This window comes from Musa acuminata, chromosome BXJ1-11, assembly GCF_036884655.1.
Source record: "Musa acuminata AAA Group cultivar baxijiao chromosome BXJ1-11, Cavendish_Baxijiao_AAA, whole genome shotgun sequence".
Lineage (NCBI taxonomy): Eukaryota > Viridiplantae > Streptophyta > Magnoliopsida > Zingiberales > Musaceae > Musa > Musa acuminata.
The window spans coordinates 24,406,363-24,478,451 of record NC_088337.1 but is presented as its reverse complement, the minus strand read 5'-3'; the positions used below and the strand labels follow the sequence as shown (position 1 = coordinate 24,478,451).

General features: G+C 38.8%; 4 protein-coding genes, 1 non-coding gene and 1 pseudogene across 14 annotated transcripts; 3 read left to right on the top strand and 3 right to left on the bottom strand.

Moving 5' to 3' along the window:
* Positions 1 to 28,606: 28,606 nt before the first annotated feature.
* Positions 28,607 to 33,646, top strand: LOC103973758 (probable magnesium transporter NIPA3). 8 transcript variants are annotated; one of them, XR_010481221.1, is made up of 5 exons: positions 28,607 to 29,089; positions 29,181 to 29,237; positions 29,315 to 29,483; positions 30,144 to 32,082; positions 32,730 to 33,207. XR_010481221.1 is itself a non-coding variant. In XM_065090130.1 (3 exons), exons 1-3 carry the CDS (start codon positions 28,924 to 28,926, stop codon positions 29,566 to 29,568), a joined length of 477 nt encoding a protein of 158 aa, XP_064946202.1. In that variant the 5' UTR covers positions 28,610 to 28,923; the 3' UTR covers positions 29,569 to 32,330. The 8 variants fall into 8 exon arrangements, 2 of the variants coding, with proteins under 2 accessions (XP_064946202.1, XP_018677110.2); XR_010481218.1 differs by adding an exon at positions 33,477 to 33,646 and having other exon boundaries at positions 28,610 to 29,089; positions 29,315 to 32,082; positions 32,730 to 33,058; XR_010481219.1 differs by having other exon boundaries at positions 28,610 to 29,089; positions 29,315 to 30,281; positions 31,943 to 32,082.
* A 1,889-nt stretch (positions 33,647 to 35,535) lies between these two features.
* On the top strand, positions 35,536 to 36,081 carry LOC135596457 (uncharacterized). The gene has a single exon (XM_065088502.1). It carries the CDS (start codon positions 35,536 to 35,538, stop codon positions 36,079 to 36,081), a length of 546 nt encoding a protein of 181 aa, XP_064944574.1.
* A 2,073-nt stretch (positions 36,082 to 38,154) lies between these two features.
* On the bottom strand, positions 38,155 to 56,432 carry LOC135597330 (increased DNA methylation 1-like). 3 transcript variants are annotated; one of them, XM_065090127.1, is made up of 9 exons: positions 55,772 to 56,432; positions 51,882 to 55,699; positions 48,883 to 49,003; positions 48,619 to 48,704; positions 47,021 to 47,262; positions 45,886 to 45,972; positions 40,597 to 40,696; positions 39,909 to 40,104; positions 38,155 to 39,769 (listed from the first exon to the last, which is right to left on the bottom strand). In XM_065090127.1, the coding sequence occupies exons 2-9, from the start codon at positions 55,407 to 55,409 to the stop codon at positions 39,162 to 39,164; spliced, it is 4,968 nt and encodes a 1,655-aa protein (XP_064946199.1). In that variant the 5' UTR covers positions 55,410 to 55,699; positions 55,772 to 56,432; the 3' UTR covers positions 38,155 to 39,161. The 3 variants fall into 3 exon arrangements, with proteins under 3 accessions (XP_064946199.1, XP_064946200.1, XP_064946198.1); XM_065090128.1 differs by having other exon boundaries at positions 55,783 to 56,432; XM_065090126.1 differs by having other exon boundaries at positions 51,882 to 56,432.
* A 1,943-nt stretch (positions 56,433 to 58,375) lies between these two features.
* Positions 58,376 to 67,086, bottom strand: LOC103973751 (UDP-galactose transporter 1-like; annotated as a pseudogene).
* Positions 64,063 to 64,136, top strand: TRNAN-GUU (transfer RNA asparagine (anticodon GUU)). Its single transcript has one exon. It is a non-coding gene; the product is annotated as a tRNA-Asn (tRNA).
* Positions 67,087 to 67,828: 742 nt separating the features above from the next.
* Positions 67,829 to 71,559, bottom strand: LOC135596619 (metal transporter Nramp5-like). The gene is made up of 13 exons (XM_065088684.1): positions 71,355 to 71,559; positions 71,177 to 71,255; positions 71,043 to 71,083; positions 70,687 to 70,765; positions 70,506 to 70,610; positions 70,301 to 70,410; positions 69,915 to 70,096; positions 69,746 to 69,815; positions 68,847 to 69,020; positions 68,683 to 68,787; positions 68,479 to 68,610; positions 68,297 to 68,392; positions 67,829 to 68,221 (listed from the first exon to the last, which is right to left on the bottom strand). The coding sequence occupies exons 1-13, from the start codon at positions 71,514 to 71,516 to the stop codon at positions 67,892 to 67,894; spliced, it is 1,665 nt and encodes a 554-aa protein (XP_064944756.1). The 5' UTR covers positions 71,517 to 71,559; the 3' UTR covers positions 67,829 to 67,891.
* Positions 71,560 to 72,089: the final 530 nt, after the last annotated feature.

Here is a 72,089-nt window from a genome sequence, read left to right as displayed (position 1 = left end):
CTAAGAATGTGTTCTTTCTCAAGGAATACCGCTCTCTTGGCTACAAAGACTTTGTGGTCCTCGGGATGAAAAAAATAATACCCACAAGTTTCCTTGCGTTATCCTACTAACTTGCACCGCTCCATCCTGGATTCCAACTTATCAGGGTTGTTGTTGAATCTCAGATTTTGATGATGAAACCAATCAATATGTGTTTATGTTTTAATCTGCGTTTTGAGTGATGCAAGATGCTTCAATCAGGATGAGACAATTAAAACAGGAAAAATCATGTTGGGCCGGAGGAACGGTCGATTTATCGACAAAAGGCTTCGGGCCATGGATTCGGACATCGGGCCAAGAAGAGCGGATATTGCGCCAAGGATATCGGAGTTGCGGAGTCAACTAGCCAATTGGGCAATAGGCCGCAAGAGAGGACGATGCGTCAAAGAATCAGACAAAGCATCGAGGGACCAATGACATGTCGGATAACTTGATTAATGCTTAGTATTAATTATCTATATTGAAGTGTGTTTTACATGTGCAGGATTAACTACGATAGCAAGGCATGAAGCAAAATAAAGTCCCGGAGTCAAGGATGTGATTACGTTGGGAGTTCGAGAGTTCGTCGGAAGTCCGGACATTCGTCGAAAGTTCTGAAGGAACCAACCGAGAAGTCTCGGAGCTTGCCAGAGAAGCTCATCGGAACTCACCAAGAAGATCATCGTGAAGTCCAAGAGCTTGCCGGGAGTCCACCGGAACATTACCGAGAGATCATCGGAAGTTCGTCGGAAGATCGCCAGAAGCTCGTCGGAAGAATAGACATAGGGACTTGTTTAGCTTAGCAAATGCTTTCGTTGCATTTCGTAGTTAGCACGTAATTGGGCTTGGATTTGGTCCAACCCAATTAGGGGCCAGCTAGGCCCATGTAAGAACTGTGTTGGGTCCAATAAGAGGCCCAAACAATGCCCCAAGAAGTCTCACTATTGTGGTATAATCTTCGAGACTATGTCAGGCGGTGGTACTGCCAGTCTGGGCGATTGTACCACCCCTGGCAGGGTGCCAAGTGGTGGTACCGCTAGTCTAGGCGATGGTACCACTTAGCACTGCCCACTAGGCGGTGGCACCGCCAGACCTGGGCGGTTGTACCGCCCAACACTGCCCCCTAAGCGGTGGTACCGCTAGACTTGGGCGGTGGTACTGCCCAACGCAAGCGGTAGTACCGCCCGTGCCCAGGGAACCCGGGATGGAAAAGTTTTAGGCTCCAAGTTTGAATCAACTTGAAGCCTATAAATACCCCTCTCATCCTGGTTAAAACACACAAGCACAAAGAGATTAAAAAGAAAGAAACGCTGTTAAAATCTTGTGTGATCTCCTCTCCCTCTTCTAAGTGTTAGACTAGTTTGAGAGAGGAGTAAGTGAGTGCTTGTAAGGGTTATCTCCTAAACCTGGTAAAAGGAGAAGAGAGGTGTATAAGGTGATTGGCCTTCGCCTATTGAAGGAAGGCCTCTAGTAGATGTCGGGGATCTCGTCGGAGGAGTTCGTCGAAAGTGGATGTAGGTCATGTTGACCGAACCACTCTAAAAATGCTATGTTCTCTGGTTTGCATTTTATTCTTACCATTTACATACTGCAAACTACTTTACTTAGTCACTATGCTTTCATACACTTCCAAGTTATTAAGCTTTCGAAATCGGTTTACATCGAAATCAGTTTTTATCGTACGAAAGTTTTTAAATTGACGATATTTTACCGCTACATTAATTTACCCCCCCTCTTAGTGCCGACCCCGATCCTAACAATTAATATCAGAGCCTCATGATTTCTCAGTTGGTTTAACACCCAAGAGAAATGGCTCTTTACGACTTTCAAGAGGGTCACTCTCTCATTCGTCCTCCATTTTTCAATGGGACGGACTACACTTATTGGAAAACTCGAATGAGAATTTTCATGCTTTCATTGAATCTCTATTTATAGCACATAGTCAAATTTGGTTTTCAAAGGTCTTCTCTTCCAATGAACCATTGAAATGATTTGGAGAAGAAGACTTTTTCTCTAAATGCAAAGGCTATGAATGCCTTATTTTGCGCCTTAGACAAAAACAAGTTTAATCGGGTTTCTAATTACGAAATGGCTTTCGAGATTTGGCACACATTAGAAGTCATACATAAAGGGACTAGCATAGTTAAAGATTCAAAAATTAATTTTTTAATGCATGATTTCGAGCTTTTTCAAATGAAACCGAGCAAAACCATTGCTGACATATACACCCGTTTTACGGATGTCATCAATGGTTTAAAAGCTCTTGGCAAATATTTTTTGAATTTTGAACTTGTTAGTAAAGTTTTACGCTCACTTTCTAAAACTTGGGATTCAAAAGTAACGGTTTTACAAGAATCAAAAGATTTGAACCATTTCCCTTTCGAAGAACTTATTGGGTCATTAATGACCTATGAAATGATATGCAATGCACGTGAAGAACTTGAGAATTACCTTCCAAAGAATAGGAAGGATTTGGGACATAGAACACTGTTGAATCTCGGATTTTGATGATGAAGTCAATTGTCATTTGTTGTCTAATCTATGTGTTGAGATAAGTGTGCAGGATTAACTACGATGAAAGATAGACAAGCAGCAGGAGTTGCGCCAGAGTCAAGTTCATGATCACGTTGGGAGTTCGAGAGTTCGACGGAAGTTCGGACGGTCGTCGGAGGTTCTGCGAGAACAGATCCGAGAAGTCCAGAAGCTTGCCAAGCGAAGCTCGTCGGAACTCGCCAAGTGGATCGTCGCAAAGTCCAGGAGTTTGCCAGAAGTCCGCAGGAGCATCACCGAGGGTTCATCGGATGATCGACGGAAGTTCGCCGGAAACTCGCCGGAAGAAGCGATTGACGCACCGAAGCAAAGCTGCAGAAATTGTCTTAGATCTAATCGTAGTTAGCACATTGATTAAGTTGGAAAATGGGAGGTGATCCCATTAGCTTAATCTTGGGGCAATTGGGCCCCTGAAAGACTGAAATTGGGCCGAATGGAGCTAACCATTCGGACCCTGATTGCACTAGGAGGTGCAACCGCCTAGGCCAGGAGGTGGCACCGCCTGGGCTAAGCCTCCCAGCGAGACTGGACGGTGCAACCGCCCTAGCCAGGAGGTGGCACCGCCTGAGCTCAGTCTTCGAGCTAGACTGGGCAGTGCAACCTCCCTGATAGAGAGGTGGCACCGCCTGAGCTCAGTCTTTGAGCTAGACTGGGCGGTGCAACCTCCTTGACAGAGAGGTGGCACCGCCTGAGCTCAGTCTTCGAGCTAGACTGGGCGGTGCAACCTCCCTAACAGAGAGGTTGTTGGGAAATCATGGGGGCGACATCATATGCGCAGCGGAAGAACAAGAAAAACAAAATCCCCGATTCCCAAAAAGATGTTCGTCGTCGTGCGAAGATTGGTGCGCAAAAATCCGCAAAACATAAAACTGCGTATAGAGATTGTGTTACCTAGGGAGATCGTATATCCTTGTTTCCTTGCAGATCCTTAGGAGAGGGTGAAGGAGGTCAAGCGTCCTCCTCTCTAGCAGTGATCCACACAGCAGGGTTGCGACGACGCTCCTCAAAACTCCAAGCCTACTCTAAGGTGGAGAGGGAGAGGAGAATAGGAAAGGCAAGCAAAGACTCTAGCCTATGAGGCTGTGAATCCCTCCTATTTATAGAGATCCCGTGTCAAACCCTAATGGGTCCTTCCCTAGTGGGTATTGGATCTGCATCCAATAAGACAAGGGCTCCGTCGGATATCTCATATCCGAACCTCTACTCATCGCAATGCCTACCATATGTGTGTGACCCTCTAGGCCCAATATCGAGCTGGCCGTGAGTCATACATGTCAGAACTCCTTCTAACTCAGTGAATTATTATCTCTGTAATAATTCACTCGACTCATCGACTACGAACGTACTAGGCCACTACGTCGTAGTCCCCAGACGATACAGGGGAATCTAATCCATTGGACCTGTCTGTCCTCAGTTACCATGTATCTATAGTCCCTCATCCATCTAATATCCCAGAGATCGTATATCGAGCATGGTGTTGTCAGACCCATACGGTTTCTACTCGAGTCTCGCTCTAATCGGATTCTCCCGGAGAACTCTTTCTCTCTCAACCCGAATGACCCTGGCCAGGGATTTGTCTGAGCAAGAACACATAGGATATTCCTCTCATGACGCCGAGAGTGGATGATCCTCTATTGACACTCAATAGCCCTCGTAAGGTCGACTACCACTCCCAATGACCAGCTGTACTAGATCTGGGGACAGCCAAACCTATAAGTCTGGTATCAAAGAGTGGAGCACTCATACAGGACATCCTTGGTGTCTCAAGTCTAAGGACCAGATACACCACTAGGACTACGGAATCGCTATCTGACAATAAGGCATCATCAACCATCCAGCATTCCGTAAGCGGATCAATCAGTGAACTCATTCTCCAATGAGCACCTGTACTGTATCCCTAGTGTCCCTACATGAGCAGCTATGAAACCAGCTGCATCCATCATATGGACGGGTATACAGCACACCAGTCTATCCGGTTATCACGATGTCCTTCTCGAGTAACCTATGACCGGGATTATTTAGGATATGTGTTCAAAAGTGAATCGATCTCATTATCGTGATCTCATCACGATCCGATTCCCATTGCACAAATCCAAGGACATCACAAAATATATATGCACGTATGCAATTGTTATAAAGTGATATATGCCAAAATATAATAAGCAAAAAGATTATGTATCAAGTCACACGTGCCATCACTCACATGATTGGCTTGTTGGGCACCTATGACTAGCAGAGGTGGCACCGCCTGAGCTCGGTCTTCGAGCTCTGGCAGAGAGGTGGAACCGCCTCAGTCAAGAGGTGGCACCGCCTGGGCTCAGTCTTCGAGCTCTGCAAGGCGGTGCAACCTCTCCAGTCAGGAGGTGCAACCGCCTGATCCCGGAATTCCGGGATTTGATCGTTTTGAGCTCCAAATTTGAATTGGGTTGGGGCCTATAAATACCCCACCCATTCAACACTGAAAAGATATAGACCTACACTGAATTCTTGATCTTTTCTGTGATTCTAAGAGCTCAAATTTGTGAAAAATCCTAAAGTTCTCCTCTTTCTGTTCTTCAAGTCTTGAGTTGTAAAGAGAGGAGAGAAAGGTCCTGTAAGGGTTGTCTCCTGAGCCCATCAAAAGGAGTGAATCTGTAAAAGGGCAGTTGGCCTTCGCCTATTGAAGGAAGGCCTCTAGTTGACGTCGGTGACCTCGTCGGTGGAGGAAGCCAAAAGTGGAGTAGGTCAAGACTGACCGAACCACTCTAAATCTCTGGTTTGCGTTTATTTTGAGCACTTTATCATTACTGCAAACCTCCTACATAGCTACTGCTCTCTGCGCCTTTACGAACAAGTTTCTAAGTGCTGATCTTTCCGAATCTGCATTCAGACATAAATCGATGTTTTCATACATTACAGTTTACGTTTACGTTTTGATTCTGCAAAACTGTCTTCTGCGCTTTTACGAACGAAGTTTCTAAGTTCAGATCCCTTTAAAACTGTGTTTTAGATGTAAACTACTTTTAAACGTAAAACTACGTTTAGACGTAAAACTGCGTTTAGACGCAAACTGCGTTTAGACATAAAATTACGTTTAGACGTAAAGCTACGTTTAGACGTAAAACTGTGTTTAGACGTAAAACTGCGTTTAGACGCAAACTGCACTGCGCTTAGACACAATCTGATCTTAGACGCAAACTGCGCTTAGACGCAAACTGCGCTTAGACACAATCTGCATTTAGACGCAAACTGCATTTAGACGCAAACTGCGTAAACTGCGCTTAGACGCAAATTGTGTTTAGACATAAACTGCACTTAATCATAAGTATTCTTAGAATCGGCTTTTGCATCAAAATAATTTTTATCAAACGAACGCAGCTTTCGTTTTTAATCGCTGAAATTTATCCGCTGCACTAATTCACCCCCCCCCCCCCCCTCTTAGTGCTCTCGATCCTAACAATTGGTATCAGAGCCCGGTTAACTCTCAAACGGATTAAAATCCAAGAGAGATGGCTTACGCCGGAAACCAAGAGGGCCATTCCATTACACGTCCACCCATGTTTAATGGGACGGACTACACCTATTGGAAGACCCGAATGAGGATCTTCCTTATTTCTATGGACGTAGAACTCTGGAATCTTGTTGAGAATGGTTTTTCAAAGTCTTCTCTTCCAATGATCGATTGGAACGATTCGGAAAAGAAGGCTTTCACTCTTAATGCAAAGGCTATGAATGCCTTATTTTGCGCACTTGACAAAAACGAATTTAATCGTGTTTCGATTTGTGAAACTGCATTTGATATTTGGCACACACTCGAAGTGACTCATGAAGGCACAAGTAGAGTGAAAGAGTCAAAAATCAATCTTTTGTTACACTCTTTTGAACTTTTTCGGATGAAACCGAGTGAGACTATTGGCGACATGTTTACCCGCTTCACGGATGTTGTCAACGGTCTAAAAGGACTCGGAAAAAGTTTTTCGAATTTTGAGCTCGTAAATAAGATACTAAGATCCCTTCCTAAGAGTTGGGATCCTAAAGTCACTGCTATTCAAGAGGCAAAAGATTTAAACAACTTCCCTCTTGAAGAACTAATTGGGTCATTAATGACCTACGAGATGACTTGCAAAGCTCATGAAGAGCAAGAAGACATCCTTCCAAAGAACATGAAGGATATGGCACTTAGAACTTTGGAAGATCACTTGAGAGAAAACTCAAGTGATGAGGACTGTGACGATGACTTGGCACTTCTAACAAGAAAATTTAAAAAATTCATTAAAAGAAACAAGTTTAAGAATGATACTAAAAATAAACTTGAACCCAAGAAGGATCAAGTTATTTGCTATGAGTGCAAAAAGTCGGGACACTACAAAGAGTGATTGTCCCCAAGCCAAAAAGAGAACAATAAAGAAGAAGGCGCTCAAAGCAACATGGGATGATTCGAGCGCATCTGAGGAAGAGGAGTCCAACACCGAGCAAGTTGCTCATTACGCCTTAATGGCCATCGGAGAGGAGGTAACGAATTCATTAAATGCTGATTTATCTTTCGATGAATTATTAAATACTTTCAATGACTTATTTGATGAATGCAAGAGTATCAGTAGAAAATACAAATTGTTGAAAAAGGTGCATGATAGTCTTACTTGTGATTTTGACAAGTTAAAAGTTGAACATCATGATAGTTTAAATTCATGTATCAAATGTCATGATTTAGAAACTTTCCAAAAAGAAAACCTGCTACTCAAGGACACCTTGAAGAAATTCGAGGTTGGTAGCAAGTCATTGAACATGATCCTTGCAAACAAGGGTCACGTTCCAAAAAGAAGTGGAATTGGATTTGTGAGAAGTCCTCACCTAAATCCAACCACTTTTATAAAAGGCTCCATCTTACATGTTCAACACCAAGCAAAATGCAACTTTTGTTGCAAAATTGGACACAAGACACATTATTGTCCATTCAAGAAAATTAGTCCAAACAAATTGATTTGGGTTCCTAAAGGAACCATGATAAACTCTATGCAACATGATAAACAATGTAGATCTATCTTTGAGGCACTCAAAAGCAAATGGGTACCTAAAAATTATCCTTTCTTGTAGAAACCCACACCATCCCAAGCTAGGAGCAAGAGATGGTACCTTGATAGTGGATGCTCAAGGCATATGACCGGAGATCCATCTCAATTCTCTAAGCTCACTAGCATAGATGAAGGCTATGTTACCTTCGGAGACAACAACAAGGGTAAAATCATTGGCAAAGGAACCATAGGTAACAAATCCAACTTCTTTATTGAAGATGTTTTGTTAGTTGATGGTTTAAAACATAATCTCTTGAGCATTAGTCAATTATGTGATAAAGGATACATTGTCAAATTCGAATCTAATGCTTGTATCATTGAAAAACCCCATAAAAATATGTCTATGATTGCATTAAAACAAAATAACGTATACACTATTGACATCAATGATTTGTGTAATGAAATGTGTTTTTCGGTTTTAAATGAGGATGCTTGGCTATGGCATAGAAGATTAGGTCATGCTAGCATGAAACTAATCACTCAAATATCATCTAAAGAACTTGTAAGAGGAATTCCTCATATCAAGTTCATCAAAGATAATGTATGTGATACTTGCCAATTAGGTAAACAGATTAAGGGTAGTTTCAAGACTAAAAATCAAATAAGCACCTCTAGGCCCTTATAATTGATCCATATGGACTTGTTCGGACCAATCTCTTCATCAAGTCTAGGAGGTAGCAAATACGCCTTTGTCATTGTTGATGACTATAGCAGATATACATGGACCTACTTCTTAAAACAAAAAAATGAATGCTTTAGATATTTTACCAAGTTTTGTAAACTTGTTCAAAATGAGAAGGGTTCTATGATTTCGTCAATAAGAAGTGATCATGGTGGAGAATTTCAAAACCACGATTTCCAAGAATTCTGTGAACTCAATGGATACAACCATAATTTCTCTACTCCAAGAAATCCTCAACAAAATGGGGTAGTAGAAAGAAAAAATCGAAATCTACAAGAAATGGCAAGAACCATGTTGAATGAACACAGCCTACCCAAATACTTTTGGGCCGAAGCCGTAAACACTGCATGCTATATTTTGAATAGAGTACTAGTAAGACCCTTACTCACCAAAACTCCTTATGAGTTATGGAATAACAAAAAACCCAATGTTTCATATTTTAAAGTCTTTGGGTGTAATTGTTTTATCTTAAATGAAAAGGATAACTTAGGAAAATTTGATGCTAAATCCGATGAAGGAATCTTTCTTGGTTATTCTTCGGTTTCTAAAGCTTTTCGTATCTTCAATAAAAGAACTTTAATTATTGAAGAATCCATTCATGTTGTTTTCAATGAGATTTCCAAAATTAAGAAAAATGATCTTGATGATGATGTTAATTTTGATTCCTTAAATTTAAATGAAACCCCTTCTCCAACTAGCAACTTGGATGCATCCACTTCCGAAACATCCTTACCCAAGGATTGGAAGTATATAGATGCTCATCCTAAGGAGCTAATATTAGGAGACACATCAAAGGGGGTGCAAACACGATCTTCTTTTAAAAATTTTTGTGCCAACGCCGCCTTTCTCTCCCAAATTGAACCCAAATGTGTTGATGAAGCCATGAAAGATGATTCATGGATTATCGCAATGCAAGATGAATTGAATCAATTTGAGAGAAATGAGGTGTGGACGCTTGTTCCTAGGCCAAATGACCATTTAGTAATTGGTACTAAATGGGTTTTCAGAAACAAGCAAGATGAAAATGGTATCGTGGTTAGAAACAAGGCTAGATTAGTGGCCAAAGGTTTCAACCAAGAAGAAGGTATCGATTACGAAGAAACCTTCGCACTTGTGGCTCGATTGGAAGCCATAAGGATGCTCCTTGCCTACGCTAGTAGTAATAATTTTAAGTTATTTCAAATGGATGTTAAAAGCGCTTTTTTAAATGGCTTTATTTCCGAAGAAGTTTATGTTGAACAACCTCCTGGATTTGAAAATAATAGCCTCCCTAATCATGTGTTTAGATTAACTAAAGCTCTCTATGGTTTAAAACAAGCCCCAAGGGCTTAGTATGAGAGACTTAGTTCTTTTCTTATCAAAAATAACTTTACAAAAGGCAAGGTTGATACTACATTGTTTATCAAGAATTTTGAAAATAATTTTCTCATTGTTCAGATTTATGTTGATGATATCATCTTTGGCTCTACAAATGAATCTCTTTGTGAATCTTTTGCTAAAACTATGAGTCTTGAATTCGAAATGAGCTTAATGGGAGAATTAACATTCTTCTTAGGTTTACAAATCAAACAACTAAGCAATGGCATCTTTATTAGTCAAACTAAATATGCCATGAATTTATTAAAAAGGTTTAATATGAACAACTCAAAGGCTAGTAACACTCCTATGAGCACCTCCACTAAGTTAGAAATTGATGAAAGTGGAGAAAGCTTTGATCAAAAAACTTATAGGGGCATGATAGGAAGTTTACTTTACCTCACTGCCACCAGACCAGACATCATGTTCAGTGTAGGACTTTGTGCTAGATTTCAATCAAACCCTAAGATATCTCATCTCAAAGCAGTTAAAAGAATACTTAGATATCTTAATGGAACCACAAATCTAGGATTATGGTACCCAAAATCAGAAAATTTTAAGTTAATAGCTTATGCTGATGCGGACTTCGCTGGCTGTAGACTAGATAGAAAAAGCACATCAGGATCATATCAATTTTTAGGACATGCCCTTGTTTCCTGGTCATCTAAGAAACAAAGCTCGGTTGCTCTATCAACAACTGAAGCTGAATATATTGCAGCAAGTGCATGCTGTGCACAAGTTGTATGGATGAAAAACACTTTAGAAGATTACAAAGTTAATCTTAAAGATATTCCCATTAAATGTGATAACACGAGTGCAATATGCTTAACTAAGAATCCTATACAACACTCAAGAACAAAACATATTGATATTAGACATCACTTTATACGAGATCATGTCACTAATCATGACGTAACCATAGAGTTCATTGATACTAAACATCAACTAGCTGACATTTTTACAAAACCTCTAAGTGAATAACAATTTGATTTCATTCGAAGAGAATTAGGAATGTTGATGTGTCCGAATAGATAAATTTGTTAAAATTATTTTTCGGACTATATTGAATGATCAAATCACTTGATTGCCATGTTTCTATGATTATATGTGAAAATCTGCAACAAATCTTGTCCGAATGCATCTTATTCGAATGCTATAAAATAGATTTTCTCGTACACTTTCATGAAAAATAAGTTTCCGAAATAGATTTGATAAAGTGATTCATGTGTATGTATTCCATCCTGCAAAATCTTTACATAGACAATTGATTATAACAAAAAGGGGAAGAAGTATTTAAAGCAATCTATGTAAAATTCCTATATAAGCTTGCTATTATTATTTTCCTGGCATCATAATTACTATGCTTTTTGTTGATGACAAAGGGGGAGATATATGAATTGATAAACACTGCCATGATTAGAAATACTATGAGTGATGCTATAAACACACTGCTATGATTATGCCATCCTTGCATCACCAAGAGATATATGAACATGTGCTAAAGTTTGCATTATGTTTGCATTATGCCCTGAGTTGATATCTTATCATGTGAAGAAAATGCAAAACTTGCTAGAATATTTCAAATGTGTGCATCATGTAATAGTGCTTCACAGCTTTATATAATGTTCAAACTACATGATGAATAGTTACAAACACAATCATACAAACTTGATGATGTATGTCAAGCCTTGACATCATCTTTGAAGAGATACATCATGATGAGTATCATGATGGGAGTATTGATAAGTTTAACTGATCTAACTTATCAATACGTCACTTGAATTCTTAGGTCTTGAATTTAAGGTTGACTTATCTCAACTATGGCATATAGACAGGGGGAGTTAAGGATAACTCCATTATCAATTGATTGTCATCATCAAAAAGGGAGAGATTGTTGAATCTCGGATTTTGATGATGAAGTCAATTGTCATTTGTTGTCTAATCTATGTGTTGAGATAAGTGTGCAGGATTAACTACGATGAAAGATAGACAAGCAGCAGGAGTTGCGCCGGAGTCAAGTTCATGATCACATTGGGAGTTCGAGAGTTCGACGGAAGTTCGGACGGTCGTCGGAGGTTCTACGAGAACAGATCCGAGAAGTCCAGAAGCTTACCAAGCGAAGCTCGTCGGAACTCGCCAAGTGGATCGTCGCAAAGTCCAGGAGTTTGCCGGAAGTCCGCAGGAGCATCACCGAGGGTTCATCGGATGATCGACGGAAGTTCGCCGGAAACTCGCCGGAAGAAGCGATTGACGCACCGAAGCAAAGCTGCAGAAATTATCTTAGATCTAATCGTAGTTAGCATATTGATTAAGTTGGAAAATGGGAGGTGATCCCATTAGCTTAATCTTGGGGCAATTGGGCCCCTGAAAGACTGAAATTGGGCCGAATGGAGCTAACCATTCGGACCCTGATTGCACCAGGAGGTGCAACCGCCTAGGCCAGGAGGTGGCACCGCCTAGGCTAAGCCTCCCAACGAGACTGGGCGGTGCAACCGCCCCAGCCAGGAGGTGGCACCGCCTGAGCTCAGTCTTCGAGCTAGACTGGGCGGTGCAACCTCCATAACAGAGAGGTGGCACCGCCTGAGCTCAGTCTTCGAGCTAGACTGGGCGGTGCAACCTCCCTGACAGAGAGGTGGCACCGCCTGACCTCAGTCTTCGAGCTAGACTGGGCGGTGCAACCTCCCTGACAGAGAGGTGGCACCGCCTGAGCTCAATCTTCGAGCTAGATTGGGCGGTGCAACCTCCCTGACAGAGAGGTGGCACCGCCTGAGCTCGGTCTTCGAGCTCTGGCAGAGAGGTGCAACCGCCTCAGTCAAGAGGTGGCACCGCCTGGGCTCAGTCTTCGAGCTCTGTCAGGCGGTGCAACCTCTCCAGTCAGGAGGTGCAACCGCCTGATCCCGGAATTCCGGGATTTGATCGTTTTGAGCTCCAAATTTGAATTGGGTTGGGGCCTATAAATACCCCACTCATTCAACACTGAAAAGATATAGACCTACACCGAATTCTTGATCTTTTCTGTGATTCTAAGAGCTCAAATTTGTGAAAAATCCTAAAGTTCTCCTCTTTATGTTCTTCAAGTCTTGAGTTGTAAAGAGAGGAGAGAAAGGTCCTGTAAGGGTTGTCTCCTGAGCCCATCAAAAGGAGTGAATCTGTAAAAGGGCAGTTGGCCTTCGCCTATTGAAGGAAGGCCTCTAGTTGACATCGGTGACCTCGTCGGTGGAGGAAGCCAAAAGTGGAGTAGGTCAAGACTGACCGAACCACTCTAAATCTCTGGTTTACGTTTATTTTGAGCACTTTATCATTACTGCAAACCTCCTACATAGCTACTACTCTCTGCGCCTTTACGAACAAGTTTCTAAGTGCTGATCTTTCCGAATCTGCATTCAGACGTAAATCGGTGTTTTCATACATTACAGTTTACGTTTACGTTTTGATTCTGCAAAACTGTCTTCTGCGCTTTTACGAACGAAGTTTCTAAGTTCAGATCCCTTTAAAACTGTGTTTTAGACGTAAACTACTTTTAAACGTAAAACTACGTTTAGACGTAAAACTGCGTTTAGACGCAAACTGCGTTTAGACGTAAAACTACGTTTAGACATAAAACTACGTTTAGCAATAAAACTACGTTTAGACGTAAAACTGCGTTTAGACGCAAACTGCACTGCGCTTAGACGCAATCTGATCTTAGATGCAAACTGTGCTTAGACGCAAACTGCGATTAGACGCAATCTGCATTTAGACGCAAACTGCATTTAGACGCAAACTGCGTAAACTGCGCTTAGACGCAAACTGTGTTTAGACATAAACTGCACTTAATCATAAGTATTCTTAGAATCAGCTTTTGCATCAAAATAGTTTTTATCAAACGAACGCAGCTTTCGTTTTTAATCGCTGAAATTTATCCGCTGCACTAATTCACCCCCCCCCCCCCCTCTTAGTGCTCTCGATCCTAACAAACACATGAATACCACTCGAGCATAAGCTCAAGTGATGGTGAACTTGAACTTACAAAGAAATTTAAAAAGTTAATGAAACAAAAATTAAAGAACAAAAAGAATGCAACTACTTGCATTGAACTCAAGAAGAAGAACACAAATTGGGATGAATGGAGCTCCTCCGAAGACGATGAGAAAATCAACAAAGGCGAGGTGGCAAACTACGCCTTAACCGCTTTCAACGATGAGGTAATCGAAACCCCTTTAATTTATTTTAAAATTACATGATGCTTTTCGTGATATATTTTTTTAAAATTTAGTTTAGAATTAATTTTCTTAAAAATTACATGTTTAAAAATATAATAAAAATGTAAAAAATGAGATCATGCTAGTAATTTCAAAAATGATAATAAAAATTACATGTTTAATAAAATAAACAAAATAATTTTAATTAAAAATGCTTTATGAAATCATGCTTGATGAAATAATGTAATAAAGATTTGATATCATGCTTAATGGTTTTATAATTCAAAATTATGTATGATTAATCTTGTAATTTATGGATTATCGACTTTTACGATAATAAAAGTGGATCTTTTGGTTTTGAAAAAGGATGCATGTTTTGATGAAAAAGGCATGCTCATATAAAATAGTATAAGTCTTGGTGATTGTGTATTTAATGATGCACAATGATATAATAAAAATGTTAAATGTTTTGATACCATGATTGATGATTTTATGCATGAGATTTTAAAGTTATACATGATGATTTTTGTGATTTATTGATCTTGATGATTTTTATTATGAGATTTAATCTTTCGATTTTAAACTATGATGCATTGTTTTCATACGAAAAACTTGAGTCTGCTTATATGAAACAAATTACATGAATTGAAACAACTAAAAAGAGAAAAGTATTTTTCTTGAACATTTTTTTTCTCTATCTTATCAATTTTTCACTAAGAGATTGATAAAGTTGTTTGTCTTTTTGAATCTCTTGAAAGTAATGTTGAGATTTTGATGATTTTGTTTATTTGAATTTTAATGAGCTTTATCTTGATTTCTTACAATTGTAATTTTAATTTTCTATTTAATGAATCAAGATTGTTTTCTATTTAAAAGGAGATTTGTCGGAATAGTTCATGGTCTTTTAGTATTCATGATCTTGATAATTATGTTTTTGAAACTTTATATAAATCAAGATTGTTAATCATGATTCTCTTGTTTTATTAAAGAGAATAGTTTTCAAAATGAATCGTAAGTTGTTTTCTCTTGATTTTTCGATGCCCACAATTTGAGAAAATGTACCTTGATGCTTGGAACATTTTATGCATAAATTGATTTTTTTTATTATTCAATACTCCTTTGTAATTATGATTTGTTTATCGCATGATATGATTGAATCACTGTTATAAAAGAAAAATAAAATTGTTAGCTCACACATTCCAAAAGAGAACAAAAATATATGCTAGCTTGAATGATAAAACATGAGATTGTCTATAGTGCAAATTTATTGTTCTCATGATGTGTAGATTGAAATAATGTTTGGAATATTGATATAATTATAAATAATGATTTGGTATTATGTATGCAATACTTTAACGTATGATAATGATGCATGCAATGATGAAATATTCGTGATAAAATAATTGTTTTGAGATTCATGACTTGAATTTTCATCTATGCTATTTTCCTTTGTCATGATTTAAAAATTATTATAAAAAAAGATACAAAATTATATTCTTCTCTTCTTTTTGACAATGACAAAGGGGGAGAAAGAGTTGCTAATGTGCACATCTCAAAGAGAAAGATGCTAGCTTGTACAATTCAAGAATGAAGCAAAATTTTACTAGCTTGCACTTTGCAAAGGAAGCAAAAATAGCACTTCTCAAAAGAGAAGAAAGTACTTGCTATCTTGAACATCACTACCTTGCCTATCTTAAGAAACAAAAATTACAAAAGTACTATCTTGTCTATCTCAAGAAACAAAACTTGCAACTTGCATATTGCAATAGGAAGCAAGAATCGCTAGCTTGCACACTTCAACAAGAAGCTATCTTGCATTTGCTTTCGAAATTTTGCTAGCTTGTATGATGTAGAACATGCTATCTTATTACCTTTGCATATCTACAACTTGATAGCTTAAATATTCCAAATATGATATAGCACTTACTAAATTTTTACTAGCTTGCATAATGATAAAACTTGATATTATGTTTTTCATATAATGATTTGAATTTATATCTCAAACATATGATAGTAAGAACTTCTCCTTTTTATTGATGACAAAGGGGGAGAAGTATGTTGATGTCATGCATGATTTTATCATGACATGTTGCTTCGATTTTTGAATCCAAGAATTTCTATCAATAAGGCATATTAATAGGGGGAGTTTGTTTAAACTCTGGGAGTTTGGTTAACTCCGTCATCGATTAGTTGTCATCATCAAAAAGGGAAAGATTGTTGAATCTCAGATTTTGATGATGAAACCAATCGATATGTGTTTATGTTTTAATCTGCATTTTGAGTGATGCAGGATGCTTCGATCAAGATGAGACAATTAAAGTAGGAAAAATCATGTTGGGCCGGAGGAATGGTCGATGTATCGACAGTAGGCATCAGGCCGTGGATTCGAGCAACGAGCCAAGAAAAGCGAATATTGTGCCAAGGATATCAGAGTTGCAGAATCAACTGGCCGATTGGGCAATAGGCCGCAAGAGAGGACGATATGCCGAAGAATCGGACAAAGCATCGAGGGACCAATGACATGCCGGACAACTTGATTAATGCTTAGTATTAATTGTCTAGATCAAAGTGTGTTTTACATGTGCAGGATTAACTACGATAGCAAGGCATGAAGCAAAATGAAGTCCCGGAGTCAAGGACGCGATTACGTTGGGAGTTCGAGAGTTCGTCGAAAGTTCTAGAGGAACCAACCGAGAAGTCTCGGAGCTTGTCAGAAAAGCTCAATGAAACTCACCAAGAAGATCATCGTGAAGTCTAGGAGCTTGCCGGGAGTCCGTCGAAACATTGCCGAGAGATCGTCGGAAGTTCGCCGAAAGATCACCAGAAGCTCGCCGGAAGAATAGACATAGGGACTTGTTTAGCTTAGCAAATGCTTTCATTGCATTTCATAGTTAGCACGTAATTGAGCTTGGATTTGGGCCAACCCAATTAGGAGTTAGCTAGGCCCATGTAAGACTGTGTTGAGCCCAATAAGAGGCCCAAACAGTGCCCCAAGAAGTCTCACCATCGTGGCACAATCTTCGAGACTGTGTCAGACAGTAGTACCGCTAGTCTGGGCGGTTGTACCATCCCTGGCAGGGTGCCAGGCGGTGGTACCGCTAGTTTGGGCGATGGTACTGCCCAGCACTGCCCCCTAGGCAGTGGCACCGCTAGACCTGGGCGGTGGTACCGCCCAACACTGCCCCCCAAGCGGTGATACCGCTAGACCTGGGTGGTGGTACCGCCCAACGTAGGCAGTAGTATCACCCGTGCCCGGGGAACCCGGGATGGGAAAGTTTTAGGCTCTAAGTTTGAATCAATTTGAAGCCTATAAATACCCCTCTCATCCTGGTTAAAACACATAGGCACAGAGAGCTTAAAAAGAAAGAAACACTGCTAAAATCTTGTGTGATCTCCTCTCTCTCTCTTCTAAGTGTTAGACTAGTTTGAGAGAGGAGTAAGTGAGTGCTTGTAAGGGTTGTCTCCTAAACCCGGTAAAATGAGAGAAGAGGTGTATAAGGTGATTGGTCTTTGCCTATTGAAGGAAGGCCTCTAGTGGATGCCAGTGATCTCGTCGGAGGAGTTCGTCGAAAGTGGATGTAGGTCACGTTGACTGAACCACTCTAAAACTGCTGTGTTCTCTAGTTTCCATTTTATTCTTGCCATTTACATACTACAAACTACTTTACTTAGTCACTACACTTTCATACGCTTCCAAGTTATTAAGCTTCTGAAATAAGTTTACGTCGAAATCAGTTTTTATTGTATAAAAGTTTTTAAACCGACGATATTTTACCGCTGCACTAATTCATCCCCTTTCTTAGTGCCAACCCCGATCCTAACAATTGTGTCTTTTAACGTGGGCAAGGTAGCCCCAAATCTTAACAATCTTAATATCGAGCTTCTTCCCTTTCTATATCTTATATGGTATAGATATTACCGACTTAGTTGGAACTCTGTTCAGAAGATAAGTTGTGGTCTCTAGGGTGCATCCCCAAAATGAGATAGGTAGGTCGGCGAAGCTCATCATGTACAGCACCATGTCTAACAGTATATAATTCCTCTTTTCAGATACACCATTGAGCTTATTGGGAAATCTTGGGGGCGACATCACATGCACAGCGGAAGAACAAGAAAACAAAATCCCCGATTCCCAAAAAGATGTTCGTCGTCGTGCGAAGATTGATGCGCAAAATCCGCGAAACTCAAAACTACGTATAGAGTAGATTGTGTTACCTAGGGAGATCGTATATCCCTGTTTCCTTGCAGATCCTTAGGAGAGGGTGAAGGAGGTCAAGCGTCCTCCTCTCTAGCGATGATCCACACAGCAGGGTTGCGACGACGCTCCTCAAAACTCCAGGCCTGCTCTGAGGTGGAGAGAGAGAGGAGAATAGGAAAGGCAAGCAAAGACTCTCGCCTATGAGGCTCTGAATCCCTCCTATTTATAGAGATCCCCTGTCAAACCCTAATGGGTCCTCCCCTAGTGGGTATTGGATCTGCATCCAATAAGACAAGGGCTCCGTCGGATATCTCATATCTGAACCTCTACTCATCGCAATGCCTACCATATGTGTGTGACCCTCTAGGCCCAATATCGAGCTGGCCATGAGTCATACCTGTTAGAACTCCTTCTAACTCAGTGAATTATTATCTCTGTAATAATTCACTTGACTCATCGACTACGGAAGTACTAAGCCACTACGCCGTAGTCCCTAGACGATACAGGGGAATCCAATCCATTGGACCTGTCTATCCTCAGTTACCGTATACCTATAGTCCCTCATTCATCTAATATTCCAAAGACCGTATATCGAGCATGGTGCTGTCAGACCCATACGGTTTCTACTCGAGTCTCGCTCTAATCGGATTCTCCCGGAGAACTCTTTCTCTCTCAACCCGAATGACCCTGGCCAGGGATTTGTCTGAGCAAGAACACATGGGATATTTCTCTCATGACGCCGAGAGTGGATGATCCTCTATTGACACTCAATAGCCCTCGTAAGGTTGACTACCACTCCCAATGACCAGCTGTACTAGATCTGGGACAGCCAAACCTATAAGTCTGGTATCAAAGAGTGGAGCACTCATACAGGACATCCTTGGTGTCTCAAGTCTAAGGACCAGATATACCACTAGGACTACGAAATCGCTATCTGACAATAAGGCATCATCAACCATCCAGCATTCCGTAAGCGGATCAATCAGTGAACTCATTCTCTAATGAGCACCTGTACTGTATCCCTAGTGTCCCTACACGAGTAGCTATGAGACCAGCTGCATCCATCATATGGACGGGTATACAGCACACCAGTCTGTCCAGTTATCACAATGTCCCTCTCGAGTAACCTATGACCGAGATTATTTAGGATATGTGTTTAAAGGTGAATCGATCTCATTATCGTGATCTCATCACGATCTGATTCCCATTGCACAAATCCAAGGACATCACAATATATGTATGCATTTATGCAATAGTTATAAAGTGATATACACAAAAATATAATAAGCAAAAAGATTCTGTATCAAGTCACACGTGCCATCACTCACGTGATTGGCTTGCTGGGCACCTATGACTAGCAGAGCTTAGGTGTATAAGGAAGTGTCCATTGTAATAGAATCTCATAGTCTTTGAGGAATTGTGTAAACTCTATACTCAAGTACTCACCTCCTCGATCTGATCGAAGAATCTTGATACTCTTTCCAGTCTAGTTCTTCTTATATTCTTTGAATTTCCCAAAGGTCTCGGACTTGTACTTTATTAACTACACATGTCCATATCTTGAGAAATCATCAGTAAAAGTAATAAAGTATAACTAACTCTCTATGGCATGAGTTGACATGGGTCTATAAACATCACTATATATTATTTTCAACAGCTCAGTGGCTCTCTCTTTAGTTCTACTAAATGGAGAGTTTGTCAGTTTTCTACGAAGGTAAGGCTCGCAAGTTGCATATGACTCAGTCGAATGGATCTAGATATCTATCATTTAGCAACTTTTAAATCCTTCCTTCATTGATGTGACATATCTTATAATGCCACAGGTATGTACTGTTCACCTCATCCTGTTTCCTCTTAGACACATTTACATTAATGATATATGGAACAGTATTTAGCATAAATAAACTGTTATGCAATATTCCTCTCGTAATGATCTCATCATCTAATAATATTGAATAATCATTATTCTTAAAAACTAATTTATATCCACTAACTATTGAACATGAAATAGAAATAATATTTTTGATAATAGAAGAAATAAAATAGTATATATCTAATGGAATAATGGCTGCACCAAGCAGATGTAGAGTGACCTCGCTAACAACTACTACAGCAACTTTTGCTCCATTGCCCATCTTGAGATCCATCTCGCCTCTCGCCAATCTCTTAGGCCTTGCCATAACCTACAACGAATTTCAAATATGATAAGTATTACCGGAATCCAACACCCATATGTTAACATAAGAGTCTAATAAATAAAGATTGATCATGAATGTACCTGAAGCTTCTCCAAGCTTCTATTTCACCCTCTCAGTAAGGTATTCTTTGTAGTTCCTCTTCCAATGCCATCTTTGTCATAGTTGAAGCACTGTCCTTTGTCCTTTGTCGGGTCTTTCTTTATAATATTTGCTTTACCCGTTCTACCCTTATCATTGCCCATCTTAAGGGAATTTTTTGCCTTTCTTTTCTTTTTTGTCTCACTAATATAGAGAACTGGCTTCTCTATTTTAATAGTGCTCTCTGCCTCCCTTAACATACTGAGGAGCTCAAGGAGAGTCATCTCAAGCTTATTCATATTAAAATTCATTATGAACTATGAAAAGAAATCTGGTAGGGATTGAAGCACAAGATCCACATATAGGTTATCCTCTAGGACCATTCCTAGACCTGTGAGTTTCTCTATTCACTCAATCATCTTTAGGACATAGTTTTGAACCGGTGTCCCCTTAGTCATTCTAGCGCAAAGAGGTTCCTCAAACAGTTTATAGATGGACATATAGGAGAATAGATCTGGCATCCATCTTTTCATGTTGTCTCTATAACTCAGGAGTCATAAAGCCCAACATGTAACACTAAGCAAGAGTAGAGTCATCTAAGTACTTCACGTAGCGAGCGATTTCATCCTCGATTGTCCCTTCCTCGGGCATCGACATCACTATATCAAGGACATGCGATTTTCTCTATCGTGAGAACAATTCTCAAGTTGCAGAGGCAATCCGTATAATTTGGACCAGAGAGGCGATTGACGTCAAGTATGTCATATAAGGGATTTGAAAGCGATATTTTTTAACAAATATAAGATGTAGCATAAATAAATAATATACAGATTTTATAGAAAAATAAATAATCAAGATATAGACTTCTATCTTGACGTGCTTCCACTATTTTTATAGCGAGTCACGCGACACCCTCAACACGTGAAACAGAAGTCTCCAACACAAATCCTAAATCATCCCCATCATAGGTTGCTCGAGAAGGATATCGATATAACCGGATAAATCGATGCGCTTTATACTCATCCATATGATGGAGGCGGGCTGGTCTCATAGTCGCTTGTGTGGGGACACTAAAGTATAGTGCAGGTGCTCATTAGAGAATGAGTTCATTGATTGATCCGCTTAAGAAATACTAGATAGTTAAAGATACCTGACATCATACAGCAATTTCGTAGTCTCAATTGTATGTCTGGTCTTTAGACTTGAAACACCAAAGATGTTTTGTATGAGGACTCCATTCTTTGATGTCGAACTTACTAGTTTCAAAGTTTCAGATATGGTACAATCGATTCTCGGGAATGACAGCTAACCTTACGAAGGCAATTGAGTATCAACAGAGGATCATCGACTCTCAGTATCGTGAGAGGAATATCCTATATCTGCTCGCTCAAACAAAATCCCTACCTAAGGTCATTCAGATTGATAGAAAATGAGTTCTCTGGAAGAATCCGATTAGAGCAAGACTCAAACAAGATTTCGTATGGGCCTGACATTACCATGCTTAATATACGGTCTCTGAGATATTAGATGAATGAGGGACTATAGATATATGGTAACTAAGGATACACAGGTCCAATAGATTAGATCCTCTATACTGTTTGGGGACTATGACTAGTGACCTAGTATGTCTAGAGTTGATTAGTCAAGTGAATTATCATGGAGATAATAATTCATTATATCAAAAGGAGTTCTGAGTTAGAAGAAAATCTAATAGGATCGACTCACGACCAACTCAATATCGGGCCTAGAGGATCACACATATATGGTGGACGTTGCGATAAGTAGAGGTGCAGATTTGAAATATTCACGGAGCCCTTAGTTTGGATCCTGTAGATAAGATCTAATTGGATACTTGGATAGAGATCCAATGAGGATAGGATTCATTAAGGGTTAAGTTGCTTATACCTCTATAAATAGAAGGAACCTTATAGTTCATAGGCTAGAACTTCTAGTGGTCACCCCTCTTATTCTCCTTGGCCTCCTCTCCTCCTCCTTGGCTCAAGTAGCCTTGTGGTGCACATGGAGAGGGAGATCCCATAGCGATTTGAGGAGCATCGTCATTGTGTCTACTATGCGGATCACCGCTAGAGAGGAGTATGCGAGTTCTCCTTCATCCTTTCCATCTGATCTGAAAATTTCGAGGATATACGATCTCCCCAAGTAACACTTCTAACATAAGACATATAGTTTTTTTTATTTTATAATTTTCTCACGCACCAATTGTCGCACAATGACCAAGTACTTGACTTTGAAAAATCTAATTTTATTTTTATTTTTCGTTATGCATGAGATGCCGACCCTCAATTTCCCAACACAATCTAGCATGCTTGAATGCATATACACATATCATGCACCTAACAACTACTACATGGGTGGTTCAAGTCAGCTCGCCAGGATAATGCTCACGGGTCGTATACATCTAATACCACCTACGTGGTCGGGTGATTCAAGTTGACATGACCCAATACTCATGCATATATTTTGAGTTCGACACCTATTACATAGGTAATTTAAGTAAGCATACCCTAATGTCCCCATGAATCTCCTATATATCCAACACACTATATATAATTAGTTCAAGTCAACATACCCTGAACTCTAATGTGTTTGATACGTCTAGCACGTCCTATGTGGACGGTTCAAATTAGTATCCTATGATGTTTTCACGTATCTCATGCATTTGACTCTTCCTTCATGGGTACTTCGTATTAACACACCCTAACATTCTCATGTATTCATGCATTTGACAACTCCACGTGCATGATTTAAGTCATCACACAACAATATATTCGTGCGTCTCATGCGTTAAGAACCCATACGTGGATTGTCTAAGTTGACACTATTCGATACTCACGTATCTCAAAAGTTTGACTCTTCCAAGACAATTCAAGTAGGCATGTCCCTATGCTCCCATGAGTCTCATGCCTTTGACTTGTTGTAGATATACCCAATACTATTATGCATCTCATAAATTTAAAAATTCATGCATAAGTAGCTCAATTCAACGTGCTCGATGTTCTCATTAGTCTAATCTATGTGGGTGGCTCAATTTTGTATGCCCTGCCCTGTTGTCTTCTAAAATCTCACGTATCTCACGTATCTAACTCTTCTTGCAGCGATCTACCCATTGAGGTAAAAGGCTGCTCAATTTTTTTTCTAATGCTTTCGAGATAGTTTTGGGCAGCCACGGGATTCCAAAGGAAATAAGAAGAACAAAATAGAAAAGAAAGAGAAAGAAACGGAAGAAGATAAGGACAACACAAAGAGACTGTTCTCAATCATCTAGCAATGCTTTCATCTCAGGTTAGATCAGATCTACAGTAGATTCTTACTGTAATTACTTGGAGAGAATTAGAGAGGATTTAGATATTGTGCACAATGACGTGATCCTTGTATTCCAGTTATTCTCTTGTGATTGTTGCTAGGGTTTTAGGCAAGAGATTAAGATTCGTATATTCATTATTATTATAGTAGATTATCTCTAATTTATCCTGTGGTTTTTGATAAAAATAATAGAAGATAAAAATAATTATTGAAGAAGCTTTATTGAAGAAGTGAAAAAGCTTAAATGCATTAACATGTCCCTCTCCTATTTATACAGATTAGGAGGAAGAATTTTCCTCAACAAAATAGAGAGATTTCCTCATATAGTTGAGAAAATCTTATCTTTTATCAGTTTTTACCCTTCACTTTGAAGGGGTTTTTCATGTATATCTTGGTATTCTATTTGATTATGGTTCCATTTAATTCCGCTATGTGTTATGGCCTACTAGTATTTGTTCATATACAAAAGTTATTTCTCTTTATAACCCATCAACTGGTATCAGAGCAGGGTTGTGGTGATTTAATTTTTGTATTTGAACATAGAGGTCAGTAATATTTCTCGCATGATTAGTTTAAATGGAATTAATTGGATGATATGGAAACCAAGAATGGAAGATCTCTTGTATTGCAAAGATTTGTATGGACCTTTGCAGAGGGATAGGACAAAACCCACAACTATGACAAATGATGAGTGGAAGAGATTAGATCGAAAAACAATTGGGTTTATTCGACAGTGGCTTGATGATAGTGTCTTTCACTATGTTTCTACTGAAAGTTCTACATATTCTCTTTAGAAAAAATTGGAATGTCTCTATAAAGGAAAAACAACCGGTAACAAAGTTTTTTTGATCATAAAACTTGTGAACCTAAAATATAAAGAGGGTGCTTCTATTGCTGAGCATTTGAATGAAATACAAAGTATTACTAACCAGTTATCCTCTATGAAAATATCTCTTGATGATGAGTTGCAGGCATTGTTAGTTCTCAGTTCATTACCAGAAAGTTGGGAGACACTAGTGGTTTCTCTCAGTAATTCTGCGCCAGATGGTGTTGTCACCATAAGTCAAGTAATAAGCAGTTTGTTAAATGAGGAGTTGAGAAGAAAGAATTCAGCAATATCTCAGAATGATTAACAAGCACTTATCTTAAAGAACAGAGGAAGGTCAAAGTCTAGAAGCAATTCACGCATGGGTAGAAGCAAGTCAAGATCAAGAAAAGATATTGTTTATTATAACATTACAAGAACCAATGTAAGCAACCTAAGAAGAGCAAGAAAAAGGGAAAAGAAATGGAGTCTACAGAGTCAAAAGATAATATCACAGCTACAATGCAAGGTGATGATTATTTGATTTTGTCTCCTTCTGATGATATTTTTTCTTGTGTGTGTTAGGATCTTGAGTGGGTGATTGACAGGTGCTTTTTATCATGCTATACCACGGAGGAAGTTTTTGCTATCTATAGGTCTGAAAATTTTGGTGTTATCAAGATGGGCAACTATGGCACGACAGACATCATTGGCATGAGTGATATCCATTTAAAGACCAACCTTGACTGCAAGTTGGTGCTTAAAGGTGTGAGGCATGTGGTTGACTTGAGACTGAATTTAATTTCAGTTGGAAGACTAGATGATGAAGACTATGATAGCAGATTTCATAAAGGACAATGGAAGCTCAGTAAGGGTTCTCTTGTTATAGTTAGTGGAAAGAAATGTTACATATTATACAGGTTGTAGGTCAAAGCTTGTGGTGAGTAGTTAAATGTTATAGAGAAAGACTTTAGCATGGAGTTGTGGTATAGGTGACTGGGACACATGAGCGAAAAGGGGCTGTAATCTCTTTCCAAGAGAGAGGTATTGTCAGACCTCAGAGGTACACATCTGAACCCTTGTATTGATTGTTTGGCTGGTAAACAACACATAGTTTCATTTGCTAATCCTGCTGTCTAGAAAAATACATGTCTTAGACCATGTTTATACAGATGTATGTGGTCCTTTGAGGACAAAAACTCCTGGTGGATCTATTGATATTCCTAGTATAAGTTGTGCACTTTATTTTGTCACTTTTATAGATGATTTTTCCAGAAAAGTTTGGGCACATACTTTGAAGACCAAAGATCAGGTGATTAATGTCTTCAAAGAGTTTCATGCCAGGGTTGAAAGGGAGACAAAAAGGCAATTGAAATGCATAAGATCAGATAATGGTGGTGAGTACATGGGATTATTTAATGATTATTGTAGGTCACATGGGATCCAACATGAGATGATAGTTCCTAATACACCTCAGCATAATGCAATTGCAGAGAGGATGAACCGCACCATCATGGAAAAGATCATATGTATGCTTTCACAGGCCAAGCTACCCAAAAGGCTTTGGGATGAGGCTTTGAGGACTGCAGTTAATGTGATCAACTTGTCACCATGCACAGTCCTAGATGGTGATATTGCAGAGCATGTATGGTCAGGGAAAGATGTTTCCTACAAGCATTTGAGAGTGTTTAGTTATCGTGCATTTGCACATATTCCAAACAATGAGAGGTCCAAGCTGGATGGTAAGACTAAAGAATGTATTTTTCTTGATTACTCACATGATTAGTTTGGCTACAGGCATTGAGATCCAGAAAAGTAGAAGGTGTTTAGAAGCAGAGATGTAGTCTTCTTTGAGGATCAAACCTTTGAAGATTTGAAGAAGAAGACACCAGCCAAAACTTCTGCAAAAGGATTAGTAGATTGTGACCCAGTTATTCCTCCAGTATATCAGGGTGATGGGAGAGACGTGCAGGAAGATGGTGTAGAGTCTAATGTTGATATACCTATAGGACATGTTGAGAAAGAAGAAGTTGGAGAGCAACTTCCCGTAGAACCTCAGTTGAGAAGATCTTCTAGACAACGTCAACTTTCCAGAAGATACTCTACAAATGAGTTTGTGATGCTCACTGATACAAGTGAACCAGAGAGTTACCAGGAAGCAGTTGAAAGTGAGCAGAAAGAGAAGTGGTTAGTTGCTATGTAGGAAGAGATGTATGCTCTTCAAAAGAACGACACTTATGATTTTGTACTACTACCAAATGGAATGAAAGCGTTGAAGAACAAGTAGGTTTTTAAGTTGAAGACTCGAAAATATTGTTCTCAACCAAAGTACAAAGCTAGATTGGTTGTGAAAGGCTTTGGTCGAAAGAAAGATATTGACTTTGAAGAGATATTTTCTCCTGTTGTTAAAATATCTTCTATTCGTGTTGCTTTTAGTATTGCTGCTAGCCAGGACTTAGAGGTTGAGCAGTTAGACGTGAAGGCAGCTTTCCTTCATGGTGATTTGGAGGAGAATATTTATATGGAGCAACCAGAAGGCTTTAAAGTCAAAGATAAAGAGAACTTTGTCTCCAAGTTGAAGAAGAACTTGTATGAGCTAAAGCAAGCTCTAAGATAGTGGTATAGAAAATTTAACTCATTTATGACAGAAAATGGATACAAAAGAATAACTTCAGATCATTGTGTGTATATCAAATGGTTTGGTGAGAATTTTATTATTCTCTTACTTTATCTTGATGACATGCTTATTTTTGGGAAAGATATGTCTAAAATTAATTGGTTGAAGAAGGAATTGAGTCTTTTGTAATGAAGGACATAGGGCCAGCAAAGCAAATACTAGGTATGCAGATTTCTCGTGATAGGAAAAATAAGAAGATTTGGTTATCACAAGAGAAGTACATCGAGAAGGTATTGGAAAGATTCAGTATGAGCAATGCAAAACTAGTTGGTTCTCCTCTTGCAGGTCACTTCAAGTTGTGCTCAGAACAGAGTCCGTCAAGTGATGAGAAGGAAAAGATGCAAAAGGTTCCTTATGCTTCAGCAGTTGGAAGTTTAATGTACGCGATGGTATGTACGAGGCCGGACATCGCATATGCTGTGGGTGTTACTAGCAGATTTCTTGCAAATCTAAACAAAGAGCACTAGGCAGCAGTGAAGTAGATTTTGAGATATCTCAGAGTGAGCTCTAATGTTTGTTTAAGTTTTGGAAGTGGACCACTTATATTGACAGGTTACACAGATGTAGATATGGTAAGAGACATAGATACGAGGAAGTTCATATCAGGTTATGTACTTATTTTTATAGGGGGAGCTGTGTCATAGCAATCCAGATTACAAAGGTGTATTGCTCTCTCCACCACAGAGACAGAATATATTACTGTTACAGAGGTATGCAAAGAAATATTATGGATGAAAAAATTCTTACAAGAATTTGGGGTAAAACAGAAAAACTATGTGGTGCATTGTGATAGCCAGAATGTCATCCATTTGTGTAAGAACCCAATATTTCATTCCAAGTCAAAGCATATAGATGTCAGATACCACTGGATTTGAAATGTATTTGAAGAGAAGTAGTTGCAGTTTTAGAAAATTCACACAGATGACAACGGAGCAGACATGTTGACAAAGACTTTACCAAAAGAAAGACAGGAGATATGTCGACAGCTAATCGACATGGCTTTATATTGAGGAGTCATAAAACAGCCTCCCTTATGGGCTAAAGGGGGAGGTTGTTGGGCTGACAACCGATATTCAACCCAAGGTGGGCTTTATCAGCTCACAGCTCACACCCTCTTAACCTAACCCTAATTTATATTGGGGGGTGTAGTGGCTATAAAAAGGAGACAGTTTTGGGCAGCCACAACCACAAGATTCCAAAGAAAATGAGAAGAACAAGACAGAAAAGGAAGAGAAAGAAAGGGAAGAAGACAAGGACAACACAAAGAGACTGTTCTCAATCATCTAGCATGCTTTCATATCATGTTAAATCAAATCTACAGTAAATTCTTACTATGATTACGTGAGAAAAATTAGGGAGGATTTAGATATTGTGCACATTGACGTGATCCTTGTATTCCAGTTACTCTCTTGTGATTGTTGCTAGGGTTTTGGGCAAAAGATTGAGATTTATGTATTTATTATTATTATAGTGAATTATCTCTAATTTATCCATGATTTTTACCCTTGGGTTTTTCATATATATCTTGGTATTCTATTTGATTATAATTATATTTAATTTCACTATCTATTATCGTCTGTTACTATTTGTTCATTATTTTTATTTATATCCTATCAAATCCTTCATTTTTTTTTTTTTTTTTTTGTTGTCTGTGTGTTCTCCCTCGCTCTCCCGTTCTATTTGCCTAACCTTTTGCGCTTCGCATCTCTCCATCCATTTCTTTTTTTGTGCCTTCACATCGAGGACTTCGAAGTCCGAGTGACGCCCGCGGGCTAGTAGATGAGCTGCCTGATGTCGCCCGAACGATGGATCAGGATTCGACCAACGGCGGGCCACCGCCCGCTGCGGGCTCCCCCCACCTCTTCGCCGACAACCTCAATGGCTTCCTCCTCGCCGTCGCCTTCATCGGCGCCGGCTTCATCGTCAAGAAGCAGGGCCTCAGGCGCACCGGTGCGTCCGGCCCTCGCGCCGGTAAGTAACCCCATTCCCCTTCTCGTCGATACCCTAGCTCCGAGTCGCTGTTGTACTGAAAGGAAAGAGCTTCCTTTTTTTTATACCTAAGGCGTAGGTGGGTACGGATATCTGTTGAAGCCTCTCAGGAGGATCGGAATGGTCACAAGTAAGCCCCTTTTCTGTCGATCCTGTCTCCACTTTCTTGTGTGGTTTTAAGCGTGAAGGAAAGTTGAAATTTTGCAGTGATCTTTGGTGAAATTGCCAACTTTATGGCCTACATATTTGCCCCAGCTGTTCTGGTAACTCCGTTGGGTGCTTTGTGTCTCATTGTGAGGTGGGATGTGCGAAATTTAAAAGCTTGCAGTGGTCACAGATTTAAAAGCTTGCATTGTACTGGTCCGATTGAGGATTGGTACGTGGATCACCCTCTACTAGACTATACTATAACCTGCCCCTGCATCAGGCAATATGGGGTTTCGATTGTAAACGATCAGTAACGGTCGGACTTCGACTGTAAATGGTTGAGATTGCCCTATTTCAAATGGTCAAATTGATCATTTGAATCATAGGAAAAGGTTTTTAAACTTTTTCCTCCTCCCTCTTTCAATTCATATCACTCTCTCAATCTCGTCAACTCTCTTAAACTTATTTTCACTCAAATCATTTCTTTGTAGATAATTCAATATTAACGGAAGGATGGTTCAAAACGTATCACAAAATTACTTCTCAAAGCCTAAAAAAGATGTGTCACTATTCTTTCCTAATTTAGATTATTTTCGTTAAAATTATATAATTTATATTTATTTTCAATTTAAAAATCGTAATATAATTTTTTTATTTTTCAGGTTTTTTTGGAGTTATTTTTTATGTTGTTTTAGCATATCATCGGCACACCGTAGCATACCATTGGTATGTCTTGGTACATACTGCACCAACCATAATTGCAAACCTTGAGTGTACTTGGGCATATGCTCAACAATTGGATCTTTAACGGTAATGGTGTTGTGCTGGTGCTGATGTTGTTTTTCTTGATCTTTGCTCTTGTTGTCTCTTATAGTTGTAAGTTATGCAGGTGATGAGTATTAAGGCCATAGGAATTGCAATTAAGCTCATATTGGAGGGAATCGACCATGCTGGTTACTTCCAGACATGGGTATTTGCAATGGTTGCCATCTCCTGCATCATAGTTCAGTTAAATTACTTGAACAAGGTTAGAGCCTGAAGCAATGCTTGTATCAGAGTTCAAAGAATGCACCATTTTTTTTTCTTTTAATCCATGATTCCCCTTCGTGATTGCCTATACGTATGAAGTTTCAACTCTAAGATATAAGATAAGACCACCATGCTGACTTTTCTTTATGCAAGTCTCCATTTTACTCTTCTTCTGTTTCCCAGATTTCTTTACTTTAATTTTTCAGCATTGATAATATTTAGCTTTCTTGTTAGATTAATTTTTAGAAGGCAGCTTATTTTCCTTGAACTAGAGAGTGCTTTCTAATACAGGAAGGACTTTCTCTATAAATAAGATGGCCATAAGTTTTAGATGGAGGATAAATTGGACAATTGATGATGCTGTATGTAATATTTTGAGAAATGGGCAATAAAGAAGGGCCAGGTTGGAACATTCTGGAACCTGCATTGACCAGTTATTTCAGCTTCTGGTTGGATGAAACTCGGGGCAAGTCAAAAGTCAATTAGTTCTACTTTTGAAATTACAGAATATTACTGTCAAAGAAAGCCAAATGACTTCCTGTTTGTTATGGTTTTCATGGTTAGTTTGATTTTTGGAAATGGATTATTTGTTGATTGCACATCAGAGATTCGAAATTTCATATCGTATCGGTGTATCGAGCTTTACTCGGTATATATATATATATATATTAAAAAAATAAAAATATATATTTTTATATAAAAATATAAAAATCAATATATAAAAATATTAAAAAAAAATTAAAAAAATATATTTTAAATAAAGGCGTATGCAGCCTTGGCGACATCACCTTCTCCTCTTCTCCTCGTCGCCTTGTCTGCGGCATTCAGCGAAGAAGACGGCGAAGATGTCGAAGGTCGCAGACGTCTCTGACCTTCGGCGAAAAACACGGCAAAGGCCGCAAACGTCTCCGGCCTTCGGCAAAGAAGAAGATTGTAGAGTCGCAAACGAGGCTATGAAGTAGACCGCCCCTTTCGTTGCTCTAGCCGCGGCCTCCCCGAATCCTCGCGCCTCCAGATCCTCCTCTTTACAACTCTCCTCGTCGTTACCTCCTGGATCGGGATCGTCGAGGGAGAGGCAGCATCAGATCGGGATCGTCGAGAGAGAGGCAGCATCAGATCAGGATCGAGAAAGGGCATGGAAACAAGTTTGCATTGAGGTTCTCCCGATTCTCCCTCTTCTTTGAATGCCCTCTCCTTCTTCTTCCTTCTTCGACATTTCTCCCTCAACCTCGCCGTAGCTAGGCCGCTATATTGAGCGGATCGCCTGGTAGCGGGTGGTCCGCATACCGGTTCACGAGCGGTACAATTCGAAATTGCAAACCTTGCATCAGATATTGTCTTTTGATCTTGTCTTTCAAGTATATGTTTGTCAGTTTGCTATCCAGCTTTGACTTTATATTTATATGTAATTATCTAGTTAAAGATTTCTTTCTTAGCTGATTTGACTCTTCAAAATTTGGTTTAGGATTAACAATGTTAATTATTTGTCTTTTTTGTTGTTCTTTCTCGTTTCCTGGCATTAGATACTTTCAATACTGCAATTGTTTCTCCTGTCTACTATGCCATGTTCAGAATTCTTACTATATTCACAGGTGCCATCATGTTCAAGGTACCGAATCTTTATTATGGTCATAATATTTCTACATTTTCTTTGTCTAGTGCTTACTTCTTTGCATGCATGGAGGATTGGTCTGGGCAGAGTGCAAGTGATATTGCATCAGAGATTTGTGGGCTTATTACAGTAATATCTGGGACTACATTGTTGCATTCTACCAGTGAGGCAGATCCACCTACTTCAGGTATATTGAAGTAGTCTTGAGATGACAATTGATGGATGAGCACATGGTCTGAAAATTCATGGTATATACCAACCATACTGCTCGGTATGCTTGATTAGGAAGCGATGTACTGATACCACCTTAAACTGACCAAATACCAATGTGAAATATCTTTTGGTATTTGTTTGAGTGTGTACTGACCAATATATTCCACTGTAAAACATGTGAGGTTTCTTATATGAAATATTATATAGAAAAATTCAAGTTGATTATGTGTTTGTTTTTGTATTGGAGTTGAGCATCGGAACAGTGGAGGTAGTGCATCTAGCTTGTTCATCTCTTATTGCTTATCACTTCTAACAGATTTTCACATGCTTTGATTTGTGTACACTGTTCTCGTCGTCTAATATTCACATTTTCTGTATATTGTAACAACTATCTCCTTCACAGCTAGGATTGTAGTATCTGCAACACAATGATTGTTTTATTTCCCTCTGTTGTGATCATTTGCCCTGCATAAATATAAACATTGTGCCCATTGGGTCTTCTTGTTATGTAAGTTCATTTAATTATATGTTGATTTTACTAAATGTAACTGTACGATGTATCTCACAATATGTTTCTCTTATATCATGATCATATTTTAATGTTTTTATGCTACCTTGCAGATTTATATGCACAGCTCTCTCCCAAGATGTTTTGGCACATCCAAGGGAATGGTGAGATGGGAAAGCTCAAGGACAATGATATGTTGTCCGGGGAGTTTGTTGCAGTCCTTCGACAGTCCAAGGATTATGTCATGTTAGTCTATCGGCTCACGCGCCGCATGATGGATCCTGAGTTTTCGCCTAATCATGCGATGCAGGTGTATGTCGGACTCAACTTCATGATTGATGGTTGAAGATGGAGAACCACAAGTTTTGTACTAGGCAGCAGCTTAGGATTGCTGATGGTGGCTTCCATTTCATGTAGTCTGGATGCGGATAAGTTCAGCTATGTATGTTATACATAATTTTTCATTTAGTTGTTAATAGCTGAGTTATAAATGTTACTTGGTTCATGTATAATCTCAGAAGAATGGTAATAATAGATTCTTGGTGTAATATACTGTACATCTTTCAAGGAATTTCTTACAATTCCGATAAACCCAACGAACTGCCATTTGGAAGTTTCTTTGCAAAACCGGTCGTGGGTTGCACCATTATTTTCTTGAGAATATTATCTCTTTTTCTTTGTTTTTTTTTCAAACTGAATCTGTGCAAAAGGATAGTGAAGACTCGGCTTTTACTGTGTTTTGCATGAATCTTTGTGATTCCATGCCGCAATCATTTATCCTACCAATTCCTATTTGAAAGATAATAACATCATCTTATTAGCCCACTAAACGTTCCTTTTGTTTACCATCTTGGGTGCAGGGGTGCAACCGGCGGCCCACCAGCCAGCCGAGCCATTCATAGAGAGAGAGAGGTGTCAGCAAGATATCCGACGACAAAGCAAGCGGCACGTGTTGTTAGATCAAACATTGCTCAAGCAACATGCCAAGACAATGACGGTGCGTTTGGGACCACAAATTCCAATATGTATTTAAGGCCAAAACATATATATATATATATATATATATATATATATATATATATATATATATATATATATATTATTTTTAAAAAAAATTATATCTTATCTAAATATTATATTAAAAATATTCAAATGCTATAAGTCAGCAATAGCATTTCGGCAATTGTGACATGTTAATATAGTTTTTAAATATTTTTAAAGTATCCTATTATATTATCTAAAATTACAATATTATCATAAAAATTGTAACCCTCATTCTTCATCCATTCTTTCAATTTTTGCCATTGCCCCTTTTCTTGCAAGTTTAAAATTTTATTTATATATATTCTAAAGATTATTTTATATTTATTTATGTGATTATATATTTTTATTTACTATATATCTAGGTCATACATAATTTTTATAATATTACATAATTTCATTTATTTATTTTATTTATTTATTTAAATAAAAAAGAATATATTTAATTTTGAATAAATATTAAAATATTAGAAGGATAAATTTGTATAATATAATATTCAATATAATTTTATCAAACAATACTTACACCAATCCATATTTAAAATATATTTTTTATATTTTATTTATAAAATATTTAATGTATTCTACAACTACATATTCACTCAGACCACTTTATTCAAGTGTATATTAAAAATATAAATATATTCTCATACATAATCTTTATATCTATAATAATTTTTTTCTAGCAAATGTTCCCTGATTTAAATAAAATAAGCTAAATTCGTATCGGTAAGACACCGATAATTTTTTTTATTTTTGAGAATCATATTAAAAATATTAAAAAAAAGAAAAAAGGAGTTTGCTGGATGGATTCCCCACTTTCTCAATCGATTCGACACATTAACAACTGGAAAATGGAGAATCGACAAGCACAGGATATCCAACCTGACGCAGTTGACCAGCATCCCTAATCCAGGATTAAACAAGTCGACGACATGTCCTGGCGGCCTTCAATATCTCAAAGCAGTTCAACAACCATGTCTAGTTTAATTTGGACGTACAAACTGGTGACTTTTCACACTCCTACGTACTTAGTTATTACAATCATCACATCGTTCTTTGATGCAATGACAATCATTACTGATCTCGGTTATCCGTGAAATGGATGCATTACGATCATCTATTTCGTTGATGCATGCAATTCTAAGTCTTCGATTCCAATACCCTTTGCGTCGGTACAAGAGGTGAGGTTAAATTATTTTTGCCACACGTCATCCTACGGTTGGCTGACAAAGAGTGTCTTTGTGTGGGGACCCCATCAGATAAGTTTCTTCCTTTTGAGATATATCTTTCTTTCTATAAAGTGTATGGTTTCGGTTCATTGTGGTCCGATTTTAAAGCATATTTTGACTTATGGAGTCTCGAAATGCTGAACCATCGGATTCATGTGCTACTCCACAGGTAGGAGGACGCTCGTTGGCTCCACCACTTTGAGCACGGGTGGCTCCCACAACGAATAGTTTGTGGTCCCACGTGGTTCCTGGCTTCGTCAGCCATCCACCGCACTCTCACAGCGACACACTATTCTCTGCCCCATCTAAGACACGACTCGCCCTCCTTGCTCCGATCGATAGAACTTGACCACGAAGCAATGCGTCGTGTAATAAATCGTTCCGTACCAAATTTCTGCATACCCACTCGATGATTGACGCTGCTTTCGAGCGACGGTCGGCTGCTACACCGTCTGATCGGGAAGGGTTTGCTTCATGATTCGTGCAGGCTCTCCGCAACCGAAAGCTCGAAGGGGTGGGTTCATGTTAAAGGCCGATACTCGTGAGGGCACACCGGAACGAACCGCTTCGTGATCTACTACATATATCGTCGTCCAGGCGTACTCGCTCGTTCTGCTCTACTCTTCCTCTCTTATGGTTAGACGAGATGTGGCCACAGCCATCCACCGATGAAGACATGATCGCCGGATCGGAGATCTACGGGCGGCCGCTATACCGACGGAGCAAGCCCGTCGGTGCGCCCACCGGAGCATCAGCACGCCACACCTCCCCCTCCGCCGTCCCCTTCTCCTGGGAGCGGCTGCCGGGCATCCCCAAGGCCCAGATCGCCATCGACGCCCGCTCGCCGGACCCCCTCCTCCCCCTCCCTCCCCCTCTCAGATCCGCCACCGCCGGCCCCCGCAAGAAGCGACCCATCGCGGGCCCACGCCCCGCCCCCGACCCCTTCGCCGCCGCGCTCGCCGTGTGCGCCAAGGCCCCGCGGGGCTCCACCATCGGGGAGCTATTAGCGGCGAGCGGGTCGGCCGCCGGTCGTCACCGGAGGGTGTCGGCAGCGTCGGCGTGGTCCATCTCCGACCGGCTCGGGCTCCTCGGCCTCTACGCCTCGTGCAAGGCGACGTGCGCCGTCGCGGACTCATCCGTATACGTCCCTCGGTCCGCCTCCTATAGGCCCTTGAGCCGGCGGTCAGCCTAACCACCACCACCACCACCCCCACCCCCAGGACGGTCCAAAGACGAGCAAGCATGGAATGTATCATACCATGTTCCCAAGAAAACTAATTGCTCGTATTGTATTCATCAATAAATATTGTTCTCATCATCCCCGTCACTCTTTTTTTTTTGTTTTGACGAATCTAATGCAGTTTTTTTCCTCTCTTTGAGCTTTTTCCTAAAAGCAGCTCAAGACAAGGACACAGCACACATGAGATCAGATCAAGATCACCGAGTCCATGATTGATTATGTGCTGTTCTTTTGTTTGGTAGTCCACTTAGAACCCAATGCTCCTACTCACTAGTCATGATCTGAGGCGTGCTGGAGCAGTAGTTGGTGGTGGTAGTCACACCAATACAGTGTTGAGGTGATGGGTTGGATCATTAGATTATTCTGGGGGAGTTTGGGACACTTGAACAGATGGCACAGTTTGTTTTTGGTTGGTGAGCTTCTTCAGAGTAGAATATGAAGGAAGCCATTAAGCAACAGTGTTACCTGAGCCACATCCACAAGATCATGATTTTTTTTTTTGTGCTCTAATGTTGTAACTTGCAAAGATGAACAGGTCTTCTCCCTGCAAATACAGAAAATAGAATGGTAGAGCCATTGCAGAATGAACACACAAGGACAGTTCTAACTTCTTGTTCCTGTGATGAGCATTTGAGCCTTGGAGAGCATGCCATACATGTACGAGATTGCGGGGGCGGGGGGGGGGATTCTTCTTAAGCAGCATGATGAGGAAGCATGGTCAAGAATCATTATAATATCCTTAAGAGGACTTCAATGCAAAATCAGCATATCTTACAAACAATCTTGCCAAGAATCCATATGTTTTGAACGATCTCATGAACAATGATCCATATCACCATAAGTTGTACGAACAGTTGAGAATAAATAAGAGATTTTTGTTGGATTATTCAAATGTATTTTATATCTTATGAATAATTTTGTTGGATATATAAAGTAATTTCATAGTTTCATAAACAATTGATGAAATTTTTTTCCTCGATAAATAAATAATTTTATAATTAACTTGTGTGTGCTTAAATTAAAATCTTTTTAAATTTTATTTAAATATTATTAAGTAATAAAAATTAAATAAAATATTCGTCTATTAACACATATATAGTCATTATCATTATATATTCATAATTTAATTACAATACTATATTAAATATCAATATATTCATAGTATTTTTTAATTATTCTACCTTTTTTCGTAATTCTAGTTACGAATAATTCGAAAAATAATGGTGAGCATTTATTATCACAATAAACAATATATAAGAACATAATGGGTAAAATTTTTTCAAGCATTTACGCCTATTCAAAATATGAGCTAATTACATATTAACTCTTATAAATATCTCAATTCTTATATTTTTAAAAGTTATATTTGAATCCTATACTTAAGAAAGTAAAACATAAAATCCTAATTCTTATACTTTCAAAAATTATATTTAGATCTTATATTTATAAAAATAAAATATTTACCCTTATTTCTTCTCACTTCAACTTTACTAACAAAAATACTCACTATCTTATTTTGATTTATCACTAAACACGTATGATATTTTCATCGATAAAGTCGACAACATGAGAAGAAACGAAGTTAAATATTTTATTTTTATAAATATAAGAACCACAATATAATTTTTAAAATTATAAAAATCAGGATACTAAGAGATAATTAATTATAAAAAAATAATATAATTAACCCTCAACATGTCTGGTCATTTGAGATCACATCGAAATAAAATAAAACTTATGAGAATTCTACATATTCACTCTCTAAAATCATTATATCAAACAAAACAAAAAAAAAACATTGAAGCCCAATTTATATCACAACTTTTATATTCATTATACCTAACCTTACACGCCAACTGAAAAGGCAACAAGAAATGTTCGATACACACTATTCATAAAGCTGAAATATTCCTGCTGACAATCCTACAACCCATCTCAACTAAAATCAAAACATAAATCCAATCAATCAACCAATCAGATCATGTATATCTGTATGAATGCACACATTAAATCAACACTATCAAGTGAAATAAGCATATAAATCTTTTGCTGTATCAGCATTTATGTTCGTCAATCGGATATGCAGCACGCTACATGGTCAGGGCAGATGGTTAATTAGCATGAGCAACCACTACAAAGATTGCAGCCTACAACAGATGTATAATTCAGGCCATTCATCCAACTCTGTCGCCATTTTGAGTACAGATTACAGCTACACAACAGATCGTATGAGACAGAAAAAGAAAATGAACAAAGAAGAAAACTGCACAGTAACGTGGTTTCTCTTTCGGCCAATATAAGTTCTTCATTGCTTAACTGCAAAGACATCAAGAAACTCAATAACATTTTGTCAGCCTCGGATCCTTATTCCATTGCTGGTTGTGCTTGGTGTCCTCTGGCATAACCCAAAAGAGTTGCCTTATCCAGTTGAGTAGACATTAAAGAGAGCAAGGCCCGTAGCTTCAGGCAATATAAACCCCATAAAAATTCAAAGAAACCATCTTAAGTTGCTGGTAGTGAATGGCAAACCATGTTCCATATTCATACTGGTCAAATGCATTATAAGTCCTCATGACGACAAACACAGCAAATTTAGCAAAATGTCTGCCTCCAGATTGCTTCTCCAAATGATTCGAAGCATGAGCTATTTTCCGAGCAATGGCAGTCAGCTGAGTAAGACTATGAGCTTCACAGGCTGTTTCCACTTTGGGCATTCATAGCAGTAGCACAAGACAACTCTCATTAATGATAGACTGACAACATTCCATGCTCTGACAAATCAATCCCCACTTGAACTGAAAAACTCGAGCAGGCTCTTGAAAGTATTATAACATATTTCCACAGAGAATAATGTGAGAGATATAAGTTTCCATGTCAGTTGGAGCATACCTTTTCAATGGGATGCAATCACACAGAACAATCAGGTTTCATCCGTGGATGTGCCAGAGTCATCTACGAAAAACTTGTGACCAGTAAGCTCTTCCAACCTATTCTCATTTAGGTTGAGAATCGCCAATCATGTCCATTGCAACCTACCCATCAAATGAGCTGCATTTTGCTTCCGAAGAATGATTAGTAATATCCTCTTCAATTCCATCGCCTTCAGAAAACAGTCTGTTATCTTCTTCCAATATGTTTTTAGCTTCAGCTTCAGAAATCATATCAACCTTCTCAGATTCACCATCGTTGATAGGGACAGATTCTGCAAAATATCGATCATCTGTAGCACAAATAATAAGAGAGCCAGAACAAGAATGGAAAGCAGTCGATTTGCTCACAACTGACAGAGAAGTAAATATCTCTTGTTCAGTATGTTCAGCTGAATCAAACTGGCTCTTCTTATCAATATCTAAGTTCGCTATTTTTCTACGGAAGGGTTCAGAAATATTAGCATCATTATCATTAGGCTTGGCTATTGAATTAAGGGTGTCATAGGATGATACTAATAAATCCTTCTGTTGCCAGTCATGTTCTTGTTCCATTTGATAAGTTACATCTGCTGTTGCGAGCAAAGCTTCATCATCTGAATCAGTTCTAGCAGTCCTGTCAGCTTGCACTTCAGTTGTAATATTGGTAACTTCATTAGAACCATCAGGATTTACAGATTGATAGCCTTTTAAGCACACATCACTTTTTGATCCTGCAATGTCAGGGAATCTGTGTGTCAGACTCCAAGAAAAATTAAGGATGTGGACAAACCCTACTCTAGCTGAAGATAAATTATTAGCACAAGGGTATGAAGAAACCTAACAATAAACTGCATGTATACATGTTTTCACCTGATTCTTCAGTTGTCGGTTCTTCCAATTGCTTGATCAACAATGCTGTTCCAGGAAACAACATCAAGTTGACATGATTTAATTGCCTCCTTTCGACATCCTCAATAGGCTTAAAGCCAAAATGTGATGTCCATGTCTCAACGAGGATCGGTATAGCTGATATAACCAGCATCTTAACTCCAAAAGATTTCAGCATCTACGTCCAAAAAGCCATACAGTAGGTTACTTTTAGTTTAGAGCAGATAAGAATATTCAAATCACGCACTGAGTAAGTGCATGTCATAGTACAAGGCCACAACGTTTGTTCTAAAATAACATTTTTTAAGACATCATATTGAAATTAAATTTAGGGAATGACCAAAAGTGAAAGAATGTAATGCTCAGGATAGTATATTCTTCATTCTCTTGTCATCCAACTGAAATAATACCAATTAAAAAGTTATCAGTGGCATTGTAAAAGATACACTGAGTTCAAACTTGAATGAGTTCTTTGTCAAAATGAAGTTGTACGTTATTCCTTCAAATATTTGTCACTAGACAACGAAGGAATTTTTTTTCAGTTTATTTGAATGGCCTCATTATAATCAGAAAGTAAAAAAAGGAAATATATAGCATGAAGACAACTTAGAAACATCTTTTCAGTCCATTAAGGTTCGACTAAAGCACTTCTATGTGGGACCATGAGTACCTTTTCAATTGCATCAATGAGCCGTCTGCACATTCCTTGTCGACGATACTCACTGCAAGTTGCGATCAGAGGCATCTCAGCTACTGTAACTCCATGTATTCTAGTAAGACAAAAAAGAACCATCAAGCACTTTAGTAGTTATATTCCTGCAGAAACTTTTTGCATTCTTCTCAAAGATGACCATACTAAATGTAGCTAATAATCACAATCTACAAGAAACTGTCTTTAAAGAAGCATAACTATTAGATACAATCTGCAAGGAGGAAATGTCTTGAAAGAAGCATAACTGCCTTTAGCATAGGGTGAAAGAAAGTGGTGAATGTTGAAAATGATCTCCACACAGAATTAGATATCTCTCCTCCAATTTTCTAATAGATGTTGCCTCCAAAAAACACAACAGTAGGTATCAATAACATATCATTTACTATTCCTAGACATGGGGTTAGCACAATATATCACCTGTGGAAGTCAAACTAATTAAGCAAAAGATCAACACGCACTTGCTTATGTTGCTTCATAGTTTACAAATTTTGGTAGGATAAAACAAGAATATTTAAGGATCAATTGGTCTGACACTAGGAATACAAAAGTATCTTTGGATGATTTCCTGGGAAAAGCCCCAAGTTCTGGGTTTTTCCCAGATAACGCCCCTCATTCCAAAATACCCAAAGAGAGCCCTACTTTCTAAAATGATAAAAATCCCTCATTGACAACTAGCAGGTTTAGTTTTCAAGTTTTCCACCAAAATTCAGCTCGACTAAACCATTTAAACCAGTTTGGTATTAAATTGAACCAGTTACAGTGTTTTCGGATAAGTTGCAGTATTTTTGGTTCAACCAAACCAGTTATCATGTTTTCTTGTTACTGAAATAAAAACATTGTAACCCCATTCCAAAAAATATAAATCAATATTAATTAATTTAAATGCTCATAAACATCAATTATTAACCTTATTATAAGTATTAAGTTTCACATAATATTTTATTTGAGAGACAAGCCTTAAAATAAAAATGGCAAGTCCCTATTTTTTTTTACATAATTTTAAATTTAAGCATATAATTTTTAAAAGATCTTATAATATTTATCTTATTTATAAAAAGAATGATAATATAAAAAGCATTCAAAGGGTTTTTGTCAGTTAACTAAAACATTATTACAATAATAAAAAACACTGTAACTTAGTTTCAATTAATTATATTTTCTTATAACAATAAATATCAACTTTACTATAGGTTTAGAGGTACTATAAAATTATTAATATGATAATTTGAATGATTTTGAATGAAAATTGTGAAGGTCTCGATATATTTCAAATGATAAAAGTTCTTATTTTTTCCACTTTGTCTTGAATTTTAGGTTTATAAAAACATTATAGTTTTTAATAATAATTTATTATGAAAGAATGATAACAAAAAAAAAAGAGATATTATTCAGTTAGAGTGATTTTTAATGGAATTACATTATTTTTGGTTCAGTAATAAAAACAAAAAACTCTGTAAATAAAAGATACTGTAACTCTAGACAAATTGGAGTTTGGTTAGAAATCATTTTCAAGGGTATTTTTGTCTTTTTATAAAGAGAAGGAGCTCTCTTTGGAAAACATAGAAACTAGTGGTGTTATCCATGAAAAACTCACCACTGAGGTTTTTCCTGAGAAATCACCCCAAATCTTATGCTGTGTTAGTTTTGCCAAAGGAAATTGTTCAGTGGTTGTTCAATGCCACCCTGTCACGATCAATAAATCAATTAAGATGTTTTGTTCTCCCACTTCTGATGTGGGGACTAACTTAGGGTGTTGCACCACTCTGACCAGATCATGCAGTGTTACACAACCCACTGATTAAATCAAACCAAACCAAGAAATTTGATTCTGTCCAGTTTTGGTGTTAAACAATAGCTGGCTTGGTTTCAGTTTAGCAGACCTGAAATCAAATGGTTTGGTTTAATTCACATGTCAAGCTCTAAGAAAAGTTCAAGTGGGTTACCGGACTGAAATGAAACCTCTACCAGCCTGCCTTCCCACACTCTTCCGAAGAATGCTGGTTTGGTTGGTGGAGCCCTCGCATTCAATCTAAGAGTGAACCTTTTGCATGATGGGTCAGCAAGGAAATGGAGAGATGTGGTAGAAAAATTGGGTTATGGTAGAGAGTGGGGAGTGAAAACACCAAACGGACCATAGTGAATAAGCCCTTGTGGACATCTAACCCATGCCTAATGTTCACTTGAGCCTCTAACTTATTTTCCTCAGCATATAGTTTCATCACCCAGCTCAACAACGGCAACAAGCTGTAATGTTTCTGTTACTTGGGTAGGCTACATAGATCTCTTCCAATCGTTGAGCTCTATACCAGACAATACCTCTAATAAAACCAAGAACAATCAAATCTCTTCTAATTGTTTCTTGTATAGTCACATTAGGTCTTTGTGTACCTAATTTTAATTGATTATCTCATCTAACCACGGTTGTTATAGGAAAAGATATTCATAGAATCTTGATGATCGGTATCACAATAGGGCATGAACACGGGCGGACTACATGGGGAGGAGGGGAGAGAGAGAGAGAGAGAGAGAGAGAGAGAGACATGCGCAATGTGGTGAGTGAATATGGTTATTTGGGTCTTAGAAAAAAATAAAGTTGTTAAATTGAAAAGAGAGAACCGAACTTGCCATTTGGTTCACATGGCTTCCTGGGCCTATTTCAGAAGTGGACTAAACTGTCACAAACAGTCCATAGGGAAGGTGTTCGATATAATGTCCATGATGTTTGGTTTGTTCATGACTTGGGCAGCATACAAGGAAGTTGCAATAGGCTTAACCAGGGTTTGCCGTACCGAGCCGTACCGCCCGGTACGGGCGGTACGTACTGGTCCGACAAGTTGTCGGTATGCGGACCGCCCTGTACCGGTCCGCACTGTAGCAGTGCTACAGTGCTCGGTACACCTCGGTATACCGGTCGGTACACCCGTACCGTACCGTACCGAGCACGAGTCGAAACGCCGGTACGGTACGGTACGGCGAACCTTGGGCTTAACAATCCCATTTTGGTTGGGTTTTGAGCCGTTTTTGGCTTGGAAATGTAGCTTGTGTGCGATTATCATGCAGATGTAAAACTACCCAAAAACATAGCCTCTAGCATACAATTTGCAGTGTTTTTTGTGAAAACATCAGCCACTTCCTAGAATTGCATGATTGGCACATAGCTAGATGGACCGCCAAGTAGTATCTTAGGTTGGTCCATTGCACGGTTTCACAATAATGTCGCATGGGCACTTGTTCATAGAGACGTTTATGCATGGTGGACTGCTTTGGACTCTTTGTTGCATGGCCGTTCAGAGCTTGCGAAATCAATCCAAGTTTTTACAAAAATATTAGCTTGCGGAATCCCAAGTAAAAAACTTCCACTAACCCATTTTATCTTTTTACAAGTCTTTAAGGAACTCTGCAAGGATAAGAGAAGGTTAACCCTTTATGAACATACACACAGGAGAGTTGCACGACTTAGAAAAAACCAGCAAAGTTTGCGAATGATGATATCGGAGTAGGACAAGCACACGAAAAATGCTTGGCATACAAAATAATAATAATAAAAAAAAGAAAGAAAATAAAACAAAGAAAAAAAGGAAACATGTTGATTATATCAAAATTAGGAGGCACCAATAATTATAGTTCGTCATGGGTAAGGACACTATTGCCGATATAATAACAGATAACAGGACCATTCTCTGTATTATCAATAGGATCAATTATAACAAGTCACACACTCATATTCCGGAGATACCGAAACAAATAAATTCCACGGTCGAACTACCAGAATGGTCTAGAAATCCGAGTTTTAAGTAGTCAATCCTATTTCCGATAGGAGCAGTTGACAATTGAATCCAATTTTTCCCATTATTTTACTATCCATACCCATTAACGTGCAGACCTAACAACGCCGTGAAGAGGATAACCAGCACACATGAGTGTTTGAGGGAAATGGGTGTAGAGACGTAACAAAGGAGTTGCTCAGAGGTTCAAGCATTGAAGATTGATATTCAAAGGAATGACCAATACTTCACACGAGAGGCATCATGAGGATGAACCAGCTAGGAAGAACATACAACACAAAAATGTTGAGATGGCTAAGTTCAAGCTGCAACTTAACGTTGACAACCTAACCTGATGGTGCTCAATGCAAGCAGGAGTGCTTGGCAAAAGATGAGACATGCAAGGATGGATTACTCGACGATCGAAAAAGTTTATGCAAGGCTCACAAAGGCAAGGGAAATTGTCAACTCGAAAAATTTGGTACCTCATGCGATGGATTGTATATGGACGACGGTCTATCTGTGGCCATCCCAAGACAATTGAAATTTGACGCCTTAGAGTGTAGAAACTTTCTTTTCGGCATGGTGGAATTGGATACATCCGTGAGAAATTAAATTGTGCAAGGGTTTTGTTAGGCCTTGTGGGGTATAGTGAGGGTTGCATCAGTAAAGCATCATGGTCTAACAAATGCATTGTTAAGGACAAGGCCTCAAAACTTTAAATTTCACGAGTCGATGCTCATTAAAGCTCTAATAGGTATCCATCTAGTTCAATCAGCGCAAGGCATTCAGGGTCGTGTACTGGCCTGCTGGTGGACTAATACATACCACCCGTTGTTTCTTAACATCTACCTCATCAAGGGCCCATGCATAGACATGATTAAGATAATCATCTTGACAAGAGCAAGTCTGTCACACCATAAATGATCCAATAAACATTAAAATTTACATCATTTGTAATTGCTTACCACACACTTCTTTGACCTATATATACCTCTGAATTAAGGATCCCACTGTATTTTCCATTTTTCCAGATATATTAAGCAGCAAAAGAAACAAAGAACTGAGTCATTACCTAAGACAATAACACTGCAAGTATCACTAGTGGTGTAGAACTAGAAAATACAGCCTCTCCACAGGTCACCTATCTGAGACATGTTCACTGGTAAAATTGGTTGACCATTCATTTTTAAATCAAATCAGAATCCAACTGTTTATTCTCCATATCTAACGATTCTAACTTCTTCAAAACATGACTACATACATACTCCAATCTCCAAGCACATAAAGAGGTATATGCCAAGTAATTAAAAACTTAATTATGAACATGAAATGTAGGTGTCACTTGTCTATCATGCATAATTGCATGTTCATATGCATGTAATGAATGAAGTTATCCTAGATATCTCAGTTGAATTCAAAATAAAACAACTACTAAAAAAAATAGATATTGAAGAAATTATGTTCTGTCAAGCATGACTACCTGATCGATGCTACAGATATCACTTCATCACTCTTCTCCAAGACCACGGTGTAAAATCCTTGGTAGTTTAAGCGGGTGAAATTAGACCTGCAAGTGAAAGATCTGAGGTCACAAGATTCAAGAGATGAAAATTAATTAAAAGATCTACTGAATGTAACTAAGTCAGCTTTTCATGTAATACTCGGGGAATTAAACAATCAATGGTGGCAGCCAAATAAAAATAAAAAGAAGAAAGCATTGATAATCTTCAAGGAGCTGAAAGAAGCCTATAACAATTGTTGCAGGGAAAAAAACACAATTCATAAGCTTGGTTCTAGTGAATTATATAGGTGTCATGAACATGCACCTGCAGGAGTCTAGAGTTCTGTTGTTATTCAGCAGGAACTAGTACGAGTAGTCAGTCAGCAGCATATATTAAATTACATCAGAGCAACTCCACTAGAAATGAACTCAGTCCGAGTGTTTCAGCATCTCAGATTACCTTGATAGCAAAAGGACCACTAGAATATTATAACCCCACTACAAGTCCCTTGAAAAAGGCATGACTATGGACATTTATATCTTATATTACATATTCACTTTACTAGTCCAACCAAAAAAGGGACGCAAACTGGGTGATTTTGTCAAGTCTGCTCTGGACCAACCATCAGGTTTTAATTAATATTACTGGGAATACCAGGCAGTAAGCCTATGGCCCAATAGCCATATCATCATTTCTTCCTAGCTGACAGCCTTTTTAAAACATTTATTCCCTTTTTTTCCCGCCCATCCATCTCTCCCCCTCTCTCATTGCTCTTCTCTCTAGTTTTCTCGTTGCTATGCAGAATCACTGTCACCACTACACTGCCTCACCATCATGCCTTGCCTCCTCTTCTCTCCCTCTTTGTTTGGTCCATGTCAGATCAGTATGCAACATACCATTTGTTGGTACATGGATACATACCAGACCCATATTGGTACAACCAGCAATTGGTATGGGTCCAGTATTGAGATTTTAAACCTTGATAAAAAATACAAATATTAGAGAAGTAAAGCATGAACTTGCTGCATTAATGTCCATTAAAATTGCAGAAAATGGAACATGAGGCACTTCAACAGGTTACTGAAAATCAAGAAGAAAAGCCAAAAACTTCACCCCCGATTGTATAGGACATGTGGTATCATGTCTATGTGTGTTCTTGGATCCACCATAGGAAGAAAGCATTCCTCCATAATACTCAAGGCAATAGCTAACTTTGTGTTGCATTCTGCCATTAGTGCAATTTTTTGTGTTGAGTTAATTTTTTGATCATCATGATTGCATCTCAAAATAGTCCAGGAAAATCCATCAGCAAGACAGTTCAATATTCCAACATGAGAACGCAGACCTAAGTAGACCTGCTAACACCAGAAAAATAAAATGTGAAAAAGAGAATGAACAAGGAAAAAGAAACAAATAGTAGTATCTAAAGAAAATTAACAGTTACGAATTATTTGTAAGCTCATCAAAAGCAACACTACCACCTGTCTCCTAAAGTAGAATCATTCATGGTTTCAACATACATGCTCAGGGACATTGATCAGCATTAGCACACGTCACCTAAGAACTTGAAAAATCACTCATCTTAGCCTAGCAGCAATAGTACATGTTTTGCATGGATCAAGGCAAGAGTGTAGGACTATGACCGAACACAGCTAATATGATGTCAGGCTTTCTGAAAATTTTAAGTGTTGCTCTTGGAGCATCACCACTTTAGCTAGTTTTAATACTGCTTGAACAACACCCTGGTCAGTATGACCTATTTGCCTTGTAGAATAATATTAATCCACAAAGGAAAGGAAAAGTGAAAAAAAAGAGACACAGAACAGGCATGTTTTTGCTATTTGACATGCATTTTCAAAATACATCCCGTCCTGTGACCTATCCAGGAACACTTGTCTTGCTTCTTTGGAGAACTTAAAGAAGGAAACTAACATGCTTCCTTCAAGATGAATGTTTAATTTTTGTCAGGTGCATGTGCACATTGGCTTCTGCCACTATTTATCATCAATATATAACTGGTAAACTTAATGACATAAAGTGAACATCATCATACGGTAGGTAGTTGGATGTCACCAGAAGTTGACTCATACATATTAACCTCCACAAAAGATATGTATGGAAACTCCCTTAGAAATATGCTAGAATTCAGGAAAAGGTTTTCCAAGCCAAGCATCAAATCCAACTTTAGAAAACAAAGACACATGCAAGTATCATACTATCATGGGATAGGGAAAAATGTTCATTCACATATGGAAGAATTAATTTTCAAGAAAACAAATACATAAATATTTTCCTTTTCGATTTCATTTACTATACACATGGTCAATTTTATCAATCTAGTTATTAGAAAAAAAATTTAGAATGACCCATTATAGGGAAGATGAACAGATCTTTCTCCAGATGTATCAAAATAAATTCACAATAATCAGTTACCAAAAACAAAGACACATGCAAGTATCATACTATCATGGCATAGGGAAAAATGTTCATTCACATATGGAAGAATTAATTTTCAAGAAAACAAATACATAAATATTTTCCTTTTCGATTTCATTTACTACACACATGGTCAATTTTATCAATCTAGTTATTAGAAAAAAAAATTAGAATGACCCATTATAAGGAAGATGAACAGATCTTTCTCCAGATGTATCAAAATAAATTCACAATAATCAGTTACCAAAAATATCTCAACAAGAAGTAAATCATACCTCTTTGCACTTTTTCCCACAAAACCATGTACCGGATTCTACTTCCCCAGAGCCCAGATTTCTTTTCTTTACGCATGTACCATGATCTGGTAATGACATCAAACATATTTAAAATTTATAAATTGAAGGTGTATTATGCATAAAACACTAGATATAAGTCTCGGGTACTCCAACTTAATTTATGGTTTTGTCCTATAACAAGCAATCACATTGCATGATGAAATATAATAGATATGGAATAAGCTAAGGATGGGAAAAGTTTACATTTATGTTCACATTGTGAACATTCAAGCACAGCAAAAGAACTTGATGTGGTTGCATCAACAACATCTCCACAGCTCTTACAAATGCAATTGTGGCAATACCAGCTGCCTTCTGGAAGAACCTGAATGGAAATAGAATGAGGAGACTAAATCAATTGATCATGTTAAGTATTTCCCTGAAAAGCCATGTATATAATTAATAAATGAACTCATCCTTAAATTAACCAAGAAATAATCACTTCACAGTAAACGTATTTTACTTATACATGACATATATGAAGAACTACTGACAGAAACGAGATAATAACAAATCTAGTTTAGAAATATGGGACCCATTGATCTGACTGCTATTGTTTCAATAAACCAACTTAAACAATAATCTTCATTGAGAACAAGAAATGCCTTGGTTGACTAGATCCAAAAGAATCCTAAACATGACTGAAAAATACATCTTTTGCATACAAGCATAAACAGCTAAAGGGTGTCTCTGGGACAATGGTAATAAGGAGTCTTCAGAATTTCACCCAAAAGCAAGTAGATATCAAATTATTAACTACTGAACACTAAGATCAAACTTGCTATAAGTAAGATTCAATAGCTAGTACAAGGCCAAATTGAATTTAAATAAGACCATAAATTCCCCATCTTATAAAAGACAGCATGCTCAGATTGTCCCCCTCACAGCAATGTTGAAAGCTCTACTTCCTGAAGAAATTAGGCAAGAGGAAATAGAAGCACTCATTTCGCTGGAAAAGAAATGCAGGAAATATCACAAGACAATGGAGACAAGGCAACAATTTTTATAGCTCTACCCAAAGAGGATATCCTACAGAACAGGACCTAATGTCCACTAGCTTCTCACACACTAAAATGGATGCTAAACATACAGTAGCTCAAAAGTGCACTAATATTGACCCAAATACTCATAACTGTCACAAAAAATAATTGATCATTATGGTATGATATGTAGTTTCTCTCACATTAAAATGGATGCTAAACATACAGTAGCTCAAAAGTGCACTAATATTGACTCAACTACTGTTACAAAAAATGACTGATCATTCTAGTATCCCAATGACAAACTTAAGTGGAATTCAGCATCATTGATCACAAAAACTACATTACTAATGATGCTTGCCTAACATCTATGAAGAACAAAGTTATACATAGAGATACAACAGGATCTTATACACAGACCTGCATGTTCTACAAGATGAAGTCATGTTGTTATATCTCAGTCCAACGTTGGAAGTGGACTAAGATTAAAATTTACTTATAAGAGTATGATGGGTGTATTATTGTTAACTTTAGCTTAAACATTTTGAACCAGTGGTTTCAGCTCAACAAAGTTAACAGGTCAATTATCTCATCAAGTCGGGTTGTGACATTTGGTATCAAAATCAACCTAGTATTGGAGCATGGTGAAGGGCTCGAGTAACAAAGAACTATCAGTAAACGGGATAAGACGACACATCACAACATGAAACCATCACTGGATTATACCTCACATGCACCATGCTGGGATTTTATCTAGGTTATGCCGGGCCTTTACGATGATGCCAAACCCTTAGGTGAGGGAGACTGTAATACTCTGATTAGTTTCACATCGGAAGTTGGCTAAGACTATGATTAGTTTATAAAGGTATAATGAGTGTATTATTATTAACTTCAGCTTAAGCATTTTGAACCGGTGGTTCAGGCTCAACGAAACAGGTCAATTATCCCATCAAGTTGAGTCAGCCAAATTGTGACATGTCATGCAAGACATATAATTTCCTTCAAAAATACATAAATTGTAATTGCTGGAAAGCAAGAAGAAATAGTCTCCATACATCCCCAACCTATCAACAAAATCAAGAAATGTTCCATGAAAGAATATTCTCCAATTACATCTATAAGTTTGGTTGTATATCAATAATGTTGTCCTTCAAAAGGTTACCTTTTCTCTTTGACCAGCAGCTAGTAGTTACTGTGATGCAATTTCTTAAAAGTAGACACAAAAAAGAAACAGAAATATTCTGATGATGATCAAGTCTTTTGATGGAATAATTATAGGTTAAATTGATGATAGTACCTAATTCAATTAAGATGGATAGATTAAGGTGAGAGGAGATGGGGAAGTTACACATGGATGTTTTCATATGTTAGTAGGCATAAAAAGGAGATCTTGTTGCAACTTCTTTTCCTTCTCTTTAGATTTACTATCATAAATAATTTATGGATTTTACACAATAGGGAAACATTTTGCAGCAGAACATGTGGTTTCCACTGGTTCTTTTTCTTTCACTAAGTTTCATTTAGTAAGTGCAAATATGCCAAAGAGTAGTACTATATTTAATCTATACTCTGTCAGTGACACACATAACACATGAATTTATTACTGCATGAATAGTTTCCAAAAGCATTTACAAACTTCCATATTGACATTGGGACTAACTAGGGTTAAAAAGGCCTAGATGAGCTATATGTCTTGTTTATATTTAATCTAATAAAAAGATTCATAACCATCAAAGTTTTTCAACTACTGATATGCCCCTCTATTAAATTATATGAGCTTCCATAGTTACATTTCACTTGTTTCAACCATCTCCTATCCATACAGAAAAGAATTGTGTAAATATTATATATATGCGGCATCCAAAATGGTATACTTGGTGGTATAGCATTGGAGACATCCTGCACTCACATAATCATTGCGTGCCCTTATTTTCAAGAAAAATTACTTAAAGCATGAGAGTTTATATTTGGAAGTGAAGCTTGATTGCCACCAACTCAGATAAATTATAATGAACATGGTCATAAAAAAATGCAAGCAAAGAAAAAAATGGCAGGATACTTTTTTCTAATTAAAGGCACACAAACATTCTGAAAAAGCAAATGGCCAGATTGACAAAAATAGCATACTTCTTAAGATCAAGGTATGTGCAAAACTGGAAAAATAATAATATTGCATAACCAAATCTCATGTTCAAAGAAAAGCAAGCAAACAAAATTAACTACCTGAATGGTCAAGCAGGTTTGATGATAAGTAGAGGGACAATTGTCACAACATATTAGCTCACCACCATCTATACAAAGTCCACAAGTATCATCATTTTGATCCACCTCCTCAACTCTCATATCTCTCTTGCGGCCTTTTCTTGCCTTGTAATCAGCAGACCAAGCCTGAAGTTGACATAAGGTGTATGATCTACCCGACTGCAGGAAAAGATTCGAAGATGGTTTTTGGAACTTTGAACCAGAATGAGCCTTGAATGCAGATACAGAGAATATTTCCATGCAGCATTTACACAAAATTCCGTTTCTGGTAATCCACCCATCCTTGACCAAAGCATTGTTTTTTGGATTCCTATACTGCAGAACATCTTTAAGGGATAAAACACCCCTATCAATCAACCAGCACAAAACTGTTCTTGCTCCCAAATTAATTCCCTTCCCATCTTTGGACAGTCCACCTTTTCCAGGTGTTCGCAATAGCAACTTACAACCTCCTTTTTGGCTTTCATGTTTCTTTAATATTTTTGGTCTTGAAACACCTAGCTTGGGGCCTTTTTTGTCATTACAGGAGATGTAATCTTTGTTTTTAATAATAGCAGCAATTAGAAGGTCATCATCATTAATACGGAATCCACGTGGTCTCTTCCACTTTCTTTTCTTACAAGCTTCAGGTACCTTTGGCTTGGAAAGCTTTCTGTTTTCTTCAGTTGGATTATCAGAACATAAAACTTCGGCATTTATGGTCTTGCCACCCGTAGAAGTATTGCCATCATCTGATGCAACAACTGAATCATCAAAAACAGTACACTTGTGAGCCTTATTTAACAAGGAAGGCAAATTTGGTGGGGGAAGCACTTGGGAACTCAAACCCTTTGCATTGCAACTGTTCCTTTTGAGGAATGGCATGTGTTCTTCATCTATAACAGCAGGTATCGATTTACTTGCTTCTTTATTCTCCAAAGACATGGCAAATTTTCCTTTCCTGCCCTTCAGGCGCTGCCTGGGAACTTTGGATTCTGATTTAACCATCTTTTTCTTAACATTTGAACAATCTTCTACTGTTGCACACGTGTTCTCTTTCATGCACCCTAAAGTTGACTCAAATGCAAGTGTCTGGGAATCTTCCTGATTGCACTGGGTTTCAGTATAATCATTACTTCTGTCATCAAAACGGAAATTTAAAGCCTCCATGGACTTCTCATCGTTTGTGCCATCTACTTTTGATGCTCTAATTTCAGATATTTTCTTGGACTTCTTATGTACCTTTTTACCCGAATCACTTACTTGGTTCACTGAAAAATTCTGATCCTTAGATTCAGAAGCCTTGATGGCCACCTTTTCAGTTATAATATCACTGTGAATGTTAGAGGCAAGAAGCCCATCTTCACAGCCTGGAATCAAATCTGAAGGTTGTGTTGCCAATCTTTCATCAACTACCACTATTATGTTGGCCGTATTCTCATGACTAAGCAGATCTAGCCTATCACAGCGAACAGACTTTGTTAAATGCTTACCATATACTCTCCGTTTCGCAGAAATCACTGTTCTTTGTTGTCTTGCCTCTTTAAAACCTTTTCTGTTTGGTTTGCAATCGCATGGTCCATTACCAACAAGGTGTTCAGCATTAGAACTGGATGGAACATTACTTTCTTGAAGAAATAAGGATTTATCAGTGGAAGCAGATTTGCAAGCATTTGGGTCATCAGTTGGTGATGTTTTTAAAAAAGGAGCAAGGGCATCGGTTGGTAATGTTTCTAAAACAGGTACAAGGGAATCTTGAGCTAAAAGACCATCGATAGGATTGGAGAATGAATCTTTCACTGCAAAAGAAGTGTCAGCACCATTTACTGCATAGTTTGGACTGGATGAATCCTCACAACTTACGTGATGTGAGCATTTGGTACCATGCAAGCCATTTCCTGAGCATGCAGCCAGACTTTTAACGTTCTTTCCTTGTGTTCCAGCAGAGCATGAAAATTTTCGTTTTTGTTGCTTAGGTCGGCTACTGTTTTGCAAATCATGGCAATTTTGTATTCTCTGCTGGTTTCTGGAAACTTCAGTTACTCCAAACTCATGATCAAGCTGACTAGCTGGCAGAACATTATAATTCAAATAACTTCCTGAATTTGAATCCAGCGTTGCCAGTTTAACGTCTCTATCTTTGCTCTCACCTGCCAAGATGGTATTACCATCCTCACTCAGAATGAAAGTGGCACTACTCACAGCCTTGAGAGACCTTCCTTCTCGCAGAACACCAACCTTCCTATTGATGCAGACCACAGCAACAAATGGATCAAGAAGCTGCCATCTTTTCAAAAGAGAAATGGAAATTTTAGTGGACTGAGTGTTCTCCTCAACGTAGAACAGCGTGTCTGTCAAATCACTCCAAAATCTATTGATATTTGTCCACTCCCTCCCATTATCTTCCAGTTCAGAGTCCATTGCACTGGAATAAAGTCTCCGACCACAAGCCTTCCAAGCTTGAGATAGTGACGTAACAACAAGTTTTTCTTTAGGTGCTATATAGTAGGAAGCCAATTTGGTTCTGTCACTTCTCACACGAGGCTCAATTTTCCAGCCTGCATCAGTGAGAAGGCGATTTGTATGCAAACGAAGACGTTCAGGAAGTTCTCTAATCAATGCCCTCTTGGATGCAACATCAGTTGAGCTGGAGTTCAGAATGCTGGACTCTTCTACAATATGTTTCATGTGTATGGGCACCCCTGGTGTCTCTGCAGGAGCAGCAGCTGCATTTACTACCAGAAGCCCAGAAGCAAAGCTCTCTTGAGAAACAGGTGAAGTAACAGATTTAGCTTCAATAATTATCTTATCGCCTCTCATATCCTGGCTTTTGCATTCAATATCCAAAGCATTACCAACATCCATATCATCACTACCATCAATTTCTTTATTTGTTTTGGAGAGATAGCAACTAGATAAGATATCATGAGAACAAGTTTCTATTACAAGACATGGTGATTGCTGTTGACGCTGCATTAGCATGCTTGAAGAATTTTGAGACCGATCCAGGCCAAGCAGGTCATCACCGGTGACTGACAGACTGTAGCTTTGCATAACGCTCTTATGATTTTGTTGCTCGATAGATGATACTTTCATGCACTTGATGTCAGCATCATAAGGATCTGCAACACCACAACAGGAAGAGATATCCGCAAAGCATCTGGAACCACTAACCTGTCTCGCATAAACACAAGCAGGCTGGGAAGCTTCGCCAGATGAATCTTTGGTGGAAAAAGAACTAGTCAGAACTGAGCTCTCACAATTCGAAGATTCAACCAATTTTGATTGGCTGCCTTCATCTTTTTGGAGATCCATGGTGCTCAAAGCAATGTTATGATTACTTGCTGTGTCAACACTAGTTACACTAAACACCTCCATAAATATGTGATGTTCTTGTTTTGAGCCATCAAACCCATCTCTGTCCATCCTATGCATTCCTTGACCAAACAACATTCTCATCATCTTGTCTTCCTTAAATCTCTGCTCATCTGTCAATTTTTGCTCTGACATCTTCCTGGAAGCTACTTTTGCCGGACAGAGTATCTCAGCACGTAAAGGAAAACCAATAGTAATGCAATATTGTTGACTAGAGTTTCAAATATCTGGAATGAAACCTCCGTTTTATTCCATACTACTCGTTGCAGAAACAAGTAGCAGAGGAGAAAGAGGCTTCGATAGGATAACAAAACGCCTCAAACTCCAAACTTGACAAGTTAATGAAAAGCCCCAATTAGAACAGAGAAAAGGTCAGATTTCCTTCCCACTGACACATGCAGGAAACAAATTCCACCCCAGACTTCCTGGAAGAAACCCACAAATGTTAAAAAGGAAAATGCCCAGCAAACAAAAAGATGGATCGAGATATTTCGAACCTTCACCCGACCTTTGCCCTGCTAGGGAAAACTCTGGGCTCCGAAATCCTAAATCCTAGCAAATCCATACTCAGAGAGCATAAAACGACTCAAAAGTGGAATTTTGTCTCCCGGAATGAGAACTACAAACCTGCGACAAGCATCCCCGCAAAATTCCCAAGAAACTTCCACCAAAGAAGCCACCAAACAAACTAGAAAAAATCACCACTCCAGCCACTTCCACGCCCAAGATCCCATTTTTTGATGGCCTTACGCCCCAATCTTCTTCCCTATGTGCCTCAAAGCCTAGCAAGCACCAAATCCACGGCGGAGAACAGAAAAATCCAAATTTTCGGTTGAAGAAACCCCACAAATCAAGAAATGCACCCAAGGAACGGAAGAGGGGCCAAAGAACTCATCTTCTGCGGAGAATAGGGCAAGAGATTCGGTTTCTCCTGTGCCTGCTTACGGCCGCTCTTCTCCTTCGGGTTCCTCGGCTTCGCAAAGGGGCACCACGCCCTCTCCAGATGCTATTAAACAGGAGGTCGGCTTGGTGTTCGGCTCTCTCTCTCTCTCCCCTCGCCCCCCGCCCCACCTCTCGGCTTCGTTGGTCTCTGGGCAAAGCGAGTGGGAAAAGCGAGCGCCTTTGTCCCTTTTCTAACCCCACCTCCTCGCACCCAACTCGCTTGTAAGAATGGGAACCGAGCCCGTGGCTGCTGTAGCAATAGAACGCCACAAGGCCCAGTTCCATTTAACTATCTTTTTAAGGAAGAAGAACATGGCAAGATCGCACTGTAGCCGTAATTTAGCTTAAAAGAACACCGATCATGTCCTTGGAGACGGGATGAGATGGGGTCAATGGTGGTCATGTCATCTTTCCTTTCCGCTTCTCATGATGTTACATTAGTTCAGCCACATTTTGACTTTTAGATTTCTGACTATTAACGATCATAATTGTTATCTTGCTCATCATCAGACTGCATGAGCATGAGATCGTCATTTGTGATCGATGGGGTATTGTTATTGTCGCATTTCTGTATTTTGAGTCATCAAAAAACCTATTTTACATATTTATTATCTTAGAAATTTGAAAATAAAGAATATATGTCCTTAATTACCTAATTTGAACTAAAAAGGATATATAAATATATCTAAAATATTCTTAATTTATTGAAATATTGTAAAAGCTATTGATATCATTTAGAATTTTAGTTATATAAATATATATATATATATATATATATATAATTTTATAGAAATCTCTAATTTTGCAGGAATATACTATATATTACATTTAATTTGGCCACGTTGGCAGTGATGGAATTGGGGACTGATGGCAAGATTTCATTCTTTTTCTGTCACGACAATATCATCAGAGATAGATTACCCCAATGGAGAAAATGTTTCGTCAGCCAATCCAAAATTAGATAAATTTACGGCATTTAAATATTAAGCATTTGTCTTCGTGACTGCAAATTTATGTGTCACAAACACCCATTCACTGCTTCAACATATGTTCAAAATTATTCAGATTTTGAGCATCCATGGAAGTCTAGAAAAGCAGTGAAGATTGTGATGTAGATGAAGATTTCCAGTTGCAGACTTGCTAATCTCATCATGAGTTGACTTCCAGCTACAAAATTGATAGATAGATAGATAGATATATAGGTTGGTCATCGAAAACACGGTTAATGAGCTACAATTTGATGAGGAAGATTCTCGGTGAAGATAAGAAGCCACAGTGAGAGGAGAGAGAGAGATTCCAAATGCAGAGGTTTCATCTTCCCAGTACATATATGTGCTTTGCCTTTGCCTTTGCCCTTGCTTAGTTCATGGTGCAAACATCAGATGCCTGCTCTGGGACCTGTCAGCTTCCCAAAAGCTCCAGTTTGTCCTCAAAAAACTGTCCATGTCTTTCACGATCTGTGAGAGACTTTGCCTGCCAGCATGCAGTGTCATGAACCCAGTAAACCTGGTGCTACTGTAAAGATGGCCATTTGATTGGATGTTTTAGCTTTTGTTAGCTAGATTACATGAGACAAGCATAGTAAATTATCAGTTCTAAGTTGGGGCAGCAATCAAAATTATTACTTCACCAATCATCAGTTTCCTACCCTTTTTTGTGGATTAGGGTTTGGATAGTGTCTGTCATCTTGAAAAGGCTCAACACTGAGAACCATGTAAAAAATGATTATTTATAACCATCAAAAAAAGCTCTCGAGCAAAACGGACAATGTTGTGATCAGCAACATTACTCGGAACTTTGTGCGCAGTTCCATCCATGATTTCCAACTTCACTGGACCTAAATTGCATGCCAAGCCAAATCCAACGATGAATGAACACGATTGAGTTTTGGGACAAATATGAGATGGTCCGTCTTCATCTGAGTTGCAGCCCACAAAGAAAAGTATCAACCTGAACTAAAACCTTGTTTTGTTGATTCCTGGTGGATCATCCAAGATTAGATTCTCACGAATCAAATATGATTTCTACTATAGCAGACGCTGAAGGCCATTCATTTAAGTAAGCTATATCATTATTGATCATGTTATGGTACCAGATGTTCTTAAACCAAAGGAAATATTAACGAATCTTATACTTTTGCAGCCAATTTACAAGGAACATGAAGAACCAACATCACATTAAAACTTCCACGAAAATTAAAGCACGGTGTCTTCTACACTCACGATCAGCTTATTCTTGCATAGAAAGAAGAAGAAGAACACGAAGACGACGAGAAGAAAACATGAGGGTGATCCAAGTGGTCGGTGGTAGAGAGAGCGAAAAGTACTGCTTCTGTGATTGCATTAATTGCTAGTGTGGTGGCTTCCTTGACAGCTTAGTCCTCCGGAGTTGGGCTCCTCTTCTGCGGGGCGTGCGTTCTCGGTGGCCTCGGAGATCCGCCGGGCGTCGACGAACAGGTCGACGGGCTCGGCGTCGGAGATCTTGCTGCTTTCCAAGGGGGTGCCGTGCTTGTACCCCACCCGCAGCATCTCGTCGTCCGACAGCTTCGCCTGCGCCGCCCCGTGCTTGATGTCATCCCTACTCTGTGCCATCTTCCTCCCTGCTGTTCTCCTCCTCCATCCTCCATCCTCCATCCTCCATCCGTGTCTCCCTCCACTTCACCGCAAATATAGCTACGTGTGCCGACCAGCGGCACACACGAAGACGAGAAAAGCTCTCTCCAGGACACGTCTCTCCGCAGATTGGCGTACGTGTCATCTCCTGATAGCCGGCTGCAGCGACACCGTCGGATCCCGACCACCGAGCCTTCCATCGACTGTCCTCTCCACGAATCACAAGGAAGCCCCTACGGTGAGGATAAAAAATAATAGTATCAGATATCACTAAAAAATTCATCCAACATAATATGATATTTAACCATCGTATTAAGTGATTAACACCTTTAACATAACCTAAAACGCCATCTACCCTCATACATCAAATATGAAACAGAACAACAGGTGAGACGAGATCAAAAATCTAAGAACGCAACAATAGTAATGCGAATTAGGATTACCAGAACGACAACTACAAGTGTTCCAAGAATACCTTTGATTCCAGTAGAAAACTATAAACAACTCAAGTTTGTGCCCAAAAAACAAAAACCCACCCTTCTGGAAAGAAAAAAAAAAAAAGTAAGACTCAATGTAATCCGTACGGTACTATGACCATATGAAACTTTGTTCTTCCTTTACAGAATGGCTTGCTTATAACTTGCAAGGGGGAGCATCTCCATTTGACTCCGAGGGTTGCTCGCAGTTTTCGGTGTTCCGGGACAACATACCGGTAGAAAATAAGCCATGACACCGACATGGCAACAGCGGCCGACAGCATATTCATATTTGATACCCAAACATGTAACATAGATGGTTAAAGAAGAGAAATACAGTCTGTGAAGAGGACTGTAAATTATATAGTAACTTACTTTCAAGGTTGCCTGTGACATTGGAAGAGTAACTGCGGTAGTAGAATGTATGACATACAAGTTGAGAAATTGAGACCAAAGGCCAACACCCCTGAGCTGAGAATGATGACCATTGATGAACATATAGACTGGTGCATGTATATAATTAGTTTACCACTCCACCAGCACCTTCAAGTAACATTGCTGGGATTAGCCAATATCATGGTTGCATAAAGTGCCATGTGGTAGTAGTATACTGTGTTTATGCTACATAAGAGGAATGTAGCCAAATTAGCATAATACCAAAGAGCAAAGTAAAACGATGAAGGCTGGTAGAGTATATCTATCAGACAAATGTAATTTATTGGATATGCATATGCAGGGAAGCTTTCTTCATGACATCCTCTGTCACCAAGTTGAAGAACAGACAAGACTCAGACTTACCAAAATGGCATCAATTTATGATAGGCTTGTTGTGATCAATTGCCTATGACTGATCCAAACAGAGAAAGAAAATGGTTAGTAAAATAACATTTTCAAGTGAGTGCTTCCCCGCTTAACTGGAGCTATTCTCAATCCTATATATGTTGATGGCACTTTCTTATTCTTGAATACAAGTGTATAACTTTACAAAATAAAACTACTCTATTTTCTCAAAAACAAGAGAAATGTCACCAAGATCACTTAAATCTCACATCTACGGTCCAAAGTAGGTGTCTACACCAGCATAGCTATGCCCGCATAGATTAAAGCCATATATATTCGGATAGGAGACTGTTCAAAGCAGAGTTGATAACTATATATTGACAAATTATATGAGTTCATGGATCAAGTATTGAAAGCATCCTACATTAAAATGATTGATTGGGATCAAGAGTCCTCAACAATAAGTGCAATGAAGTCACCCTTAAGGTCATAATGTCATCAAACATTGCAGGAGTATATGTACATACCAGAAGACCATCAGATTTAAGGGCAAGCCTAACTGCATATCCCTTGTTATGCATTTGACCAACTAAGCATGTCCCCATCATAATCCTGGCCTAATTGCATGACAGGTTGGTAGGGCAGAACTAATGTGATGGTAAGTGCTTCATAAAACATGTGAAAAAAGAATCTAATAGCTCATGTCATAAGTCGCTGCAGATCTATGATCTCACATCTTAGTAATTCATTTCTAACGAAAAATGCCAAGGCCCATCAAACAGGCATGCCGGTGATGTGGAGACATGACACTAACATGGATCATCAGCAAAATATTCAAACCAACAGGCCAATTTAAAGTTGGCACGGCAGAGCGCATGCACGCATGCAACATGGACACATGTACGCATGCACGGGGTGAGCAAGCACGTAAACATGCAAAAATAAGGAAATTCTACTTTACGAAAATAAATCAGTTTACAAACACAGGTGATATCAAAGTTAAGATGCTCAGAGAAAGGACCAGTTGAAGTATGCTATTGGTGCAAAAGAACTCGCTAAGTTGCAAGACAATATGAACATAATTAGCAGATACTAGAGTCTAAAGCTAGAGATTTCATCATTAAATGTGAAGAAGAAATGCACTGATGAAGAAAAAAAAGTAATATAATAAGTTGAAAACATTCATTCATGACATTCCTCATCACCCATGAAAAATGTTGAATATAAATTCAGAAGTTACATACTGTAGCAAACAAATATGTAGTTTAAATATTCATTTAAATGAGACACAATTTAAAGAGCTAAAAGAACATTTTGTTCACAGAAAGTCTGTTAAGAGTAAAAGTAAATAAACAACATTCCAATTTAAGAAATCTAACCAAACAATATGTGACTGAAATTGAGACCGAGGATTAGAAAGAAACCAAAGGCGTGATTCGTTGTCCTAAGATGTATCCCCAGCCTCCACTCAAGTTTCGTTGAGAAAACCATCTTAGGATACAACCGAGATGACAAGCTCCTACTAGCACACTCATGGAGAAGATTGAAGAATATACCAGCACCAATGGAAATCGACATCAAATCTAAAAGAATAGTTAAGAAATCTAAGTGAAAATTTGCGACAAAGAGTGAGCAGCCTCCAACCAACTCTCGTCCCATAACATGATATAAATAAGAGGTCTTAGAAAACTGATTAAACAAAATAAATTTCCAATATGTGCCCCACATGAACCCAACATGGAAGTGGCACGCAATGAAAATCTCCGTTAGCTTTCAATTTTCTCATCATGGTATGCTATGTTGATGAGCACATTTGGGCACGGTAGACATACTAATCCACATAGTGAACATTCCAATTCAGTATTCAAAGTCATTACCATTCTGAGGTATCAATACCATGCTAAACAATGATGGTTCTAGTGATCAAGGTCATGCTAAATGGAAACACCCAAAATGATTGGCTAAAGAAGGCCTTGTTTTTAGGCAGTTTTATCTCTACACAGTGACCATACACATGCTGCCTTTACAAGTCTGAAACGGCACAAAACCCAATCAAAATAGGACCATCAAGCCTACTGTAAGCCCCTTAGATGCTGCCTAAAACATGAATGAAATGAAAAGCACAGACATACACAGACATTATATCGAACACCTTCCCTAATAACTCTTTGTAAGCAAATGACACATTCATGGTTGTAGCTGGCTTCCTCACAGAAAATGCTCATTAATGATCCAATCGATTTCAAGGATTTTGGTTTCCATAGTGGATAATGAGGGCAAGCATAAGAAGGGGGGAAGTTGAGTGGATTAGAGGAAGGATCCTCCTCGTCGTATAGGATGGGGTTTGTGAGAAAGAGGGGGTGCTCCTTGGCCTCCTCGGGTTCGTCGTTGTCATCCTTGACAATGCTGAGGTTGATGTAGGGGCAGCACTCAGAGGGTGGCGAAGAAAGAGGACACCATGCTCGGTCCCCCATGATCAAGTCTGGTTCGAGGCTACAATGGACCCATGGGCCAAAAGATGGCATCAAGCAAGTTGACAAGGGTTTCACGAAAAGATTGCATCTTTGTAAGCGAGTGCGTTGATGAAGTTGTAATCATTTAGATGAGCGGATCCTTGACGACAGATTATATCTTAGATTGTTAGAGCAAAAGTAAATAAAAATAATTTCACTTAAGAAATATAACCAAATAATATGCAATTAAAATTGAGAAGATCATCGCAGGATACATACATTCGAGATGTCAATATCCTGTGAACATGATCGTAGTGATGATTGAAGACTATACCAGCACCACTGGGAATCAACACCAAATCCAAAGAAATAGTTAAGAAATCTAGGAGTGAAAAGTTATGAGGAAGCGTAAGCAACCTCAACCCTCAATCCGGTCACATAATATAAATAAGAGGTTTTAGAAGACTGATTAAACAAAATAAATTCCCACTGTGTGATCGACATGAATTGGCCATGGGAAGTGACATGCAACGAAAACCTCCATATGCGCTACCTTATCATATGGACCAAAGGACACAAATAAAAAGAAAAGATTAGATTTTTTTTAAAATTTCTAATAAAATCTTTGTCATGCGTGTGATAGAGGATTTATCTCATCATGAATAAAGGTGTGCAATCAGCTGCGACAAAAGGCAAAGCTAATGATTCAACAGTAGATGAAAATGAAATTACAGATAAAGCACTGGTACCTATCAAACCTATATCCATGAAGAAGGGATTCTGCTAGAATTGTCTCTGTGGATGTGGCAAGGCAGCCGAACAAGCCAGCACAAAATCCAAATATATTGGACACTAAGCTTGGCTATAGAGGTTAGAAGCATTCCCCCAACAATGGGTACCAATGAAGCCCATATGCGCCCCGCTCAATAACTTTTCTCCAAATTAACCACTGAAGAATGACTGTGGTACATACACACAAATCAGCCAAGATACAAGCAATGTGAAATTTCATACTGATAAAGAAGACCATGAAAAGAAAACACAGACAGAGATACATATTGAGAGGGAGCAGTTAACCTGTTGTTGCAGGAGGGAAGGATTTTATTGTTTGCAGAAATGAAACTGGAATATACAGCAAGCTAGCTCATGTTTTCCAGTACAATGTTGATAAAAAACACGAATGACATTGGAAATATTCTCCACCATCTGTCTTTAGATTTTACCTCAATCAGTGGCTTAATCCTAAGCAATTTCATGGCAGTATGTTCTCCAATACAGAGCATATGAAGTGACTGCATGTTACTGTTAGAGGAAACTGGAAATCCAAATTCTGCAAAACAATGGTTGTCTTCCAGTCCATGAAGTTTAGCAATTAGAAACTAGGAAATATTTTGATATTTATGAATCACGAAAATCAGAATATTTATAAATTTTTGTGAACTAAAAAATATAAGAAGAATTGAACTGGATAACATTCTTTATCTGAAATGATTCCTAAGGAAATAGACCTTATCATATCTAATAAGCTGGAATAGCTCAGTTGGTTAGAGCGTGTGGCTGTTAACCACAAGGTCGGAGGTTCAAGCCCTCCTTCTAGCGAATTTTTTTCAGACAAAAATATTATTAATCCAGATCCTCCTTCTAGCAAAGCAATTTTAATAAAAGGAAAAAAAAAATCTTTTACAGAGCTCAATGGCACATTTGACATGCGCTGATAAATAATAAAAATTCTACAACATACTCGCAAAAAACACAAATAGTCCATCATGATAGTACTACGATCAGTGGCTTGTAAGGCAAGAGAATAGGAAATACGATTTAGATGTGAAGTAGGTAATGGGACAAACTTATCCAAACTTATCCTTTCAAAAGAAAAGCGGAAACAGTTTAGCAACATCATCATCAGAGTATGTTGACAATGAAAAAGAAGCTAAAAGATGACAAAGCCAAGATTTTTGAGTCTGCACCTCTCACAAGTGTAGAATTCCATTTCCCATCGGATTATTATGTATTTGGGCAATGGGTGCCCATGCTAACTTAACCCACTTGAAGTCCTAATCAGATATATTTTATTGTTCGCACTTCCCACCACTTCACCACTGATCTCCTCATCATGTTAATTCCACCCCATATACTTTTGTGTACATATACACATCAACTTTGTATGAAAAATTAGCATATACACATCAACTTTGTGTACATATACACATCAACTTTGTGTACATATACACTTCCCACCACTTCACCACTGATCTCCTCATCATGTTAATTCCACCCCATATACTTTTGTGTACATATACTCATCATGTTAATTCCACTTCACCACTGACTAGGATGCTGGCACATCTTAGGCCAAATCCTCGGAACACAATGCAATCGGCTATGGCAATCACCAATCAACTGCTCAATCAACTTTTGAAATTTACGTCTCATTTGCCTTATTAAACAAGATAGATTATGGAGATCCTGTGGATTCCAAAGGCAATCTGACTAGCTGAGTGTTTGCAATTCATAATACCTTTTTTCCAAGACACAGATTGGGTTCTGTGGAACTGTGATGTTCTTCAACGTAAAGAAATAGGATCGGATATACAGTCGGGATATTCTTGGCTTTCTAATGCAGAAAAGCTACAGATGAAGACGTAACAAAGGGATATAAATCTCATTTCTTCATTCATGCACGGATACACACACACAATTCAAACACATGCACAAACACAAACATACACTCACATGGGCACACAGGCATGCATGCAATAAGGAAAGAAAATAAGATACCCCTTTTGGTGCTAGTCACATCAAAAATTTGCTATCTATACCAATTCACAATTTTATGCAAGACAATGAACGGTGGATGAGGGGGAATTTATAAGCCCTCCTCTAGTGTCATGACATAGCGGCACACAAACTCCACATCAGTGATTTGGTACATTATGGACAGGCCAAAACCAATTGTTAGATGCTATCATGCCACAACTGATCCAAAGCATAATCACTCAACAAGTTGCCAACAATATCCTTATTGAAGTCAGTGGCAGATCGACCACCTCATCAGCTATCTATGGTAATCTGCCATTGAGGCCAAGTCATTATGAGGACTTTATAATATGAAAAGAAACCTACTCCACAGATAAAATAATTTCACACCCTTAATTATCCACCTTGGATAAATCTCCATCTTACGCTACAATATGATCTGAGCAATGGAGGAAAATCTTGTCAGGCACATTCCTAACATCCCCTATGTTATGAAATATTCATCTCAAGACACATTTTCCGTAGTGAAGCAACTCAACCTGATCAAGTCCGATCCGAAATCAAAGAAGCACATTGTTACTCGGTGTTACATCTCAAGTTCAAGTCACCTTCGCACATTTCAGTTTAGTTCAGTACTCTGGTCTCGAGTCAATCCAATCTTCCTCTATCTTGATCTAGACAGGTTTGATTCTCTCACATGTTGTCCAGTTCGGCAAAGAAGATTCAGATCAACCCTTTGTGATCTCAGTCAGCCAGACGACACAAAATTGATTTCATCGATTCTATATTATGATATCATTTAGCTCAATATTATAGCATGCCTTTGTTTCTAAGCTTGCTCAAACAGGGAGAAAGACATAAAGGAAACCATGCATAAGGGTTCAATATGAATAATAGAATCGGAAGCAAACACAAAAAGTTGTTTAGTTTTTCATAAACATTTATCAAATTGAACCTTTCGATTCTGAGTAAATTTATTCATCAACACAACAAAATCGTCAATCTGCCTCTGACCTGAAACACGTACTGTGTGAAAAAAAAAAAAAAATCATTCTCTTTCAACCCAAATGTATTAATAGGAAAAGATCTATCCTTTGCATGAACCCTCCTCCCAATGGGTTATGAAATTTCTTCCTAATGTAGATTTATTTTTTTTTTTTTTTAAATGCCAACTTTACTAACTTGAACGGCGAACAAATACATGAGACAGACACAAGCCGATCAGAAACATGTAATTAGTGAACCCCCAAACATGTAATTAGTGAACCCCCAAGACTTTACCGGTCAAATCGACCAAAAACAATCCCACCTGTCCGACCATCTACACAAATCATTCAAAAGAACTACCAGAACAAAGACAACGGCACGAAATCTCCGCATCGAAGAAAGAAACAAACGAAAAAAGAGCAGAAAGGAGATAACGAAATCGATTTGACCTGAAAGAGCCACTTGTTCATGCTGACGACGGTGACGTTAGGGCCCCACCACTGGAGGATGGCGAGCACGGCCCCCAGCATGCTGCTGTCCTCCATCCAAGTTCCCCTTTTGATTCCCCATTGTCGGCCACCGCAACCACTGCTGCCGCCACAAAAACACAGGATCAAGAAACGGACAGACCGAGGCGATTGAAGGCCGCTGAGGGGGTGACCTCGAGGGGATGTCAAATGCTCCTGCCTCAACTACTTTGGAGAAACCCTCCTTCCCTCTATATCTGAAGGGGAGCGGAGAGGGAGACAGACGCCTGGGGTCAAGGAGGTGAATAACAACAAGAAGAGGGACACAGCAATCGCGGGCGTTCTTCTCGTGCGGTCCGAGCGGCTTCTCCTGAAGCCGGTCTTCACCGATTCTTCTTGAGCTACGCTATCTCCTACCCGTCACGGATCACCCGCCGAATGTACCTGCCTTCTAATCGAAGGAACAAACGGCCCACTTGGGACCCACACAGAACTAGACCTGCTAATTCAGTATTTTTGTTTGTGATCTTTTTCTTCCATTTTGTTTTTGTTTTTTTTTTTTTTTTATAGAGAACTGATGATTCCACTCTTAATGATTAATATACAATTTTCGTATGAGAATATATATACATATATATATATGTATATGAGAAAATTCTAAAATTTTGAAGGGATGTGTATGTGATATTTGGTGAAACAAATATGTTATTTAAACATTTCTAAAAATGTTTATAGTCCTTGAATTATTTTTTTTTTGAAGGGATTGATAACCTCTTATTATTGATAATCTTTTAAAAATAATAAAATATTATTCTACTATATATAGTCCTTGCATTATTTTTTTTTTCACAATCCTTTATTTCATCCTGTTAATATTGTGCTGTCGAGACATCGTCCAATCCTATCGCCGCCCCTCAACTTCGTTTCAAAGGAGGAAGAGAAGAAAATATATATACGATAAATTTAAAAAAATAATTTAGAAAAAAAAATAAAATGTGATTGTAAATAGTAAAAAAGTTGCAAATAGTAATATACTTGAGCAAAATTCTTGCACTGCAAGCACATAATTATGAACATTATTCTGATTATTTCGGCTCATACAGCTACAACATAAAGGTCTTGTAACACATACCGAAACAAGCTTTACTCAGGAGGAGAGATGTTGTTGAGGTCGCCTCTAAACGGCACAACGTCACCTCCTTTGTCACCATCAGAACGATGCACACCATCCTCCATTTCCTTCAGCGACGAATCAGATTTATCAACGAATGTCACTGCTGTATCCTTCCTGAAGGTCAAGTAGATAACAGCAAGGATGTAGACAGCCATGAAGGGGAAGACGATGACACCGACGAGAGCTGTGGCAGGCTTTGGGAGACTGCTACTGGTGATCCATTCCACGAGGCTGGTGCTGAGGAAGTAGACGTTGATTCCTATGACACCGAAGCCAAGGATCCACGAGATGACTATGATCTGAATGAGTTAGAGAAGAATTAACGGTAGTCATGGTGCACTGCGAATGCGACTTGTTACTTCAGATGAACTCACGTAGATGAAGTTTTTGTGAGGCCTCATCTTTGGGCCGCTGCTGCTGAACTTGAGAAGAGGGATGAGGGCAAAGGGCAGCTCGAAAGATAGGATCATCTGCATAACTTGGTTCATTAATTAGTCCGGACATGGTGTGATAGCATAATCCTTTTATGAGCATGAGAGAAGAGAAACTAAGGTACTGATGTTATGATTATGAGTCTTCCAGCTCCGGCAGGGCCGCCAATGATGGAGACGACGAGACTGGGGCCGATAGCAATGCATCGTGTCATGAGGTTCTGAAGCCACATCCTCATCTTTACGTCCAAGAATCCCTGGACGGTGCGGTTGTGGATCACTCCAAGGAAGAAGAATGAAAGAAGTATATTACGTATGCTGCTAATTACCTGCATGATGTATTGACCGGCGTATGTGCCTGATATAGTGGAGCTTTGTCCAGAGGCCAGCAATGCGATGCCGTAGACGATGGAGCTCGATTTGCCCAGGAGGTTCTGTGGAGAACGTGAACATGAAATGGCAGGCTTCGTGTGGGTGGTGGAAGAGGACGAACCTTGAGCAAGAAGGAGGCTGAGTTGAGGGTTAGATTGCTGCATGTTTCAGAATCCTCAGGTGGAAGGCTACGACCAGCGCATACGGTTCCAGAGACGGAGACAACGGCGACGTTGATGAGCAGCGCAACCGACAACGCGAAGCCGCTCTCCAAGAGGAAGTACCTGCAGGCGTCCTACGCACGAGAAGACAAAACATTCAACGCATCATCAATTTACGACCCTTTTCTCTTGGATGGTCCAGGAAAGTGGTGGGACCATCGAGGTTGAATTAAATAAAACATTTGACTCTAATTTGTAAGAGATAAAAATAAAAAGTCATTATAGATTGAAATAGACTAAAAGGTAAAACATAGGAGTTTTGTAATTAATTTTTTTTAGTATTTTAATTTTTTTATATTTTTAAAAATTATTACATTATGATCCTTATATTTATAATAATAAAATATTTAATCTAATTTCTTCTTTCTTCGTTGACTCTATCGATCGCACATAATCATTGGTATTCCAATATAACTTTTACAAATATAAAGATCGAGATGCTAAATATAACTAATTATAAGAGTAATATATAATTAATCCTAAGAGGTTAGATAAGCCAATGATTGATTGTCAGAGATTTTATTAGTCAAAAAAATTATGGTTGAGTTTATAAACATGTTAATTTTTTAGTCAAAAATTATTACTAATCTAAGAATAAATAATTTATTTTTTTATATTGCTGGTTTTATTGGCCTGAATATCGAAATTTATTAGAAATTGATGTTTGGCGTAAATTATATCATATTTGATTTACACAAAGAGAATTAAGTAAAATATTGGTATTTATTAGTTTTGCATGTTCAAACATCTATTCTCAACCGAGATAGAGTCATTTGCGTTCGACTATTATGACACTTACGTTGATTCCTTCGGCGGAAGGTGGAGTCTTTCTCGACAGCACCAGAGCTGAATGCAAGAACAAATTGTGCCTGCATGAAGAGAACTTGATCAGCGAGACCCGATCGATGCAGCAAGGAAGCAATCACAGACAAGCGCTCATGTGGCGACGAGATTGATCTGCTGCTCACGGCATGACTAGGGAGCCGAGGAGAGCGACGGCGTCGCTGGTGGCACCATCGCCGCCAAGCCTGGGCACAAAGAGCCCCTTCATCACCTGGGTCGCGGGGGGGTTCACGTAGCTCAACTCTCCGAAGTAGCAGGCAGCCATGACGAACACCAGCATGGATATCAACAGTTCAAGTTTCCGAACCTGCAGTATGATGTGGTGAGCACATGAACCTTCTTTAGATCATTCATCTCCTTTAACTCGATTGAGCTCAGAGAAAGTTAGGATCACAGGTATAGCTGAACAGTTCATGTCAAGAAATCTTGTCCCCTCAGAACCATTTGATGCCCCTGAAAACGTCTGTCGATGATTGAACAGTGAAAGAATAAGAGTGATGGTAGACAGTACCCCATATCTCTGAAGCCCAAGAAGCAGGAGAGTGCTTAGCCCTGTGATGAGGACACCTGCCGACACTGGGATGCGAAACAAGATGTTGAGAGCGAAGGCTGTTCCTATCACTGGAAGAAAGTCAATCATTGCCATAAGTGCTTCGAATGATTGCAAGAAGAAACAGCGAGAGGGCCACATAACAATTTAACTCCAATCGAAACACCTTCAGGGATGTCAGCAGCAATCACAGCCACCTCCGCCATCACCCAGAGACAGTAGTTGACATACTTTGGGTACTCAGCTTTGCACAGCTCCGCCAGGTGCTTCCCTTTTAGTGGTGCATGAATGATTAGGAACACGATTACCACATATTAATCTCCTTCGAAATGGTGCGGTTGTGATACCTGTAGCCACCCCGAGATTTGCTGCTAGTGACTGTATGATCAACGCGAATGCCAGACCGATCAGTACGACCCATAAGAGCTGTTTTGGAGAATTTCCAAATTATGTTTCGATCAAGAAATGGAGGTATATATGTGCTGTTGCAGCGTCCAAATCTGGAATGTTCTCTGTATGCACACAAGAATATGTATCCGGACCCTGAGAGGTCAAGCATGATTTTTCCCTCATATGTGGGTATGCTGTTTCTTTTACATCATTTATTTAGATGGTATTTTAGCTGTCTCAGACAGATTCCAAGCACTGAAAGAGGCTCCAAAGTTGAGGGACTCTCATGCAAAGATTTCCATGTTAAGCTTACCTCGTATCTGTGTTTAGCTCCGGCTTGTAGGTCCGTCTCCACTGTCACACAATTCAAGCGAATGAATTTAATTTCCTTAACTAATTAGATTGAGAGAGAGAGAGAGAGAGAGTGTGTGTGTGTGTGTGTCTTACAATTCCCAGGATCAAGGTAAGCCAAGGACACAAGGAATCCGGGACCAACATGAGCCAGGAACTTTTTCCACCCAGGCTTCTATTATGAAGTATAATGTTGCATGAGTTAAAACGCAATCAGAGAGAGGAAGGAAGAAGAAGAAGAAAGGAAGGGAGGATAAGTTGGAGGACTAACTACCTGGTCCTGGGGTTCATCCTGACTACACGACTTGTCATCTCTGTCCTCACCATTGTCCCCCTCTTCATCACCTGCAACAACTCTCTTGCTCCCTCGCCCATGAGTACCATCTCTTCTGATCTCCCTCCCTGGTGACTCTTCACTCAGCTGGAAGGAACTCATTCTGTATGCCTTACAGTACCACCTCCTTGTCTCTACTTATTAACTCCTTCCATCGATCGAAGTAAGTCTAATATTTCTCCCCTCCTATTTTCCATGCATTAATGGAGATGTGAGTGGCGTGAGAGACGCCACAACGCTCGGTGTCAAATGCTGGGAGAGCTACTTATCTATAAATCAATAAATTCCAAGATGGTGTGCTCATGCACAATAATAAACCTATTCAGGGGATTAACTACTTGTAACTATAAACTTACTTTCTTCCTATTTCCATGTGGTGCCTTTGCATTGTAATTTAGGTAATTATGCAATCTACTAATATTAAGATTCAATTCCATGCCAGCAACTGAATACCAACTTTTCTAAAATTATATCATAATAAAGAAAGTTAATCACATATTGATCCATATAATTAATTACCTTTAGTATATTGGCTCCCGCAATTTCAAAAGTTATATTATGATTCTTATATTTATGAAAGTAAAAATTTTAATCTCATTTTTTTTCACACAGTTGGCTCTGTCGAGGGAAATATTACACATACTCAATGATAATATGAGGTGAGACGGAGACAAC

What these genes read in the sequence shown, in the direction of transcription:
- LOC135596619 (XM_065088684.1), bottom strand. Translation starts at nt 71,516, where the DNA reads ATGAGTTCCTTCCAGCTGAGTGAAGAGTCACCAGGGAGGGAGATCAGA. An exon ending in GAGCTAAACACAGATACGAG is followed by an intron (nt 70,766 to 71,042) that starts GTAAGCTTAACA and finishes TCTCCAAAACAG; the next exon opens with CTCTTATGGGTCGTACTGAT. An exon ending in CTTCCGCCGAAGGAATCAAC is followed by an intron (nt 69,021 to 69,745) that starts GTAAGTGTCATA and finishes TCTCGTGCGTAG; the next exon opens with GACGCCTGCAGGTACTTCCT.
- LOC103973758 (XM_065090130.1), top strand. Translation starts at nt 28,924, where the DNA reads ATGGATCAGGATTCGACCAACGGCGGGCCACCGCCCGCTGCGGGCTCC. An exon ending in TGCGTCCGGCCCTCGCGCCG is followed by an intron (nt 29,090 to 29,180) that starts GTAAGTAACCCC and finishes TTTATACCTAAG; the next exon opens with GCGTAGGTGGGTACGGATAT. An exon ending in GAGGATCGGAATGGTCACAA is followed by an intron (nt 29,238 to 29,314) that starts GTAAGCCCCTTT and finishes GAAATTTTGCAG; the next exon opens with TGATCTTTGGTGAAATTGCC.
- LOC135597330 (XM_065090126.1), bottom strand. Translation starts at nt 55,409, where the DNA reads ATGTCAGAGCAAAAATTGACAGATGAGCAGAGATTTAAGGAAGACAAG. An exon ending in AAACCTGCTTGACCATTCAG is followed by an intron (nt 49,004 to 51,881) that starts GTAGTTAATTTT and finishes ATTTCCATTCAG; the next exon opens with GTTCTTCCAGAAGGCAGCTG. An exon ending in TCATTGATGCAATTGAAAAG is followed by an intron (nt 40,105 to 40,596) that starts GTACTCATGGTC and finishes TTTTGGACGTAG; the next exon opens with ATGCTGAAATCTTTTGGAGT.
- LOC135596457 (XM_065088502.1), top strand. Translation starts at nt 35,536, where the DNA reads ATGTGGCCACAGCCATCCACCGATGAAGACATGATCGCCGGATCGGAG.